Here is a 72,089-nt window from a genome sequence, read left to right on the forward strand (position 1 = left end):
AAGTACAAGAATCTTGAAAGTCAGTACTGTGGTAAAACTGGGCATATCAAGAAATATTGCTACAAATGGAAAGGGGAGAAAAAACCTGAAAATAGCAAGTAGGAGAAAAATGATGATGGCAAGCATAATGATCAAGTTGCTACCATTACTTCTGAAGATTTCTTCATTCTCTATAATGAGGATGTTGTAAATGTTGCAAGCCAATAGACCAGTTGGGTAATTGATAGTGGTGCTTCTATTCATGCTACATCTAGAAAAGATCTTTTTACTTCTTATGCTACAGGCGACTTTGGGACAATAAAGATGAGCAATGTTGGTCTAGCAAAGGTCATTGGTATTGGAGATGTGTGTTTGGAAATGGATAATGGTAATAGTCTACTACTCAGAGATGTGAACCACATTCCTGACATTCATCTGAATTTGATTTCTATGGGCAGACTTGATGATAAGGGTTATTGTAACACTTTTAGTGATGGTCAGTGGAAACTCACTAGGGGTGTCATGGTTGTGGCTCAAGGCAAGAAGCTTTCTACTTTATACATATTACAAGAAAGACTTTCCAAAGGCATTATTAATACAATGAAGGATGACTTTACAGTAGGCTTGTGGCATAAGAGACTTGCCCACATGAGTGAAAAAGGCTTGGCAATATTGGCTAAGAAGAATCTTCTCTTTGGAATGAAAAGTGAAAATTTGAAAAGATATATTCATTGCTTGGCAGGAAAACAAAATAAAGTGTCCTTTAAGAGTTCCTCTCCTTCAAGAACACAAGGTATTATTGATTTGGTGCATTCCAATGCTTGTGGACCTATGAAGACGAAAACACTTGATAACGCTTCTTACTTTGTGACCTTCATAGATGATTATTCAAGAAAGTAGTGGGTTTATACATTGAAAACAAAAGATCAAGTGTTGGATGTGTTTAAACAATTTCAGGCTTTGGTTAAGAGACAAACTAGGAAGAAATTGAAGTGCATTAGAACAGATAATGATGGAGAGTATTTAGGTCCATTTGATGAATATTGTAGACAACAGGGTGTTCGACATCAAAAGGCACCACCCAAGACTCCACAGTTGAATGGGTTAGCTGAAAGGATGAATTAAACACTAGTTGAGAGGGTGAGATGCTTGCTTTCACATGCGTAGTTGCCAGGATCCTTTTGGGGTGAAGCTTTGAATACAGATGTACATGTTCTTAATCTCACACCTTGTGTTCCTCTTCAGTCTGATGTACCAGAGAGAGTTTGGAGTGACAAAGATGTTTCTTATGATCACTTACATGTTTTTGGATGTAAAGCATTTGTTCATATTCCCAGAGATGAGAGGTCTAAGCTTGATATGAAGACTCGACAGTGCATCTTTATAGGTTATGGTCTAGATGAATTTGGCTATAGGTTGTATGATCCAGTTGAGAAGAAACTAGTAAGAAGTCGTGATGTTGTGTTTATAGAAGATCAAACTATACAAGATGTTGAAAAAGTAGAGAAAGTAGTGTCTCAGTATAATGATGGTTTAATTGACAGATTTAGATGATCTTTCACAGATTTGCCAACAAATGTTGAACATGATGTTCAAGATGACCAACAAGATTTAGATGATGCAAATGCTCCTATACATGTTAAGACAGGTTATCAGACTACTGATCAGCTTCCAGAACCAAAGATTCCACTTAAGAGGTCTATTAGAGATCGACATCCTTCCACATGGTATTCTGCAAATGAGTATGTATTATTGACTGACGGGGGAGAGCCTTAATGTTATGCAGAAGCAATGACAAAAACAAGGCAAATTGGGTTGATGCCATGGAAGATGAGATGCAGTTATTACATGACAATCACACCTTTGAGTTGGTAAAGTTGCCTAAGGGTAAGAGAGTTTTAGAAAACAAGTGGGTCTACAAGGTGAAGCAAGAAGAACATACTTCACAACCACGGTACAAAGCTATATTAGTTGTCAAGGGATTCAGTCAGAGAAAATGCATTGACTTTGATGAGATTTTCTCTCCTGTTGTGAAATTATCTTCTATACGTGTGGTTTTAGACTTAGCGGCTAGCTTGGAATTAGAGGTTGAGTAGATGGATGTGAAAACTGCCTTTCTTCACGGTTATTTGGAGGAAGAAATTTACATGGAACAGCCAAAAGGTTTCCAAGTTAAAGGAAAAGAAGATTATGTCTGTTGTTTAAAGAAAAGCCTCTACGGTATGAAGCAAGTACCCAAACAATGGTATAAGAAGTTCGAGTAAGTTATGGGGGAGCATGATTATAAGAAGACTAATTCTGCTCATTGTGTATTTGTGTAGAAATTCTCTGATGATGATTTTATTATTTTATTGCTCTCTGTTGATGACATGTTGATAGTTGGCAAGAATTCTTCTAAGATTGATGATTTGAAGAAGCAGTTGAGTAAGTCAGTTGCTATGAAGGATTTAGGGCCAGCAAAGCAAATTCTTGGCATTTGAATTTGTTGAGACAAAAAAGATAAGAAATTGTATATGTCACAGGAGCGGTATATTGAAAAAGAGTTTGAAAGGTTCAACATGGGTAAGGCCAAAGCAGTGAGTTCTCCTTTAGCTACTCATTTCAAGCTAAATGCAAAGCAAAGTCCATCTACAGATATTCAAAAGGAGGAAATGGAAAGAGTCTTTTACGCTTCAGCTGTAGGAAGCTTGATGTATGCAATGGTGTGTATGAGACCTGATATAGCTTATTCAATTGGGACTGTTAGCAGATTTTTGTCAAATCTAGGGAAAGAGCATTGGGATGCAGTGAAGTGGATTATGAGGTATCCACGAGGCACTTCCAAGTTAAAACTTTGTTTTGGAAGTGATAAACCAGTTTTGGTTGGCTCCACAGATGCTGACATGGTCAGAGACATGGATTCTCGTAAGTTTACTTTTGGTTATTTTATTACTTTTGTTGGTGAAGCTGTTTCTTGGCAATCGAGATTGCAAACGTGTGTTGCACTTTCTACGATAGAAGCATAATTTATTGCTATAACAGAAGCTTGCAAGGAGTTGCTATGGATCAAGAAGTTCATGAGAGAGCTTGGTTTTAAACAACAACGGTATGTTTTGTTTTGTGACAACCAAAGTGCTATTTATCTTGTGAATAATTCTACGTTCCATTCGAGATCTAAACATATTGATGTAAGGTATCATTGGATAAGAGATACTTTTCACGATGACCTATTTGAACTTGAGAAGATCCATACAGATGACAATGGCTTGGATATGTTGACAAAGGCTTTAGTAAGGGAGAAGCTTGAAGTTTGTCCAGCTATTGCCGGTATGATCCATTTCCCCACATAGTCGGGAAAGGGAGAGATTTGTTGGGCTTGGGTTTCCCTCATGTGGAGGATGGCCCAAACTAAAGCCCAAAAATAAAAGAAAGCAAAAAAAAAAAAAAAAATTGCAACAGCTTAATTCATTTTTTTGAGTGGGTGAATAGTGTGAAAAATAGGGCACTGTTCATTGATACAAAATATGTAGCAGTGAGAAAGAGACAGCCACACCAGGTTATTCCGACGACAATCCAACAGTGAATCTTGCTCTATTTTTGCTCAAATTTCAGAGCGTTGTTGTTAACGGCAAGATCTTCACATCCAACGGTCAGTTTTGTGATAACCATCTTTTTTTGTAGAGTTTTGCCTCTTGAGATACAGCCAAATCAAAGAGTTGAGTTGCAAAATTTTTCAGTCTGTTGGTCCTTATTCAACCTGACTATCGGAAGGTCATCTCTAGTCTGATCAACCTGATTTTTTGGTCAAAATGTAGAGGACGTTTGGCTCTTCAATCTGGACGGTTGGTTTTCGATTTTAATGGCTGAGTTTGGAGTTATACAGCTTGAATTTCGGGTGCTTTGCTAGTGATTTTACTCTTATCTTTTTGTAACCCTTTTGCGTATTTCATTTTGTTAGAGTTGTGTGGAATATTATTGGTGATTTGTGGCTGTTGCAAACACTTTTTTATTATAGTGGATTTAAGTGAATCATTTGATCCCGTGGTTTTTTAATCTCTTTACATCGAAGAGGTTTTTCTATGTAAAATTACTTGTGTCTCTTATGAATTTGATTGTTGTTTCAAGCATATTTGCTCACGGTTTTGCTCCTCAAAGATTCATTCAAGTAGGAAATATTTTGTTAGTGCATAACTTCCTTTTAGATTTCAACTCAACCCAAATCAAATAGAGCAGGTTCAGTTTTGTGACCTTTGTCTATATTTGAGAAATGACAAGGGGTTTATAATATTGTCTCCTTTCCATGCCAAACTTGAAATATGACCATCTATTAAAAACCAAAATTAGAAGGCCGACATCTATTCTTTGACAAGCATGTGGCTTCCACATGCCATGCCGCCTCCATTTCTACTTCATTCTTTTGTACTTTTAGTTTGAAATGACGCTTCCACCCACATATTATTCATTTGAGCAATACTACACCCATAATCTCTTTTCACAAATTTTTTCTTAAATTTTTTCTTACAACTTGTAATTGGTCAACTGTAATTTATCAAGTGGAACCTATTGCGAGCTGACCAATTACAAACTACCACATTAAGGTTGTGAAATAAAGTTTGTGAGTGTAACATTTTCCTATTAATTTTTATCCAGCTAATAATATACTAATATATTGTAAACCCAAAAAGTTAGGTCATCAAGTTGCATAAAAGACAAAGCTCATAACAGAGACTCTAATTTTTTTTTAATTTTTCTTAGAATAAATTGTTCACAAGAATTGCGTACAAGAGCAAGATACATAATCTTGTATTAAATTCAACAAATATAATTATATATATATATTAAAAATATAATAAATATCAATTTCATGAGACCCACCTAATCATCAAGTATCACATACATTCATGAATATGTCCTAAATGTTTTATTCTTTTACGTTTTATACAAAAAGAAATAACAAACTAAAACCCCAATAAAATATACCCATAAAATAATTTATATTGACCTTTATTTTAAAAAATATATATATTGAAAAAATAGAAAAGATGCCACTTACATCTTATTCCAAAATTGGTTTAAAACTTTTTTATGAAATTCTAAAGATCAGTCATATACCCTTTTTCCAAATCTTCATAAATCTAGAAGATATGCCTAATAAAAAGAAGAATTTAATGCTTTATATACAAACTTAAAAGAGATCACTAATAAAAAGATATACCTGAAAAAAGTAAAAGAATATAAAGTCTTATTCGCGTACCAATTCATTTAATTAATAGAATTAAATGTACAAATAATTTTGATACTGTTATGCCTAAAAAAAATCAGGGCTGGCATAAGCTTACATCAACGAGCATCAATCAGAGTTCAGGAGGACTTTGTATCACCCAGAATCTGCCACGTTGCCCAACCTAACAGGCTCAAGTTTTGTCTATAAATGAATTTGGTTCGCACACCTATCCAAACCCCATATAATTTAAGGATATCTCCTAATTATCAATCAATGAGATATAAGGAAGGACTTGCATGACACCTTCCCACTTGTAGACTTGTAACCATTACCTTAAATTCAGCGGTTATAAATAAAGAACTCCCCCTCACAAAATTGGGATGAGAGTTCTTTGAATTCAACAAAGCAAATAGCACAAACAACCCACGGGAAAGAGACTGGCTTAATATTCTCTATGAATACCAAGCTCTTGTAATTTTGTTCGCCCTTCGCGACCTCTTGTAAACTTGGCTAATCACCAAAAACCTTTATATAAAAGAAAACAGTGGATGTAGAAATCGTTTTAAGCATTCGAACCACTATAAAAATTCTCACTGTCTCCTTTAAATTAAGTCTTTGCATGCTATTGTGACCTTTAACCAAATATCACACATCTAATCACATGTAATTTTTAAGACTATCTTAACACTTTGCACATGTGAAGTCGTTGATGTCAAAATCATGCATCAACAGATACTAATTTATGAGGCCTTTTAATAATTGTCTGTTCACCCAATCGATTTTCAAGGAAATACATATAAGATATTTTTAGAGAATTTAAAAGGCATAATGAACTTATCGTTTTATTTGTGTTCAACTTCGATACAAATAAGACACTGCCATATGGATAAGAGTATGTTTAGTTTGGCTTATCTTATAACCGAAAGGGTTCATTTAAAGTTAGAGTAATGCTACAGCCACCGACGGTAGTGCACCGAATTTGTGCACCTAATGACGTAGCAAAATCCTGACCGTTGATTATTTTTAACTTAATATTAATTAACGATCAGGATTTTATCACGTCATTTGGTGCACTACCATCGGTGGCTGTATTATTTTCCTTAAAGTTATAAGCGATTTTCAAATCTTTTTCCTTTATTTGATTGCATTCAAAAGAGTTTATAGGTTTTAAAATAAACTATTTTTACCTCTTGTGAAAGAAGTTCGAAATTTGAGCTTTTTTCGTAAGCTCCTCTTTTTAAGCCTATTTAAAGTTTTGAAATTTCAAAAGTATCATTATTATATTTTATAAATTGGACTTAATTTATTCTTGTATACTAAAAAACCTTTTTTTTGTAAATTAACACTAGAAAACTCTTTTATATTTTCCTAACTAAGTTGCTAACAACTTTTTCATAAAAAGATATATTTTCATAAGTTGTACTCCAATAAACTCTTCTTTTATAAAGTTTACTCCAATAAACGGTAGCATACAAACCCTAATATAATAAGAAAAATTATTGTAATTCTTTTATACTGTACCAATCAAGCAAGTCTTTTAGTTAAACAGACGCGATACACATGTTCTTATACTAATTAGAGATAAAAATAGTTTAACACGCACAACCCTGTATTAATTAGACAAAGATATTAAGACATCATATATACATAAAAATGAATTTACTAATACAATACACAATTGTCATGTCTTCTACTATACTAACTAGGCAAGATTTTTATACAAATAAATTTGATATACTATGCTAATTGGATAAATACAGAAATAACATGACATACGTCCTAGTACCAATTAAACAATGACATTAATACATCATGTATACATATAACTAAACTTACTAATCAATACATAATTATTATTATTCTTCGATTGTACTAATTAGACAAGTCTTTTTTTATGAATAAACATGATACATATGCCCTTACACTAATTAGATGAAGATACAAATAAAGTGACACATATATCCTTATACTAACTAACAAATATATTAATGTTCCAGACATGCATAAAATTTGATTTACTAATTTAATGCATAATTTTCATGATTTCGCAACTATACTAATCAGGCAAGTCTTCAATGGGAATAAAAGTGATACCCACATCTTTATACTAATTAGACAAGATACGAATAACAACACACGTCTTTACACTAATTAGATAAAGATATAAATAACGTGACACACTAACCAGATAAATGTACAAATAACGTGGCACATGTCTTTATATTAATTAAAGAAATTATAAACTATTTATCCATAAAAATGAATTTACTAATTCAATACATAAATGCTGTGATTCTTCTACTATAATAATCAGGCAAGTTTTCAATACGAATAAATGTACAACACATATACTTTTACTACTTAAACAAATATACAAATAATTTGACACACATCTTTATTCTAATTAGATAAAAATACCAATAATGTGACATGTGTCTTTATACTAATTAAAAAAAATATATATACATTATTTATACATGAAAATGAATTTACTAATTCAACATTATTGTTTTGATTCTTCTAGCTAATCAAGCAAATCTTTCATACGATTAAACATGATACACACATTCTTATACCAATTAGACAAAGATACAAATAATGTGATATATATATATGAATAAAATGATATACATGTCTTAATATTGATGAGACAAACATACGAATAACGTGACATACAAATTTTTATCCTAATTAGAAAAAGATACTAATAACGTGATACAATTCGTTTCTCACCTATAAAAATAAAATAAAATTGTATTTTAATCAAAATAGTAAATAATTTTTTAATTTTTCTATAAAATAAGAGCTCAAAACAGTAGGCCTTTTCACCTTGATAGCAAAATTGTTGGGACTTGGGAGTGTGACATGAAAAAATATGCCTAATTGGACCCACTAAGGATCCTCCCATACATTGAACCTGCTAAAGAAGCTGCTTATTTTCATTTATATATAAGCACTTTTCTTTATAAGTACTTAATAAATAAACAAAGCTCCCCCACATACAAACTACATATGTACATATACCCCTCTCTCTCTCTCTCTCTGTGTGTCCTCTTGTATAAAGCTCTGAAAGCTGATGTGTTTTATGTGATCTTAGGCCCTGGATTCTCGGGTTAAGTTTAGTGGAAGGCTGTCTTTGAGCTCTGCTGTGCCCTATGGGTTGATTTTTTGCAGATAAGTGGTTCTGCTTCTTTATTTGATGAGAAGTAAAGATTGGATTTTTAATTTTTGATTTTGGTTTTGACTGCTGGGTTTGTTTTTATTTGGTGATTTTGGAGGTGGGATTTTTGTGGGTATGTGTGTTTGGTATTTTAGTCTGTGAAATTTGTGGTTTTTATCTTGTTTGTTTGGTTTGATGTGATGAGATTATTGGGTTTTTTGTACAAGTATTTGTGGAAGTTAGTTTGATTTGTGGAAATGCCTTGGTAGTGAAAAACAAGAAGTGGGTGTGCTTGGTTTTGCGGTATTGTGTTGATGGAACGTAGATGAATTGTTTAAGAAGTTGATGTGATGAGATTATTGGGTTTTTTGTACAAGTATTTGTGGAAGTTAGTTTGATTTGTGGAAATGCTTTGGTAGTGAAAAACAAGAAGTGGGTGTGCTTGGTTTTGCGGTATTGTGTTGATGGAACGTAGATGAATTGTTTAAGAAGAAGCTAGAAATGCATGTGCACTAGGGTTTTTATTGGAAATGGATTCTTGGTTGTGATCTAATTAGACTGATTAATCAAACAATGGAAGGAAATTTATCACAAGGAGGCATGATTCCAGGTGGGGCCTCTTTTGGGGGTCTTGACTTGCAAGGATCAATGAGAGTTCATCATCAAGCTCAACATCATCCACACACCTTACACCAACATCACCATCCTATTCCTCACCAAGGGTCTTCGGTTCGTCCCTCGATTCAAGAGGGATTTCCTCTCACAATTGGGACCATGCAAAGTTGTGATCAAACAATATCAATGGCTGATTACAATAAAGGAGAAAGAGGAAAAAATTCGGTGAGTGATGATGAAGATCCGAGCTTTACTGAAGATGGTGGTGAAGGTCATAATGATGCAACTAAAGGGAAGAAAGGGTCACCCTGGCAGCGTGTAAAGTGGACTGATAAGATGGTTAGACTTTTGATTACTGCCGTGTCTTATATAGGTGAGGATACGGGCTTGGATTGTGGTGGTGGTGCTAGAAGGAAGTTTGCAGTTTTACAGAAAAAGGGTAAATGGAAATCGGTGTCAAAGGTCATGGCTGAGAGGGGTTTTAATGTCTCCCCTCAGCAATGTGAGGATAAGTTCAATGACCTCAATAAAAGGTATAAGAGGCTTAATGATATGCTTGGAAGAGGCACATCTTGCCAGGTTGTTGAGAATCCTCATCTGTTGGATGTCATAGACTACTTAAACGAGAAAGAGAAGGATGATGTTAGGAAAATATTAAACTCCAAACATCTATTTTATGAAGAGATGTGTTCTTACCATAATGGGAATAGATTACATTTGCCTCATGATCCTGCGTTGCAGCGTTCCCTGCAGTTGGCTCTTAGAAATAGAGATGACCATGAAAGTGATGATGTGAGGAGGCATCAACAAGATCCTGATGAAGATGATCAAGATATGGAGACTGATGATCATGATGAGTTTGAGGAGAATCATGTTTCACATGGGGATAGCAGGATGACATATGGTGTGCCAGGGAGCTCTTCTAAAAGGCTGAGACAAGGTCCTGGCCATGAAGATAGTTGTCTTGGGAATTCCACGAATCCTCATGAGTTCAACAAAAGCTCTTACACCCATCCACAAGTTGCACAAGCTGATATGAATCAAGTCTTACCTGAAAATATGAGAGCAGCTTGGCTACAGAAGCAGTGGATTGAATCTCGCACACTTCAGTTAGAAGAACAGAAGTTACAGATTCAAGTTGAAATGCTGGAACTGGAGAGACAACGATTCAAGTGGCAGAGGTTTAGCAAGAAAAGAGATCGTGAATTGGAAAAGTCGAAGATGGAAAATGAGAGGATGAAGCTTGAGAATGAACGCATGGCATTGGAGCTGAAGCAAAAGGAAATGAGTGCTGACTTCAATTAATTGACTGGTCATCACTCTTTGTTCATAGCAATTGTGGTAATTGCATGTGGTGCACTCATTTCTGATATTGGTAAGCTGCTGTTGATTTTAACTGGAGTATCACATATTGGATGGGGAAACCTGGTTGGAAATCTTCACTCTTCTTGCATATATTGTGTAGAAGTAGGATTGTGTCAATACCAATGGCTAGTTTTCATGTTTTTACCTTTAGTGAATTAGTATGCCTTTGGTTGAAGAATTTTGTGGTGAGAATCTTCTTGTTAGACATTTTATTTGGGTTAATAATCATTGTAAGTTTGGATTTTATGGTAGACTTTTCTTTGCTTTTTTTAATTAAATTGTGATATATACTTTCTTCGATATATTTATATTATCATATAATTTTAGTAGTTTATAAAAATTCTCTTGTTTTTACTCACTGTGCACATTTTATGATTTGAGATTTATTGTTCTGTGCTTTGTTTTATTTAGAGATTATACGGTATTTTGTTTATCGTGTATTCTTTTTCTAAGGCCTGGTCGGTTTATGGAGGGGCGATTTCTTGAAGATTTTCTACTCTATGACAGGTCTTTATCGCTTTCCATGTTTAAATTTTTTTCATTGAAGAGGTATTTTGTATTTACTGCTATATTCTGACATCTTTCTATGTGATTTGCCTAAGAAAATCTTCGCCTTTTGGTTTCCTTCCAGTTGATCCCTAAACATGTGTTCATTATGTAGCACTGCTACCTATAATACGAGTTTAATATTGTGATGGTACTTTAGATGTAGCAGATCATGAATGATGGCACACTGGGATGTTTTCAACATCTTGGGAATGCTAACTGAGGAGTTGTTACAGATGTAGTAAAGGTGAACATTTTACATCTTTGTCTTGCCAGTTAAGACCTTAGGTTATCTATATAAAATGAAACATGAAGAAGAAAACCTGATATTTCATGCCAAAAAAGGAAGTACAGAAAGTTAATGATAAACTTATACAAGCCTTTTGAAAACTTGCTATTTCGTTCCATGCTTACATAAGTTTGATGATTGTCATGCCATTGAAGATTTTTCTAGCCGGTATGCTGGATAATAATTAATAATTTTTTCAGAGTTTAGATAAAATTATTGGATTCTTTTTTATTGGTTTAAGCTTTTGGGATCAGTGTTTACTCAAAATAGCGTTATAGCTTATTTAACCAAAAGGTCTTCTTTTCGTATCCCTCTGTTCTATTAGTCAAATTATAACATTGAGCAGCTTGGATCTATATTTAGATCCTTTTGCGCAGTATGTGTTTTTGGGTTATGTAAGAATTGTGCTAAGTAATTTTGCCACGTATGTGAGCTAGTGTTTTACAGTTTAAATAGAATTGTTGGCCTTTTCCTTTAGGCTTAGGCTCTTTTTATTAAGGGTTAGCATAAACATTTAAAATGATAAAAGTATTCAGAGAGGGGAGATTGGAGAATGTGTTGGCTGATTAAGCTGCATATATGCAAGTATGATTGGAGCCATAGATAAGAATATGTGTGGAAGTTTTTTATATTAATCTGAAGAAAATAGGATGAAGGTAAAATAGAAAGAGTTAGCACTGTACCCCGATCAAAGCTCGGGCTACTGTCTGTTGAAGTCAAAAGGAGTGTTCTCTACATTTATCATATAACCTATGTAAATTTGAAGAGCAATAAACGCTGCAAGATTTGTGATGCAAGTTTAAGCTCAACTTCTCACTTTTCTCAGTTGTGTTGTGTATTCACACACATATATGTATGTCTCCTGTATAGTAATTTGAATTTCCTCTAATTCCGCTACTTGTTGGGAGGGTTCAGATTTACCCGTTGGGCCTGGTCTGGAATCTGCCAGACTGAAAATTGTTCTTCAACATAATGAATTGCCTACTGCTCTGGTAAGCAGTCTTTCTCATTTTATCAAGTCCTTGTAAGACAGTGTAAGTTGATCTTGTCCTCATCTCTATTTTAGAGAATGCTCCAACTTTTAAACAGCACGGCATGTATCCTTTCTCTTTCCAACATGCACAGACCCTCACATGTGCGAGTACAGTTACACATCAAAATACATTTATGATGTTTAGCTGGTCAGTCTGTTGCATATTTTTACAGCTATGCATGTAGTGTTTATCTTGTATCTGTGAAGTTTTTGGTTCATTTCTTTGAAGGATTATTAATATCTGGTAAATGATTTCGTACATCTTCTGGAAGCTACGCAAATAAATTGCATGCACTTGACATATTGGCTATCCTAATGAGCATATAGTGATTTCACAGTTCATTTAGTAGTGTCATCCAAAGTATATTGCTGCACGCATAGAGGAGCTGCTCTAGAGCCGAACTGGGTGGTTAACTTTTCGCACCTTTTTCCTTAGCCTTCAAACTGTTACATTTTGCAATTTGACGCTTGCATGTTTACTTTCGTAAATGAAGTTGTGTGTAATGGATTAAGGACACTAATTTAGAGGCTGTAGTGTATTTTAGCTTCAAAGGAGGCAAGATATTGAAAGAGAAAATAATCTCCTGAATATTAGATGTTCATGTAAACTATGCTTAGTGCTTATCCGTTGCAAGGCATGCACTCGATATTGCGATTCGTGGCTTATTTTCACCTGCTTCAGGTTGGTTTCTCGGTATATTACATATGTGTTGTGAGGGTAGGATCGGTGTTGGATGCATGATTTATGAAGCTGGTGAGTTCTCGTTCTCATATTCGTTCAAGAAGCTTTACGTGAATTAATGAGACAAAACATTCGTGTTCTTGTTGTAAATGTCCACCAGTAACCAGTTCTGCAGAGAGTTTGTGAAATTCTATTTGTTCTTCAACACCTGAAGAAGGAAATTAAGTTTTGATCAATATTCATGCTATTGCTTTCTCCTCTGATTTCTTGACAATTATCTTGAAACCGTGTTAACACTTACCATTCTGTTGTGCGCTTGTTGCCAGGGAAGCTTAAAAAATGAAAATCAGTTCCGATTTTCTTGGCATTATTTTAGCCAACGTTGACACTACAGGAGATCTGATCTACAAATTACAAAATGAAGTGAACATGTTTTCTATGCTGATTCTGTGTGGTGGAATCAATTTCTATGAATAGGGTCACACTGTAGTATAAAGTAGGGTTTGCTTTTGGGGTTTTTTGCAAGTCCTTTATGCAAAATGCGTCTACTTTTTTTTGCAAGTCCTTTATGCAAAATGCGTCTACTTACTTAAAAAGTAGGGAATCAACCCATATAATCTAAGGCAATATCACTTACAGTCCAATTTTGCAAATTTCTTCTTACAATCGCATTGTGACAGCTCGCAATGTATCATGTCTGTCCAATTGTGAGTTGCTAGGTCGGGTTGTGAGAAAGAGTTTATAAGATTAGATTGTGGGTCGATAAACTAAAGTTTAGCCTCATTCTTTGACGATCTGGGATGTAACATTCAATGTTTATAATTATAGTAAAGAAGATAAATAATGCGACAGTTGATTGATAACTGTTGTTTCCTATACATAGTGAACGCTTGTAGCAATTCAGACCGACCATTTGGTCCATTTCTGTTGTTACAAACTGCAAATAGTAGTAGTTATCAGGTCATTTCTTTATTGAAGATTCAAAATATCTTTGATCATTCAATTCAAATACATTCAAGTAGAACTTTAATGATGCTGACTGTGGAAATAATTTAAATCAAGTGAAAAGAAAAATAGAGCCTTTAAAACAACAAAAGATGGGTTGTGTTTGGAGTAAAAAGATAAAAAAAAGTTAAGGGGTGTGTGGAGCAAACGTTACAAGTTTTGGAAATGTAAGTAAACAGAGGAGGAAAAAGGCTTATCCTGTTAATCAAATGGTGTCTCAATCTCACATCAAGAGAAGTGGACATTAGTAAATTGACAAACGTTTAGAAATAGACGTGAGAGTGAGAGTGAAAGGGATTGAGAAAACAATGTGGGGTTCTTTTGTTACTACTCTCACTTTCTTCTCCCAATTTTTTAACTTGTTATTTCGGTCACTTGGGGACCTCCATCCCCACTCGCCTTCTCCTTCCCCATTTTTACCCTTTTTTTAGTGCTTGCTTTTTCCCTTCTAGGTCCCATCCTTACTCTTTTTCACTGTATGCTTTATTTAAAAAAAATTTAATATATTATTTTGCAAGAAAATTCTCACATGGAGAAGTCCTAATGTTTCGTAATTTTGGACGTCTATTGCTAATGACGGAAATACATTCAAAGAAAAAGGTTTCAGTTTTTTGTCTTTCATTTGCGCTCTTGTTGTCATTTTTTTTTTTTTTTTTAATCAATGTAGTGTCCAGTTCAATTTGCATGCGTTTCAACTAATTTTTCGAGGCCCCAAAAGTCTGACTAGATAATCCTTCAGTGACCACTCCTATTAAGACCCGAGGAGTCTGAAACTTAGGAATTGGGGATTTTTTTTTTTTTTTGTTCTTTGACTATTAGGCCACCCAATTGTGGTTTAGGGTTTGGAGAAAGCCTTTTGCTCTTCTTGTTACAATATAACTAACGAATTAACAACACATCAATTTTATTTTATTATTAATTGCCTAGTTGTATTATAACAAGATACACAATTGAGTTTCTCCTATAACATAAACTTTTGTAAAAGAAAATATGTTTAGTTTAATTCAATTATATTATACCCAAAGAGTTGATCTAACAATCAAGGAGATTTGTTCAATTCATTGAGTTTATGGGTTTAAACCTTGAGACCACTTATCACATAATAACTTACCTGGTCTTATAGGTTTGTAAGGTATTTATTGAACTCTGAAGATTAATTGAGGTACACGAAAACTGGTTCAAACACTCTGATTACCAAAAAAAAAAAAAAAAAAAAAATCGACCTCGCTAGATGCTTGGTATGGTGGGGTTACTTGTGCTAATCACCTTGCTAATTATAGCAATTTAACTATTATATAATTGGGGTAATGATGATTCATAATTAGGGTTTTCACCTTGCGGGCATTATTATGTGTATGCACATGGTTCCATGTTCAAATGATTTATACACAACTAGTTTAAGATCAAAGTATTTTTGCCATTAATTGCAGCTTAACTTTGGGAGGAGTAAAATATGTATTATTGGAATAAAATCTTGTCACATGGTTTGATTGCTTCCAACTTACTCTCACAATCACATATAGAATAATCTAAATCAAGTTGAACAAGCCACTACACAGAACCTTCTATTCATTTGCTAACATACTTTCAAATAGGATATGGGGTATTTAAAAATATTCGTTCATTTTAATGAATATAATTCTATCAGACGGACATATAGATGATATAATACAGTCCGATTTTGTTCCAAAAGTAGTCATAGTGACATTATTTTTGTTTTATAGGCAATCAAATGGGGTCACATCACATTCAAGTGATTGGCTAAATATGTATGCTTGGTGGGTCTTTGAGAATATGTAATATTCATGCCAACTCTCATATAATATTTTTTCTGGGGTTGTCTTTAAAAACCAGTAAAAAAAAAAGAACAAAAAAGAATCAACTTGGTGGGTTGCTTAGCTGGTGCCAGATAAATCTAAGGGTTAATCCACATGGTAGACAGAAGAAGATGTAAGCGTACATTCACATTCACAAATCACATGGCCACCATGTGAAGTTAATCTTTTGTCTTTCTTACAGTTTCTTATGTAACTTTTTTTTTCCAGTTAATCCTGTTCAAAAATTTAATAAAAGCCGACTACCTAGTTTCTCACTGTTTCTTATTTTATATTTATTCCATAAAAAAAAATATTTTGTTATAGCAACCAGAAAAAAAAATATATATAACATCTTGCATAATAGGGATATGAGAACTACCTCTGGGTAATCGAGCGATTTAATATGAATTTTTAGATGTATTACTCAAAAGGTTCGAGTCTTTCATCGGATGTTAATAAGGGTAGTCATTGAAGCTCTTACCCGATTTGATAGTTTTAAGGTGCTAGAGGATTAGTTGAGGTGCACATAAACTGAGCGTAGGATTCAATTTATCCACAAATAAATTTATGCAAAGAGATTCAATTTATAAAGTGTTTTAAGTAAAAAAATGCTCATGAGAAACCCGAAAACAAATTTGGGCAGATTTAGACTCAAAAGGGTTATTTTCTACTTGCTTGAATCCGAGATTTGACTAAAACAGAAAATGGTAGAAATTAAGGGCTTCTTTATGATTTTAGCTATCCTTGTTTTAATTTTTCTTTGTGAGTTATATTAATATATTTACATTTTCTATGCTTTGAAAATCTCCACTTAAGAATCTGAATAGTACAATTTTATTCAAAAGTTTTGAACATAGACTCATCTTAAATTCTTGGTGTTAATAATTAAGATAAAAAAAAAAATGTTGAAGAAAAATTATTTCTAAATGCAATAATTGAGTGGATATGAAAATCTTGATAGCTTTTATAATGTTATGATTAAGTAAAATTAAGGATTCTTGTTAATCTAATCTTAAGCATGTACTTAAATTGATCCATTGAGATCTCAATCTCAATCTCTCTCTAATGATGTGATAAAGCAAAAATTATATCAAAGTGTTCGAAGTTTAAACATTATGATTGCTTCATTATTTTTCAAAGCACCACCACTTTAATTAATTGAAAATCGATCTGAGTGTGTGTTTTTGTGGGTGGTTCTCCACGTTTTTGGCAACAAAAATATCAATTATTTTTTCATCTTCTAATTTAATATAAATAATTATATATATGCTGTTGTTGTTGTGAGAGGGGAGAAATAAGTGCTGTGCTTTCACATTTTGTAGTCAACTTTTCATATTTTACTTGCATAAAATCCTCTTCTCATCTCACCCACCATATCTCTTCTCTGTTAATAATAATTTATTATGACTTTCGGATGATTCATGCCTTCGTTTTAACTCTATTTTATTTCAGGATTAATTTTTAAACAATTCATTTTACCTATACCTATTAGCAGCCGGTGCTTAACTTCTAATATATTACTCATAGCATTTACATTATACATGCCAACTCTATATTTTTTCATCATTTCCTTCAAATACAAATTTTACTGCTTCTTACCTAACTCTATATGTTATTGTATATTATAAGTTTATCATCAACATTTTTTAAGTAAATAGAATTTTTTAAGACTTCAATTGAATCCATTATCATATAAAAGAGTGATAGAACTTGAGGTGGGTCTGACTCCTCACCTAACAAGGCCTTATTGAATGAAAGAATTATCCTCTTTTATAAACTAGTAGATTTGAGCGTGTAATGAAAGAGGATAACCAATAGGTTTGAGCGTGCAATGAGAGGATTATTCCCTCTTATAAACCAGTAGGTTTGAGCATGCTTAGTCGGTGTGGGACTTCAATACTCCCTCTTACGGTCAAGCTCATATGTTGGGTTATGCATATTGATGGAGGTAGTTGCTAGCTCTAACTCCTCACCCGCTAGTCAAACACTCAGCTCAACTGAACCTGCGTTCTGATACCATGATAAGATTTGAGGTGGATCTGACTCCTCACCCAATAAGATCTTGTTGAATGGGAGGATTATCCCCTCTTATAAACCAGTAGGTTTGAGCGTACTTAGTTGATGTGAAACTCCAACAAAGAGTTTATCATCGCATATTACAAATTTAAGATGTTGATACCAAAAAAAAAAAGGGTATCCTAATAATAAATACATATATAAGATTATTTATGATGTATGGTAGTGTTGAATATTACAAGTTTATCGTTACTGTTATGGTACTTAAATAAAGATTTTAATCGGATATAGTATTATATAATCATACTAATAATAAGGTTGAATATTATAGCATTTAGCGCTAATACTTTATTATTACCTTAACCAGACCTATTGATATATAAAAGAGTTTATCGTTGTATATTTAGATATCATCACGAAAAAACAACATTTTAAAACTGAATATTTAAGGTCACTTATAATATATTATTTTGTTAAATATTTGAAGTTTATCGTTAGATATTTAAACATATATTTTAATCAAACTCATTATTACATAATAACACTGATAATAAGGTTGACTATTGCACATATCATCATTATATATAGTATTAATCTATTATATAAAAAAATTTATTTATTTTTTGGGTATCAAGAGATGTTCCGATCAATTTATCCACATCTCAATTAGTCTTTTAAGGTTTTGAAGTTAACGGTCAAACAAATCTTTATTGGTTACCTCTTATTAGTAGTAATATGGATTCGAACTCAAAATCTTTTGAATAATACATTCAAGAGTCCTAAACCAACCATCAAACTACCTAGAAGTAAATAAGAATTTATTGTTAACAATATTACAAATTTTATGGTTTTTGTTATGATATTAAAACAAAAATTTGAGTGGAACCCATTATTATAAGAGAGAGAGAGTTACGGACGGTAGTTGTAGATGTAAATAATAGTGGGGATAGAAAGTGGGAAGAAAGCATCAATTTTATGTATCAAATTGTGTAGAGAAGTCGAACAAGGCATCTATTCCAATCCAGCTATTTTCATTACTCGTGACAGCGAAGCCACCATCAATTGTTATTTACATACAATTCTTACAACCTAATCCGTACGTTTTTTTTTTTAATTTTTTACTTTAACATTACATTACATTACACTCCTTTCAATAATTTAATTTTATACCATTTTTATACTTATGAACATTATCTTTAATTTATATTTTATTTGAGCAAAGAGTGATTCTCAAGTTTCTTTNGAGAGAGTTACGGACGGTAGTTGTAGATGTAAATAATAGTGGGGATAGAAAGTGGGAAGAAAGCATCAATTTTATGTATCAAATTGTGTAGAGAAGTCGAACAAGGCATCTATTCCAATCCAGCTATTTTCATTACTCATGACAGCGAAGCCACCATCAATTGTTATTTACATACAATTCTTACAACCTAATCCGTACGTTTTTTTTTTTAATTTTTTACTTTAACATTACATTACATTACACTCCTTTCAATAATTTAATTTTATACCATTTTTATACTTATGAACATTATCTTTAATTTATATTTTATTTGAGCAAAGAGTGATTCTCAAGTTTCTTTTTTTTTTTAAAGAGATTTAAAAACAGAAGAAGTTAAAATCAATGGTTTCTATTTTATTTTTAGTTTCAAAATATGTCAATATATTTTCTAAAAGCTCCTTTACATTTCGTCAAAGTTAGACATAGTTAGTTGATTAATTAAAAAACATTTGAATTCCTTAATTAGTTGATGAAATTAAGTAAACATTTGAATGTGTTTTTGTGAAACCAAAAGAAAATATGTATGAGCTACATCGGAATTGAATATTATTCATTTAACTGAATGTACAAAATATAAATCTGTATGAACTAGCTTTAAAATTGACAATATCTATTAAGTTGAAGCTTTAATTTAATGTGGTGGATCATTTTTTTGAACAAAGTTAGAAGCAAAATATTGAATTGAAATGGGTAATTTTATTTTTATAATTTATAATTTGTAAATGTAAACAAGAAAAGATGGATTGTCTTATAGAGAAGAGTTGCGTAAACTTCACCCTTCATCAAAATAGAAATTAAACGGTGTCCCGTTTCTCTTTGATGTTTACCTAACCAATTACATTACAATCTCTTACACGGCTCTCTTTTCACTAAAATACCCCTCCTTATTTTTTGTGACCAAACCCCCTCGTATTAATTATTATTCATGTAATTATTAAATATGAGAGAGATATCAGATCAGAATCAAATGGTTCTCTGATTATTTCTACATTTATGGCCTTATTCATTAGTTGGACCCCACCCTTTTTCTGTTTTTCAAATAATTGAGTTAATCAATTTCATGGCCCAATTTGAACATATTTTTATTATTTTCTTTTCACTGAAAATTCTAAGGTCTTCTAAGTTTGACTCATTTATTGACAAAAAAGCCCACATCATTTAAGAGCAAAGTCTATTTAAATGATAAGCAATGTATAATTTTTTAATTATTGAGTGGTAAAAATGTAACTTGTGTTATTTTTCTTTTATAATATCTCTAAAAATAAAAACAAAACTATAAATTCTAAATCAAAAAAATGAGTATAAATTGAAAAAAAAAACAAGCTGAGAATCCGTCGATGTAATCTAGAAACTTAAAATTTAAGTATATATAACATGATATTATTAGATGAAAGTACAAGTGCTTCTCCTTATACAATGGTGATATAAATGGCCATAGAAAACTAAGAAAATGGTCCCAAAAAATCAGAGAAATAATACAAGAATGATGGCGGATTGATTGTAGATAATCATAGCCATTAAAAGGGAGAGGGGTGTTATTTAATAAGGTAGGTTGGGAAGTAACTGAAAATGGGCACTATTAAGTAGAATTCATAAATGGGTAGGCCTAATAATATGACCTACATTAACTAGTTTAATTCAATTTCAACAGTGGAACCCACTTTCAAATGTGGTCGTTATTTTATTCAAAATTAAAATAAATAAAAAGAGATAAGTTTTTTTTTTTTAATTTTTTATTATGGAGTCCAAATTTTCTTTTCTTCAATTATGAAATCCCAAATAATTTTCTTTTGTATTTGTCAAACTATATTATGCATTTGTCGTGATCAAAGTGTTGGCCCCTTACGCCACCCCTTCTCTACTACAGTCTCAACCAACAACTTTGAATTTTATCCCCTTTTTTTTTTTTTTTTTCTTTTTTTAATTTTTGAGAAATTTTAAAACCCAACACAATCATTGAGATTAATGAAAACCTTAGTAGAAAGATATGAAATTAAACATTTAAAGAAATAAAGTTAACCTTTACTGGGTGTCATGATGATAAAAGAGCAAAAAAAAGTTCTATGAGCTCCTAAGTTTGAGTTCTCTTAAGTACTAAATAGGGGTGATCATTGGGACTTTTACTTCACCAACAGTTTCATGATCCTATGAGATTAGATGAGGTGTACGCAAACTCAAGTAAACCCAAAATAATGATAAACACAAATAAATAAACAACCACAGATCACTAATATGATCTAATAAAATAATGGAAATATTAGCTTCACTGATTAAAGGTCAATGGTGAATAATGTTAGGGGTAATAAAGTCATTACGAAACAACCGCCACTCACTGAAACCCCAAAACACCCCTCACAAAAAGCAAAGCTGATAACGCAACGCAAATATAATTCACCCAAAAAATAATAACAATAATGAAAAGATAAAAAATGAAAAACAATTAAAAAGATAAAGTACTATAAGAAATAAATAAAAAAAGTATGGAGCTGACCTACATGGGCCGGCTTTTAACTAAATTTAGCTGGACAGACAAAAACCAACTAATTATTACCATCGTCTCTTTGTGCAGCTGTTCATAAAATTCCTTTATTATTTTAATTTATTAATCTTTAATTTATATATATATATATATATATTTCTGTGCAACTTTTATTATTACCAAGACACAATACCCTATGTCACCACCCCCCTTATTTATCTTCTTTTAATAAAAATTTCGTCACCATTTTAACCGTTTTATATTTATTATAATCTAATTTTTTTATATTAAATTAAAAAAATTTCAACACTAAAATTCTGAAAAAATATGTAGTATTTTCATGTGGGTATTGAACTACAGGTGTTGTAATAATACAACTGAGAAGTTATTAATATTTTTAGTGATAAAAAAATAAAGTAATAAAAAAGAGAGAAGATTCCACAGCTGAAAGGAAAGAAAAGAAAAACAATTTTAAAAAACAAAAGAAGCAGAAGCAGCTTCTTGAGATTGACAAGGAGATCCTTTCCCTATCCCTCTCCCTCTTCCACTCTCTGAAAATAATTAAAAAAATTCACCATAACAATACAATAAAATACCATCTTCAATTCATACATAACATAAATTAAAACCCTTTTTAAGAGAATTCACCTTCTCTTTCTCTTGCTTTTTTTATCTTCTATTTTTTTTTTTTTTTTTTTTTGCTTTTCATTTCATTTATTTTGGAACTGTAATCGCTAGAGCTATAGCTACAAGAAGCTGAGCTTAGACAACTCCTATCCTATGCTCGGGGACCCGTCAGTATCCGGCGATGTTGCCACCATCACCAACACCACCACAGGCACAGGCACAGCCGCAGCCACGGCCACGAGAGAAGATTCTCATGAAGCTGCTAATAATATTGTTGGCTCAAATTCAGGCGAAGAAGATAAGAGTAGAGTTAATCTTCTTGATGAAAGTGACCGAAGTTTCGGTGGAAACCGGTGGCCGAGACAAGAGACTGTTGCACTTCTTAAAATAAGGTCAGACATGGACGTCGCCTTTCGAGATGCCAGTGTTAAAGGTCCATTGTGGGAAGAGGTTTCCAGGTGATTTATTTTTTATTTTTTCTTGTTTTCAATATGTGAATTCAAATGGGATTTTCTGTTTCTTTGATTTGAGATCTGTGAACTGAATTTTCTTGAAAAGTGCTTTCTTTTCCTTCTTTAGATTTGTTTTTAAGCTTTTTGCAGTCTATATTGATAGACAGTTCACATTTATCTTCTTTTTCAGATTATAATTCGAGTGCTTGCAATAATTCATACTCTTTTTTTTTTTTTTTTTGCCCTTTCCTCTCATCTCCTTTTACAAAATTTTCATTTTCTGAAAATTCAGTGTTGGTATTTAGATTTGAGACACTTGTGAATCTGGGTTTGCTTCATTTTCTGGCATTGGCTTTTCCAATATTTCATAGGGAATTGTAAGATGAATTGTGTTTATATTAGTAGTTAAAAATTCAGAGCTGAAATAAAAGTTAAAGATGGAGCATAGAATCTTTCAACTTGGGCTATAATAAATTTTACCATTATTATTATTTATTAGGATAGCTTAACTGTGTGTTCATTATCAATCAATCAATGATTTGTCCGAATTTTCAATCATCCTTGTTGTCTTCAACTTTCTCTTTAATTTCTTTAAATAATTGTCTCAAGTTTTCTTTGTCTTGATTAATTATTATTGTACTCTCTCTATTTTATGTGTAAATGATTTGTTTTCATTTTTTGAATTAAAATTTTCTACTGTTGATGTTGTTTTATAATTATCAGGAAGCTAGCCGAGCTTGGTTATAATCGAAGTGCCAAGAAATGCAAAGAGAAATTTGAGAATGTCTTCAAGTATCACAAGAGAACCAAAGATGGCCGAACCAGTAAATCTCAGGGTAAAACGTATAGATTTTTTGATCAATTAGAGGCTTTCGAACATCATCAAGCTCCTTCATTGCCGTCACCGACACCGCCACCACCGCAGCCACCAAAGTCTCAGCCAGTTCCGGCAGTGGCTGCAGCATTTTCAGCGTCAATGCCGGCGTCTCATAACATCACTATCACTTCTACTGTTCCATCAACAACGACAACAAATATCGCTCAAAACATTGTCACAATACCAGCAACAAGCCTGGCAATTCCTTCTTTTCCTTCTACAAATTTACCTTCGGTACAAGTAACAAACCCTGTGAATTATTCTTCTTTTCAGAATATTTCCGCAGATCTACTGTCGAATTCGACGTCGTCGTCGACTTCTTCGGACCTGGAATTCGGAGCGCGAAGGAAAAGAAAAAGAAAATGGAGGGACTTCTTTGGGAGGTTGATGAAGGAGGTGGTGAACAAGCAAGAAGAGTTGCAGAAGAAATTCTTGGAAGCGATAGAGAAACGTGAGCACGAAAGAATGGTCAGAGAAGAAGCTTGGAGAATGCAAGAAATGACAAGAATTAATAGAGAGCGAGAAATTTTAGCTCAAGAAAGATCAATAGCTGCAGCTAAAGATGCAGCAGTGATGGCTTTCTTGCAAAAATTATCCGATCAGCAAAACCCCATTGCTGGGCAAGTACAAAATATAAATATTCCTCCCGTAATACAAATATCTCAGCCACTAATGGCAGCAGCGCCGCCACCAGCAGCAGTACCAGCTCCGCCACAGCTAGTATCATTGTCTCCAGCACTGCAGCCACTACCATCGGCAACATCAGGACCACTGGCACAGGCACCTACACGACAGGTATTAAATTTAGAGATGTCAAATGGGTCAAATGGGGACCAGAATTCCATGGCAATAAGCTCTTCAAGATGGCCAAAAGTTGAGGTTCAAGCATTGATTAGTCTAAGGACTAATCTCGACTCTAAGTATCAAGAAAATGGACCTAAAGGGCCATTATGGGAAGAAATCTCAGCAGGGATGAGAAAGCTAGGTTACAATCGCAGTGCCAAAAGATGCAAAGAGAAATGGGAGAATATAAACAAGTACTTCAAGAAAGTGAAAGAAAGTAACAAGAAAAGGCCTGAAGACTCCAAAACCTGTCCATATTTTGAGCAACTTGATGCTTTATATAAAGAAAAGAACAAATTCGATAGCTCTTCGAAACAAATCAAGCCCGAAAACACAGTGCCATTAATGGTAAGACCGGAGCAGCAATGGCCGCCTCAGCCTGATCAACTTAGACACCAAGATTCCGCCATGGACGACATTGAGAGTGATCAAAATGGAGAAGAAGACGACAAAGATATGGGAGATGATGATGAAGAAGATGATGGGGGTGGCTTTGAAATTGTACCAAACAGACAAGTTTCAGCTGTGGATGCAGCAGAGAGTTAATCCTAGTAGTGTCGGGTTTGCGGCGGCGGCAGCGGTGGTGGTGGTGTTGAAATTTGGATTTAATTATGGGGAGTGGGGGCATGCACATGGGGCTGTAACATATAGTCAGTGGGGATTATATGTTTATTATTAATTATTTTTATAATTTATTTATTTTTTTTGGCTAAATAAATAAGTTGAGAGAGAGAGAGAGAGAGGTTCCACAGAACAAATAAAGAAGAGACTAATGTTTTGATTGTAATTTTTTTCTTTTTATTTTATTAGTTAGTTCATGGTGATGTAAATGTGAGAAATGGTTAATCCCTTTTGTTTTCATCTTTAATTATTAATTAACCAATACTTAACTTTGAATATATCTTCATATAAGTTGTTTAGATTAGTAGTATCTTAAATTTGAATTTTAGAGATTAATAAATTGGGAATTCAAATCATTAAAAGTACAATAATTCAATAATTAATTAGAAAATTAGTTAGTAATTAATAATATAAAGAATATTGATGGTACAAATATTAAAATGTCGTAAAAATGGGTTAAATAGATATTTTATAAATTGAAAAATTGCCAACAATAAACCAACATCACATGTACTCGTGGACCTTCAAAATGTATTAGGGTCCACGAGGAGGAATCTTTCAAGTTCTTGATTGAAGGACCTAGCTAGCTAATTAATTAATTAATAAATTTTCTCCATATTAAGTTATTAATGTTAGGTTCCATTCCACAACAAAGATATTGATTAGGATTGTAGCTACCTATATGTAGCCGCTTTTTTATTGTTTCAAGTAATGGTATATATTATATAGTTATAAAATCACAAATATTAGTTTTAATGAAAACCTTAAAATCATATAGTGCAACTCATACATTGCTTCCATTTTTTCACCATTGTATATAATATGTGTTGAATTATGATAAGGTATTTATTTTAATAAAAATTTTAGATATAAACGTCTTAAATGTTTTATTTACGGACCAAAGTCAAATGAATAGTCCCTTAAAGAATGTCTAGGGTTAATTTGTTTATAGAGCTATATGTGAACTTTTTTTTTTATTTTTTTATAAATAAATTTAAACTTTTTTAGCATCAATTTCTTTTTTTCCCATGTTCACAAACTTTGTAACCCTACGACTAACATTTTATATGTACTTAGTGTCATTTAATTGTCCTTTTTTCATTTAACACTAGGTTGATTTTTAAATTTCTTTGAAGCAAATAAATGTTGCATGAGAATGTTGAAAGCTTCTTTACTTCTGTTAGTTATATAGGTTTTGAAATATATAATTTAAAGAGTCTATTTAAAAATAATAATAAGAAACTCTTTTCTAATTATATTCTTCAAGAATTTACTGGAAATAATTAATTAATTAATAACTTCATTTACCCAGATACAAAAATTTAATTATTAAATAAAATTCAAGATTCCAATATGTTTGAGTAATACGTTCTTGATATTAACATTCTTTGATATCAAATAAACTTTACAGTATGGACATTCGATCCATAAGAAAGTAAAAAAAAGGTAAATTAATTTCATGGAATATTAGCATTGACTTGTAGAAAAGAGCCCTAAATAATTGTTGCCAACAAAATACGGCAAATATTGTCCATTAAATTGAAAATATGCCCCACAAATTGATTGGTGAGAGTCCTGTGGAAGGATAAGAATAGATATGTATTCTCTTACCCAATTACAGTATAAGACAAGTTAAACATTTCCTGTTCACATGAACACAAACATTTATATAATTTCTCTATTATCAATTATGTCTGGACTAATTTATATATACCTTAACTAATCTTCCGAGACCTTGAAACTACCAGCGAATAAAAGCTCAAGTGACTACCCCCATTAGCAATTGAAGAGGGACTCAAACTCATGATCTCTTGAGTAATATAACCAAAAGTCTCTATTAAGCTACTCGGCCACCTAGAGGTAGTTATCCCCCCTCTCTTGATCTTCTTTATCCACTTATCATCTCTATATTTCCATATTAATGAAAGAAATTCATAAAGGAGATTTTAGCCTTGCCTCACTCTCATTTGGGACATTTGGCACCAGTACTATAGAAAATATTCTAGTAATTTAAAGCCACTATTTGTGTGTCTCTAATAAACTACTTAAATTTTAGGGTTATTTTCCCATTAATTTTTCTTTGTGGAACTTCAACGGAACGACGAGAAAGATAATTACAAGTACGTTTAGATATGAACTAGTAATGACGATGAAATAGATCATATATAGCTTTATGGATATTGAAAATAGGGGAAACCAACATAATGGAGCTTGCCTTTATTTTTTTTTGTTGGTCGAGAACTCCACTTAGCCTTGTCTAATAACTTTGATGTGTAAGGGGAATCTTTGAATGCTAAAAAGCAAAGAAGATTTGCAATTTTAAAGAAATTATAGGGATGATAAATAATAAATTAAACTGACTTTGTATTTTTTTTTTTTTTTTAAAAAAGGAATATTTTTCTAATATTAAAAGCTTCTACCTTTTGTGTTGTAATTTTGGACCCACTACTAATTAAAGCTGCTTTTTCTTGAGATGATAATGCCTGAAGAATACAAGAAATTTTTAACCATGTCATTCTTTAGAATTGGGTAATACAGCTGATGATTAGAAGATTATAAGATTAACAATATTATCGTACATGTTAATCTCGATTAACTCCACTAATTACGATTTAATGTCTAAACCCTCATCATCATCATCATCATCTTCTGCAACATATTCATGATCAGAAACAGAAACCGATATAGGGCTTAAAATCTGAGGATGATTAACATTAATGCCATTATTAAAACTACATAAATGACACAAATTTGAAGCGGCTCTCGATTTTTGTTTGGCTTTAAGCTCACTTAACCTTCGAACCAAAACCATAATACCTTCCATGATTTCTCGTTCGAGTTCTCTCTCGATCTCCATGGCGAGTTCTTCTCTTATCTTGAGCTCTTCTTCATTAATGGCCTGCATGTGAAAATATTATGAACGTGGTCTCCTGTTATGTTGATAATTATCTTCATTTTCTGAATTATTCATGAAGGTACTGTAGCTTGAGAAAGGTGCCTCGGATTGTAATGGAGATGGGTTAATGGAGTGATTATCTTCCATTTGATATCACAAATCTGAGTGTCTCGATTAATATTGGCGAGTATTTTTTATGTCATTGTTGACTATGTTAATAATCATTAAAAAAAAAAATATTACAAGATTAAATTAAGCAGTAATGGACGGAAGGGGCCGGTAATGTTACCGAGATGGTAACATAGGATATATGTAGATGATATTTGTGCATGCCGGCATCGATTTAAAAGAAAAAATTTGCCAAGTGGCTGAACTTGAAACAATAACAGCCGGTTTCTTTTGTTATTACCAAAGTGTTTTATTAGCGTTTTTTTTTTCCTAAATAAAAAATGGAAATTTATTATTATTATTTTTAAAGTAAATGGAGCTTCGAGAGTATCCATTTCAATTTTTAATTGAAGTCATATAAATATTCAGAAAAGTTTAACAATTTGAATCCGTATAACATGTCACATTTAAACTAACAATTAAAAATTAATCTACTGGTAAAAGTTGTATTAATAAATTAAAAAAGTACAATTAATTACACCAAATGGAAGGGCTTGGTCCCATGTTCAATAATTTTCAAAAAATTTCCTTTTTAAAAATCATATATCATTCAACTTCATTTCTTATACGTTATTGCTTTCTTTGTTAGAAAACTTTGATGTTCCAAAAAATAATTTATTATAATAATAAATAATCACTATTCTAGGCTCCATGGTAGGACAAATGTCTCAAAAAATTAGAGTAAGACCAAACTTTGTTTATTTTTTTTTAATAATTAATGGGATAAGCCCTTTTGCATAATTCAATTTAAAATAATTGTACAAGATTTAGGTTGGATAATTATAAGCTATATACTGCCAAATTTTATGTTGACTTATTTAATTTTTTGATATTATTATTTGAATCCATCACAATTATGCAATGCATATTGAGATAAGGCTACTTTTTTAATAATAATAATAAAAACCATAAGTTTCATTCAGTAAAATCTATAAAGGTAAAATGGGCTGTCAATAGAGGCCCATGTTCATAATATATAATTATATTATATATAATATATATATTATATATATATAATAATATATAATATAATAATATATATAAATAATTTATATAAATCAAAGTTATGGAATATGAATTAAAGTTAACCTATCTCTTATATCAAATTGACCAATATGGCAATGCAGCTTAGAATTTTTCTCGAAAAAAAAATTAATATAATAAAATAAATCAAGTTAATCTAATAGATAAGAATATTTTAAATTAACTTGAAAATGAATTCTGTATCAATACTAAGACAATTTTAATTAGGTTTAGTTAGAGACCATGTGAAAATAAAATAAAATAAGTCACATTTAGATTTGATAATATTAAGTATGCGGATTAATTAATTAATTAAGTTCATTAATGATATATTAAGTATTCTATATTACATATGTATATAATATAGAATTGTGTTTTCTTCTTTAATTAATAAGTGTCATTCATCAATTTAGAATTAATTCTCCAGCCGAACAGAAACCAATTTCAAATCTAATTCATTGCAATGAATTAATAATTCAAAAGTAATCATATCAAAGTCTACCCAAAAAATAAACGGAAACATTTTGCAATATATATATATATAATTTCTTCAATTATATTGAATACATGACGGGCCTGTTGAATCTTTTTAAAATCTAAGTGATGGATGTTCAGATTTTAAAAAATCACGACATCGATTATATTATAAAAAAATTTAATATCCAGAGTAAAAGTAAAGGTAAGTGTCCAATCACTAACTTGACAAACCTTAGAAGCAAAAACCAACAATCAGGCGCTGTCATTGATTTGTACATTTAAAATTTTACAACGTCCACACATTTTTTTCTATCTGTATAATTTGAGTTACTGCATGCAGTAAAATGAGTAGAGAGTTATTTTGTAAGTGGGAAAATGTTGTGACATAAAAGTTTGTCATTTAGTAAAGGAGTTAAAGATATATATAAACTGATGAATTAGAAGCTTTATCTTATCCATGGAGATAAAACTACTGAGGAAGAAGATAGAATCTTTTTCTTGAACAGACTGATACTGATAGCAACAGGAGAGCTATAGTTATCTTTCTATTTCATCCAAAAACTACACTTGTATATAATAAAAGAATATCTAATAAAATAATTATATACTTATCTATCATATCCCTGTTCATATAGTTATCACCACTCAATTTGTGGGCCTCTTCTTTATTCTTTAATGGGTATGCTCCATTCTATGCCAGCTCCCAACAAAATTGGCAAAATTAATCATCCTCCACAGTGTGTTTTTTCAACACTAAATGGATATATGGACCATGCACCCAGACAACCGAATCCCATTCATATATACAAATATTTTTTGAATTTTGGGTTAGATTTTGGATTTATGAGACTTCTCCCCTTTCAAACATGTAAAACTTACTATGTATACATGTAAAAAGAATTCTTAGAAAGGGTTAAAACGAATAGCTTTGCTAATCGACGGTAACATACCCTAAAAGATGAAGCTTTGTTCGTTTATGTCTCCAATTTGACTCAATTTATTATTTTCAATGTCAAACAATGATAACTAATCAATATATACAATAAGACTTAATCCATATAAGAATGAAATATATAACCAATATTTTTAGTAATTTACTTCCATATCTGAAACAATTGAACGTAAGCCTAGATTATCTTTATGTCTAGCAAAAGTTTTACAAATTTGAAGTAAATTATCTAACGCTAAATTAGTAGTAGGATAATAAATACCACTTAATGTATTAGTGAAATCGTAAAAAACTTTAAAAAATGTATAAAAAATATTACAAACCGTCCAATCAAAATCATTTACGACTTCTTTTGGATAGTTCTTCCGATTAACGAAATCTGTAATTTGTCTTACAGTTGACATAGCTTTTTGTAACATCAAATACCTGAAATTTCAACCGTTAATAAATGAGATTCATACCTAAGTCTAACTAAACGTATATACATTTGTTAGCGAACTAAAATCTTTGTACTTATAATCTATGTTTCTCATGTTACAATAGAAACTAATAAATTTTTAAGTTATATAAAAAAAAAGATGGAGTGATATGTGATAAAAGTAAAGAAAATTTGTACGAAAAAAGGATAGAAAATCTTTGGGAAAATGCAGAGGTAGAGAAGGAAAAATTGGAAGTATATGAAGAGAGAGTAAGTAAGTTAAACTTTTTTGTTGAATGATGATGAAGAAGAAGAATTATATGAATAAAAAAGATAAGTGGATTGTAGGGAGTCAACACAAGTGATACATTAATAATTTCATACATTATTTTCAAGATAACTTAGAAGATTCTTTTTGGTAGGTCCATTATTCTTCATTTTATTATTGCCTTCATATGTGAATTGATAAAATAGTGTTGCTCCCAATTTCATGTTGCTGACAGTCTGGTTTTCACTTATTTTTTTCTTTCAAATTTAAAAAATTATTCTCAATTCACTCAAAAACAAACGATACAAACCATTTCTCCCATTTACGACCAATCACACATACAAACATAAATCTCTTTTTTAAAAAAAAAAAAAAAAAAATTATTCGGTTCATGAGCAAATAATAATTAATCAACTATATAAAAAAATAATTATAATTATAATAATAATCCCACTACTATGAATAATATTTAACTACAAACCCACCGCGTGTATGATCTCTATTCCAATTCATGCATGCTGAAATTAAAATTTTGATTTCAGAACTTGTAAATAATTAATTAAATTACCACATTCTTTAGTTTTTTTTTTTTTTTTTCTCACCGTAATGTAAAGATTTTGATCGATTCTTGACAATTTTCACATTCAAGTTTTTGACTTCTCTCTTCACTCACCACTTCCCATTGAAGAAGCAGCAACTGCAGCTTTGTTTGCTACTATCTCGTAACCACCACCACCATCGCCAGCGCCGCCGCCACCACGACCTTCGAATTCGTCGTCTTCAGTGTCCACATCTTCCCCTTCCTCATCTTCTTGCATCTGATCCGCATTGTGATGATCTTCGTCTTCTGGCATCAACGGCCATTGTTGCTCCGGCTGAACCATCAATGGCACCATCGGATTATTCACCGGTTTCATCATCTTCTCTTTGTACAAAGCGTCCAGCTGGGTGAAGTATGGACATGTCTTTGAATCCTCCGGCCTCTTCTTGTTGCTCTCTTTCACTTTCTTGAAATACTTATTAATGTTCTCCCACTTCTCTTTGCATCTCTTCGCGCTCCGATTGTACCCTACGCTCCGCATTGCTGCCGAGATCTCCTCCCACAACGGCCCTTTCGGTCCGTTCTCTTGATACTTATTAGCAAGATCCGTCCGGAATTTAATAAGAGCTTGAACTTCAGCTTTTGGCCATCTCGATGAGCTGGACATTGATATAACACCACCACTATTCCCATTAACAGGTTTCGCAGTTGTAGTAGTATCCAAATTAATCATAGTCGTCGTAGGCGGCGGCAGATGCGGAGCTTGTTGTTGTTGTGGACGAACCGCTAGCTCTAGTGGCGGCGCAGCAGGCGGTTGTGGTAGATTATTTTCTCGTGATTGGATCAAATTTATCTGGGGCTGTTGTCCTGAGATCTTCTGCAAGAATGCAATGACCGCAGCGTCTTTAGCCGCGGCCGTGGATCGTTCTTGGATTAGAATCTCATGCTCCCTGTTAATTCGTGTCATTTCTTGAATTCTCCAAGCTTCTTCACGAACCAATCTTTCGTGTTCACGTCTCTCAATTGTTTCCAAGAACTTATCTTGCAACTCCTCCTGCTTCTTGATCACCTGTTTCGTTAACCTCTTGAAGAACTCCTTCCACTTCCGCTTCCTCTTGTTATTATTCCCCCGCACCCCTTCCGAATATTCCTCGTCCGACGCTGTCGAAGACGAGGTCGAACTCGAGAAAAGATTGGATGAAATATTGGGAAAACTACTCAGAAACGAATTGAAAGCATGCGTTGGAGGCGTTGCCGAAATCATTGCAGGGTTATTCGTTGTTGCAGGCGTTGTTGTGACATGTTGAGTAGTGTTTTGAGCAATAGGGTTTGTTGGAGTAGTACTCCAAGGCATTATAGTTGCAGGAGAAGTAATTACAGTTTGGAATGGAATTGTTGTTTGAGGTTTTGGTAATGAGGATGGTGGAGTAAACGACTGAAAGTGATGATGCTGATGATGGTGATCAAGAGCTTCTAATTGATCGAAGAATTTGTAATGTTTGCCCTCTGGTTTACCCGTTCGGCCATCTTTGGTTCTCTTGTGATACTTGTAGACGTTCTCAAATTTTTCTTTGCATTTCTTGGCGCTTCGATGATACCCAAGCTCTGCTAGTTTCCTGACAACAACAGTTCAAACACAGCTCTATTTCTGTTTTTATCCCATCGAAAATTCGACTATGCAACAAAGTTTCAAACCATTTCGACACGTAAAAATTTTTTAAACACATCAAAATATTCGAATTCTAAGAGTAAAAAGGTAACTAATAAAATGAATCAAAAATAATAAAACTGTGAAATTAAAAAAAAACAAAAAAAAAAAAAAAAAAAACCTAGATCATATAACTCAAATTATCAGATACTTAGAATTTAAGAAACTTGGGGGGAAAAGAGAAATTGATGGAAGAAACTGATTAACAGATCTCCATGCATCATGCATGAATATAAACATGTTCACTCAATAATCTGAATATCGAAACGAAAGAAATTCAGCTGCAAATTTAAATTAAGCATATATTAAAAGTAATTAATCTCACCTTGAAACTTCTCCCATAATGGACCTTTAGACTGGAGTCACGAAACACTGATCCATATCAGAACGTATCTTCAAAAGAGCCAAAGTTTTGTTCGGCCACGGTTTCCGCCAAAACTCGGTCGCCTGTATCTTCTTCGCCACCAGAATTTGACCAGCATCAAAACCAGCACCAGCAACACCAGCTGTTTCATGAGCTCCAATTGCGGCCGCGTGGGGGCAGCACGTCGCCCCGGAGGAGGTCCCGAGCACGGCTGATGAGTCTTCTGCAGCTAGCATAGCATATAGGAGACTTCTAGCAATACAGCTAGCAGCTATAGCAGCTCCAAAAAAAAAAAAAAAAAAAAGTAATATCACAATATTAAGATGGTGAATTCCTTGAAGGGTTTGTTTTATGAAGATGGGAGTGTTTTTTTTTTAATTATTTATTGAGTCATTTCTTGTGGGATCGATCTCCTGTCAATCTCAAAACACAATTAAAAAGCAAGAAAACAAAAACAAGAAAACAGATTTTTTTTTTTAATAATAAGCTGCGAATCTTCAGTTTTTTTATATACATTAATATTTCTTGAAAAAAAAAAGTACAACTAAGGCTCCTGGGGTTCTGTTTTTATATTTAAAATCATCAGTAACAAAGTGAAAGAAAGCAGAAAGAAAGATGGAGAGAGGAGGAGAAATATAATATTTTTTGAAATAAATTTTTATAATTAAGAAAATGATAATAATGTAATGAAAAAATTATGATGAAGGGGGAGGGGAGGGAGGGAACAGTGCAGATAGCGACGATGGGGATAATAAGTTGGGCCCTGTAGGTCAGCTTTGCTTTTCGGGGCGTTTTGGATTTCAGTGGCCGTGGGTAAGCTTGTGATTTTACTGAATTACCCCTAACATGTATCCCATTGACCTAATTATTTATTATTACTTAACTGAACACTCCTTCTTTATTACATCATCTCCACTATTACAGTCTAAAAGTTTATTCCGTAACAAAGATTATCTTGTTTAGTTATATTTCCCAAAATGCCCTTCATCATTGTCCACGTTAACATTATTGTGTAAACTTTTATTTTTATTTTTGTTAATATATGGTTTCAACTTAAAACTTGTTAGATTGATCTTATTTACCAGTTAAAAGAGTTAAATTAAAGTCATAAGTACTTTTAAATAAGGTTCTATTTTATCTGTGATGCAAAAAATCATTTTTAAAATCTAAAATACTATATCTTAAAATTTTTATAATTTGAAAAATATCTATAATATAATATTCAAAAAATGTTTTCAGATTCTAGTTTTTTAGGATTATATCCAAAAAAATTGTTTCGACTCATTTGTTCAAAACACAATTTCATAAGATTTTTTTTATTCCTTATTTTAAAAATAAATAAATAAATCTTATATCAAACTTATCTATCTTAACTATTTTTGTCTAATATGAATATCGAAATCATTAAAACATACAAGGAATCCAATTGAAAACTCTGTTTGAAGAAGTTTATAATAAAGCAAAGTCCATAGTTTTAAGATAAATGTTTAATTTGGAAGAATATCCCTTTTTCGTTTGAGCTAAAATCTCAAACAAAAGGGTCAATGAAACCTCTTTTTTTTTTTTAATGAATTAATTTATGCGCACCTCAACTAAACCTCCGGGATCTTAGAACTATTGGTCGAGTAAAAACTCAAGTAACTATCCCTATTAATAACTGAACAGAGACTCAAACTCATAACTTTTTTAGTAATATACCTAAAAGTTTATATCAGACTACTCGACCACTAAAAGATAGTTATGGTAAATGAAATTTTCCTAATGGGAAGTGTTTAATCAACAATAATCAATAATGAAATGTGTGATTGAATTGATGCTAAATTAAATGGTAAAGCGGCCGTGATAATCGTGTAGCCACATGGTCGAAACGGAACAACCAGGATATGTCAACTATCAATCAAAGCTAGACAAATCTTGCAATCAAACTATATATTAAATTTTTATAATAAATAAATAACTTATCGTGAAATTGAATGGATGCTGTAAGTGGTGTATATAGAATGTTGAAATTGAATTAAACTAGTTAGATATAGGTCATGTTATTAGGCCAAGCCATTTATGATATGAAGTAAGTAGTGACCAATTTAGTTAGGTTGTGACCTACCGTAATAAATGGTATTGAAATTTCGTTGAGATAAACATCATGTTACTCTTATTATTTTTATATATCATGATTCGTGAATTATTTCAAATTTTTGGACCATATTATTATTGTATTAAGTTGTTGGATGTTAAGTTTAATTAATTAATTAATGTAACAGGTAACCAAAAGTTTGAGTTATTTTTTTATTATTCAAATAATTAATTGAATATATGAGAATTTTGGGTAAGTTTTGATATTACAAGCTTACATTAAATTAAAGAACGATGGAACATGTTTTCAAATTGATATTAATAATTTCCCTGTTGGGCATGACCCTACAGGGTTCTTGAAAGTAATTGAAATGTTTGTCAAATTTAATTATAAAGACTAAGAAAAGTCTCATTTTGTTAGCGGAGTTGAATGGTAATTCATCAATTTAATGACTCAATTATTGGATGAGATAGAGCAATTTAGTCCAATAAAATGGGACCATATTGTCAACACAATTTGAAATTCAAAAGCTTACAAAAAGTAATAAATCGACTAGGGTACAACAAATGAGACTAATCACTTACTCAATATTCACTCGACCGTAAAATAATACATTTTATATAACCATAATACAATAATACTCACTCGACTCCAAAGTTATGCAATTTATATAATCAAATACAATAAATGAGACTAATCACTATACACTATATTAGTTGAAACGTACATGGGGTCTCCGTAAAATTTAAAAAAAAAAAGGGTATAAGAGCGAAGGGAAAAAATGTGAAAGTAGGTAAAAGAAAGAGAGAGAGAAAGAGAATGGGAAGGGGACAGAGGTGTTACGGCCAGAAAGGAAATGAATGAAGGAGAAGAATACGTAATGTAATTGATGATGAAAAGAAAGAAGAGAGTAGTCACATTTTCTTTATGTATAATATGTTACACTAAATAACTTAGCTAAATAGCCAGGTTTACTTTTCTGTTGTTTTTTGTCTTGCAAAAGAGGCACATTTTTTAATGGTTTGTTTTATGTCGATCGATAGATTAATGGTTTTGTTTTGTGTGGATGCTTTGCTGGCGAGAATTTTATTTCTCTTTCTTTAACTTGGATTTGAGAATTTAGATGTTATGTGTAATTGCTTGCCCACTATGTCACCAACTTAACTCTTTCTTAATTTCATAAACAAACACACATGGTGGTGAATAAGATCGATGGTTGGTTGTTCATTTATATATTTATTTTCCCTTCTAAACGAAATATCGTTTGATTAAAAAAAAAAAAAAAAACCTCAAGTGGAACAAAAGAATCACGTATTAAATTACCTCTAGGTGGTCGAACGGTTTGATAGGGACTTTTGGATGTATTACTCAGGTCTTGAGTTTAAGTCTCTCCTCGGTTGCTTATAGAGATAGTCATTAGAGCTCTTATACAGCCGGTAGTTTCAGGGTTTCGAATGATTAGTTGAGGTGCGCTTAAACTGGCATGCACACCTCCGACCATTAAAAAAAAAAAAAAAAAAAAAATCACATGTTATTAGCATGTTTTTGCTTGATAAATTCTTCTTTCATTTAAATATTAATATATATGATCATAACATTATTTAATGATAAAATCTTGTTAATCTTCAATCTTTTTAATATAATGTATAAGATACGTTAATTAATAATGTGATAGGATCGTTTCTATCATATCTCCAATTTAATCAAGTAAAAATTATGTTCACACGGGTTTGTTTTTGGACTTTTCTCATATACCAAATTCAGACTTATTTATTAGGTGATATGAGATGAGACAGTTTCGATTAAAACATTATTTTTAGTCTCTTTTATAATATAGTAATTTTAAAAGATAATCATTTAAAGAATCTTGAAAATAGGTTTAGGATGAATAGTTTGTGTATTTTCAAAATTCTATATTTTGAGAAATTAGGAAATGTGAAAATGAAAAATGAGTGGAATATGTTAAACAGAAAATGGTGAAGGACAGGCTGGTGAGATGGCGCAGATTACAGAAAGGTTACATGTAGACAAAAGTGTTAATGTATATAACATGAAGCCCATGTGCCATCCATGTGGATTAACCCTTTAAATAACCTGGCATTACCTAAGCATTATATACCTTTCTTTTCTTTTTCTCTTCTCTTTGAATTCATTTATTATTTTCTTTCCCTGATAATATAAACTACTTTTCTTCACACTTGGAAAAGAAAATTCATTCCCAAAAGCTGTTGCCATTACCATTATTTATTTTATAACACCATGTTTTTAAGATGTGTGAGAAAAACTTTTTTGTGCCTAAAGTTAAACAAAAAAAAAAAAAATTTAATTAATTCTTAAATATATAAAGTCTTGAATATATCTTCATTGTTTGTACACTTTTTAAGTGTAAAATTTTATACATGCATGCATAACAATTGAATCAAAATAGGTACATTACGAAGAAGGTTATTGTTTATAATAAAGTAATTTGAAATGCTACAATCTAATATTTGTGCTAAATTATAGTAGATATATATCACAGAAGAGGACTCTTATTATGTACAAAATAATTCGAGATAAACTGTTGTATGACTTTATAGAAGATCAAAGCAAGTACCACATGAAAAAGGTTCTCACAACGAACGAGGTGAACTAGGGATAGGTAACTATCGAACTATATATAAAATCCCTGAAAGTCAATTAATGGAGTTATAATTTGGTTCAATACAATGTATTTGTAATAAAATATTAGATTTAAAAAGAGTTTAGGATTTATTATTACTACAAAATCGTTTAAAATGTTTCTTTCAAGGGTAGTATTTTGCAAATATTTGTATGACTGAAAATACAGTACAATTCTTAATAAGGATTGCTTAATTAGCAAATCTTTTGGTATCCCACTTAATTGAACTAAAAAAATATTATAGTGAGATTAAAAAGACGATAATAATTGTTTATTTCGTGAAGGTAATCTCTTGATTGTGACTCATCAACAATTAAATTAGCAATTATATAACTTGTACTATTAATTTTACCATTTTGACTTTAATTTCTCCCTTTGCCAATGCAAATTCACTATGTGTCTAAATTTTGATCTCAATTTCAATTTCCACCGACACAAAAAGCCATTAAGAATTTTGTAAGGCAACGTTAATCACGTTAATCTTGCCTGCTCACCTGATTAATCGTCAAAATATATACAAAACTACCTGTATAATGAAAAAGAAAATTAACAAAAAGTTATTTCTATTTATTTAATCCCACATACCTGCATAATTGACGTTTACGAAAATATTACTTGCAAGTTAAAGCTATTGGGAAACTTGAGTGTAAAGTTAATTAAGAGTAAATTACAAGAATTGTTCATATATAACAAATTATATGGAGGAATAATTTTTAAATTCTACGTTATACATACATACATACATACATATTCATTTTAAAGAAGAGACTTTTGAAAAAATAGATATATTAATTTATAATGAGTTTCATTTTTTTAGAACTGGATGACAAATTTTTGAAGTTTTTTGGGATTTGTTGTATTTTTTAATTAATCTACATGAATGTAAGGGTAAAAGATAGGAAGCTCGTTTGCTAATAAGAGTGGCTACTTAAACTTTTATCCTATCGGTAGTTTTAAGGTCTAGTTGAGGTACGCATAAATTGGTCGGATACTCTCGATTATAAAAAAACAAAATAAATAAATTATATATATATATATATATAGAGAGAGAGAGAGAGAGAGAGAGAGGAAGCTAATTCACCAATTAGGATATAATTTTTCAAATTTTTATCCGAAATTATTAAAACTAATAATTTAAGTTTATCTAACTTTCATCTATAAATTTATTAAAAAAATTTAACTAGGGGGTTCTGCTCATATATTCATCAATTAGAAACTACCTATATAATTTCATTTTTTTTATTATTATTATTTACCTATTTTCACTGATAAATATTTAAAATAGAATTTCCACTATAATTTTTAATGTTAAGTTTATGATATATATTTATGGTTATTATTCCAATTTTAGTGAAATGAATAGTAAATAATTTTGATAATTAAAAAAAACCAGTAATTAATTTATACGTACACACAAACTTACACAACTCATCTATACAACCAAATAAGGCAAAAATGCATAACATGCATGAAATTAAGTATTAATTAATTAAATACGAAGAACTGCATGCAAATTAATCATAATTATCATTATTAATTATAATCTAAAAAAGCAGTAAAAAAAAATCAGAAAGACATGAACACATGCAAAACAATTCCTGAGCAATATTAATGAAAATGGAGACTTGAAAAGACAATTCATAAATATTTATACACAAGCAGGCTGTATATGTGATGAATCACATCGGGCCGTCTCTAACCTTTAAAAAGAAAATTGAACGAATCACATGCAGAACAACGAGTATCTGCATTTAAAACTACTTCATTACAACTCCTTCGATTTACTTTCCCTCTTTTACAGTAAAACCTCCCTATAGTGATACTCTATATAAGAATAAATTTTATATAATTATAAAAAATTTAATTTCAAATTTAGGATAACTATAAATAAGAATAAACTCTATATTATAATAAATTATAATTTTTTTAATTCCCGTCTTAAGAAAAGTTGTCTCCACATAGTAATAATTATCTGTATATTATAAAAAAAATATGCTATGTTACATTAAATTTTTAATATGAAATAAAATATTTATCTAAAGTTGTTTGAGATAATGATTTATGCTTTAGAGTTGTTACTACATTTTTTAACTTGTGGGTAGATTACTCGCTAGCATGAGCATTTTCTTGTTGAAACTAAATATTTCTAGTTTCTCAAGTATGTTTAGAACTTCTTGGCACAAAACTTTTTGTATTTTCGTACTACCATCCTCATGATTATTTCTTTTATCTTCTTGTCTAATTGTAGTAATGATTTCTTCTTTAGTTAAAACATATATAACTTATTGCTCATTTGGATGATTGAGAAAGACATTAATATCCATTCGATTAGTATAATGAAGTTGTCGAATCTGATCACTAAATTTTACAATTACTCTTTGATTCTCCTCATCCACTTCATTTGTAACTTGCAAGTTATCGACATGGGGGATCCTAATTTGATAATGATTAAAACAATTCATAATAGTATGTGACATCACATCAATTTGCTGCATAATTTTGTAATGATTAAAACATTTGACAATAATATGTGGCTTCACATCAATTTGTTGCATAATTTTATAATGATTAAAACATTTGACAATGATTCGTGGCTTCACATCAATTTGATAATGCAACAACTGCATTTACAATTCCATCAAGGACACTTATCTTTGTTGGTTTCAAAACATGATCTTCTATCCGTTTCAAAAGTAGGCAACTGAAGCACTGAATTAAAATCTTAATAGTATTAAAACATTAATTGAAATCCTAATACTGTATTACTAAAACATGAATTATAAAGAAATTTTTGTTATTATACCTCTATTAAGTTATAACCTTCTTATAGTAATAAAATTAATTAATCCCACTATTATGACTATAGAGAGGTTTTACTGTATATATATATAATATAAGAGGAAGTAACTTTTTATTTAAGACCATTTTATTGAAAACTATCATTCAATCAAGTTTGAAAAGTAGCTATTTTCCGAACGATTAAATACCCTTTTAAATTAAAAAAAAAAAAACTAAAAACTTCAAAAATCTCTCTACAAATATTAAACAACTCTTGCAAATATTTATAAAAAAAAAAAAAAAAAAAAACACCCCAAGTAAGGGTATAGTTTAAAATGTTTTTGAAAGTACAAAAAGCACCAAATAAAATATGGCTTCGAGTTAAATTCAAATTCTTAAAATTTTTGTTAGGAGGTCAATGCATCTAAGATTTCAAGATCATTTGTTAATTAACTATATATGAATTTTGATCGTGAGTAACATTAAACTACAATCCCAATTACTTTATATTAATCTTGGCTGGCGAAATTCTGAATCGTGGATCCCATTAACCTTCAAGATAGGAAAAAAAAAAAGGGTCATAAACCATATGTGATCTACCATATTCTTCAAGATCTGAAAATAAACTCAGGAAAATGTCAAATTATGGACTTCATAAATTCAGGATCATGGGATTAATTGGCGGAATTGTTTCTTTTTATTTATTTATTTAAATTGTATCTATGCTGTTACACGCAAATTGAACCAAAAGACTTGAACTTAAGTTTGCGTGTATTGATCCTGTTAATATTATAATCTTATTGATAAATTGTTACAACAGAATCGTAGTCTGATTTTGTATTAGATGTTGTAGTATTATTTTTAATTAACTTTTAAAATCACATAATTAGAGAACTAATTAGAATCTTTTGCTGTAATGGAAAATGTGTTGTCAAGATACCATCATATATATAGTACATTCTTATTGGATCAAAATTCTCTAAATATTACCTTTTATAGATCTTCTATTTTACGCCAATACCAATTTCTTAATATATATCTGTGTCTTTGTGTGTGTAAACACGACCAATAAGAAAAACCACATTTATAAAACATTATGCGTTTTCATTCTAAAATTTAACCCTAAAATTAATCTCTTGTAAGAATGGGAGAAAAATTTGAATAAAATAAGAAATTATTTTCTTATAAATAAAGAAATGTGACATCATTAAATCATATCAAGATACATGGTATTATTTCAAAAAATAAAATATAAAAAAATTATGATAATATAGAGTAAAACCATTTACTCCCCTCCCACATTTAAATGCACCACAAATATGCTTTGAGAATTTTTGGCCCACAAAGTCTAATCCAATAATCGTACACCCCAAGGAAACTGCAGTTGGGCCAATCCACTTGAAATTGGCCCACTTTCCGACTACAGAAGCCCCAATTTATTTTGGAAAGTACCTCATTTATTATTAAATTACTTCTCAAATCACATCTTTTTATTCTTCATTAGATGAACAACTTTCAAAATCTCAGGTTCCAAATTAAATATGTGATAATTTTTAATTTATATAAAATTTCCTTTTTTGTTGTGAATATTATTTAAATAAATACCTAAGTGTTATATTTTTCTTCTCTATACCAAGACCTCAAGCTCAATTTTATTTTATTTTTTAAAAATTCTTTTATGGGACCATCCGCGCATGAGCAAAATAATAGTTGATATAGAATAAGTAAATTCTATATGAATTCCAAATCCATAACAATTTAATACTTCAATATTTAAAAACCAAGTAAATTAAAAATTAAAACAGGCCATATGCTTTGTCTCCAATCCGTCATCATCTTTACATAAGCAAATTCCACAGGACAAACCTAATTTTAGAGGTACATGCAATTTCAATATCCCTCAATTGTTTTTGCCAATTGCCCATGTGCACGATTCTCTGATGTTCTCCACAGAAGCATTATTGAAATTGAAATATTCTTAATAAATAAATAAATAAAAGCATTAAAAACCTTTTGTTGTATATATATATATATTTCACAATAAAATGGGAGATCGATAAAACACAATGTTCTTCAATGAACACGAGAGATAGTTGATACAAAATTTAGGGATACAATAATATTACGAGAACCCTAAAGAAAAAAAATTATACATGGTTAAATTAAATATTTTAAACAAATAAATAAAAAAGTGGATTAAACAAGAATACAAGTTTAGTTTTGCTAATGAAGCTCTATAGTATCCACTAACTATCATATAATAAAAGCAATAAATAAGTTTCGCTTTGAATTCTAGATTTTTGTTATGGCATGCGTGCATTGTTTCTGGCCAATTAAATATTGAATTATTGCTTCTCCTATTTCAATAATTAGTTTCATATACACTTTAAGGATAACATTTTAAGGATAACATATATATCATTACATGATTATGATTAGCTTCCACTTAATTTATTAACAGGATTATATATATATGTGTGTGTGTGTGTGTGTGTGTATTTCGTCACCCCCAATGATCATAATTTTTTTTTTATGACTGAGAATGTCTGGGTCAGCTTACTCGTATTTCAACTAATCTTTCGGGATCCTGAAATTATCAGTCAAGTAAGAGCTCAAATGACTACCTCTATTAGCAATCGTAGAAACTCAAACTCGAAAGATCATGTTTGATCCTCCTCTTGTTCTTTTATCCTCAAGGAACTCGAATTTAATAGACCATATTAAATCTTTCTCTTGCTCTTTTACTATCAGACTACTCAGTAGTTGTTCAATGATAAAAAATTGATAACCATTAAAGAGTCTAAATAACATCAAGGCGTAATTGAATTTGATAACCATCATACATAATTAATTAATTAAATGCAAATATTAATTATTTTCTTAATAATCAAACACTAACTAACAAGTTGGATAGAGACATTCCACTCTCTATTACAAGGATTATTCATATTACGATATTATTAACATGTGAAAGTGGGATAATTTTAGAACACATTAGAAGCACCACGTCAATGAGCTGATGTGATACTAGAAGATTAGATATAGACATGTACCATATTTAATTTCATGTAGCATACATAGACAGGTACCTTTGTCTCGTGAAATCGATTATGTTCTTAATTATGCCTTATTATACAGTAATATGATTGAGACTTAAGGTATCCATATCACATAATTACAGCTAGGACAATGTCCACTGTGTCAAACTAGTGGTTTTTATTTTTTCCTGTAGATAATGTAACAATTTCAGAATAGTGCAAATCACAGTGGGTTGCTATTGCTATCCAAGAACAGTTAATAAATGTGAACATGAAGAGCACATGGTCTATAAAATCATGTTCCTTATCTCCTTCATCGTAACTTATCAACAAGCGTTTTCATATACGCCCGCATTTGTTGCATCGTATAATCATCTTGGTGTATGCCTTTTCATATCTTATTTCATAAAGTGTAGATGTATGTTCTTGAGAAATTTTATATTAAATAGTTTTTTTTTTTTAATCAAACTGTTGATATGCAAAAACGCAACAATTAGAGATGTCCAATCGACATTGATAAGATTGGACAAGATGTGTGCATGGTTAATAACAAGCTAAGAACAAATTAAAAATTAGATAATTAAAGGATAAAACAATTTTTAAAGTGATTTGACGAGTTAAGAACAAGTCAACGTCCACTATTATGTTATTGCTTTATGTTTGCCTACACATAAACTGATTACAGAGAAAAAAAACGTAAAAACAAGGATCAACTCTCTCTAAGTGGGTTTTCTATTTTTGTGTGAATGGTTGATCCCCCAAAACGGAGGTGGTTTCTCCTTTTCATACACCAGCTAACAGTGGTTGAAAGCTGTTGTTATAGGGTGGATTATACGCATAATCTCTCGTAATTTGGATCTGAGTCAGGCGTCTCATGCATAAAATTGAACACTCATGCTTAATACTGATAATCTTTCTGGTGAAGTCATTTGTTGTGGGGATGACACATGGGGCGAGCATAGCTGTTAGATTTTGACGTGATGTATGAACAGGTGGCACAAATTTGATCGTTGAAAAGTCCGCTCAACACAGTTAATTTGAACATCACTCCTCCATCTTTTGAGAGAAAGATAACGTCAGCAGGAGTAGAACTTTCGTAAGCTAACTGTATATGGATAGATATTAAACATAATAACCAATTAGTTATTAGGGTTCTTCTCCATTACATGTCAAAACAAAAAAGCTTTTTAAATGTTTCATTGTTGTGTTCAAGATAATGACCCTATAGGCCACTATATATATATATAAGAATGCGTAAGAAATAGTTTATTTCCCATTATTCAGACTTCAATTAGTGTGTTTATATTTGGATCATAGGATTCTTTAACTGATTTAGGTTCTTCTCGATCTCCAACAAAGCATGTTTAAAGTTTTTGGAGAAATTAATGGAGCACTAACAATGATAAGTGGCTTCACTGCTTTGACTATTTCGCCTCATTTTAAGTCTTGATTAAAAGGATTAATTATTGTGTTTTGTAGAGAAGCAAGCACATGATCGATGTCGGTATATTTTTGTAAAGTGGATTTAAAATGCATAAGAAACACACTTGGAAGTGTTTTTGTAAAACACTTTTGAAAGAATAAGTTACAAAACTGAAAAAAGTAGAAGGGAGGAAGTAAAGAAGGAAAGAAGTTGCATGATTGAAGAGACTGTTGTGGTATCTTTTACCCATTTCAACGCCTAAAAGATAAAGAGCAAGTATCTGTAAAGTGTTTGGTTCACATGTTTGTCCCATGTCAGACACTCTTTAGTGTGTGTATAAATATTAATTTTATCTTGCCTCACTCAAATATCGTAAACATTATATATAGTGGAAATGGAGATCTCTTCACCTTTGTGTTTTGTTATTGGAGTATGGGAACAATTAGACCACAATCATGCATACACAGAAATTAAAATTTACAATTATTCTACGTTCTGAGTAGGTAAAAATTGAACATATGTATGATATAATACATTTATCAAAGTTAATTTTTCTATATTTTATATTATTAGAAGATATTTTCTGATATGATATAATTAGGTGAGTGCAGTCAACTAATCCAGATTAATGTTGGGTGCCGAATTATTTCCAGAATTCAAGTTCAAATGCAGCTATCCCTTTTTTTCCATGGGATCAAGCTCCTTGCCAACTATCGACCCCGATCTCTTTTTATTTGTTTGTTTTGGGTATTACCAAATTTAGCTTGGCCCCCTTGTCAATTACACTAAAGCAGGGCACTCAATTATAACAAAGCCCCCTTAAGGGTTAGGTTAGTCACACGGCCCGAGACGCGTTCGTTGACAAAACAAAACCGCCGTTAGAAATGGAGACCTTTCAATAGAGCGGAGGCGAACTGATCAACGAGAAAGAGGCCCTACTCACTACAAATGAATACACCACAAGATCGAACTACACTCATGCCTCTCCCGCATCAAGTTGACCGCCCCCTCCCTATCCCTAAGTAGTGATTCTATCAATCATGTACGTAGGTGGGGCCCTCCATTCTGATTGGTATATCATGAAAAAAGAAAGCCATTTACACCAGGCACACTGCGCTTTCCCTTGCCCAGATGTTTGCCTTTCTATTCTAAGTCAAGTAATCGTGACCCGCCGAAGACTGGAGCCTCGTAACATGTTGACGAAGACCTTCGAACTGAGGGTTCGATTAATAGAGGGGACGACTTTGCCTACCCGAAAGAAGAATAGCCCCGCTCTCTAGCTGACTGATCCCGTTGATCATATAACTGGGAGGGAACGTGTCACATTAGAGGTGAACGATCAGAGATGTCCTCTAATCACCACGATGAAGCTGGTCCCTCTTTTAGTAGACTGAGCTATGAATATGAATGAAGAAATGAATGCCGGGCTCTTTCTTTCACTGCTAACCCCAAGAAGTTTCTTAATGCTGATACTTTTTTTTCGTCGAGCCTCGAGCTTATGGTCCTCCTTCGAGTGTGGGTTCAATTGGATGAATCTGTCAAGTCAGTCCTGCTACCTACTATACTGGACCTTCGACTAGGCATTCTACCCTTGTCGAATCGGAACCAACCACCACTGCATTGCGCTCAAACAGTTGAGCGGCCGTCGGCCAGCAACTTCCGTACAAAGATATAGATTCATTCTTCGTAATAGGTCCAACCTCACAACCCTTCGCGGGTTGGTCAGAAGTCAGTCTTGTTTGGAAAGACGGAATTAGACAAAGAAAAGAGAGTGCTCGACCGGAACTACGGCCAACAAAGACCATAATTACATAGATAACTGCTCCTCCTTTCTCCGTCTTTAAGGTGAACCGGATAGTGGTTGGAAAGAAAGACGACCTCACCTTCTCGTAGATGGTGTCAGTGAGAGCTACTTTAGTATTCCTTATTGACCTTCTTTTGTAAATAGAATCTTCAATGAGTGGAAACAAGCAACCTTACTAATAAAGGTGCTTGTTGAGTAAGGCCGGCTTTAGAGCCCAAGCCCCTTGTATAGGTTGGGTGCTTGAGCGCATCTTTCTCATATAGATCCTTGAGTTTTCAATAAGGGACGCGTTAGCTAGGCCGTTTTCTTGCAAGAGTGCTAACGCGCGCCCTTACGTTTTCTTCGCTTGCTCTGCAGTACGAGCACAGAGCCGCACCCCTTTAATATGATGAGAAGAAGAAGGGCCACCCTCTTTTCTTTTCTGCACCAATCCTTATTTACTACTATATCTTTTTTTGGGTGTATAGCTCAGTTGGTAGAGTATTGGGCTTTTAACCTAATGGTCGCGGGTTCAAGTCATGCTATACCCAAACCCACCTTACACTATACTATTTGTAAGGATGCGTAGTAGCGTTCAAAGATCACTCTTTGGCCTGGCCTTTAGACTCGCTTTAGCAACTTCGCCCTTTAAGTGACAAGGGGGTACGGTAAGGAGTAGTATAACAGTGGCTCGGTCATCGATAGGCCTCTCCTTATTCATTCTATAGGGCGGGGCTGCGGACCAACAATCTAGCAAAAGGGCTTAAAAGCTCCTTTATCAATCAAACCTTCCTTCCCTATAAGGTAAGCATCAAAGCAAAGCCCAGAAAATCCAACCTATACAAAGAGCTCTTTTCAACCACTACTCCTAACAAGTGAAAGTTGCTGGCACCCACCATACCTTGCTTCGGGGCCGATCTCTTGTATCGAAGCAAATCAAATCAAAATATATATATTTATAGTTTGTTCCACCACAAATTTCGCCGTTGGATAGAGTCCCCTGATCTCGACATCCAAGCACGAATCCCTTGAGCACTTCGGCGGCGGATCACAGCATGCGCAACTGCGGCAAGCAGCCAATTCTTATTGCATTCAGCAAGATAGTCTTGCTCACTCCTGAACTCTGCGGCGAGTTCAGCCACCACCTCCGGGCCTGAGCTCTGCTCGAGCGTAGTCAGCAAGCTTCGTGACTTTGCTTAGCTTCCAGCGTTGCAAAGGAATAACCTTTCACTATCTAGGCGCCCTAGAAGGAGGGGTCCCACGGAGTTCTTCCCCAAAGGTAAAGCCGTAGTCCCTTCCCTCGGAGAAGTGGAAGGAAGACAGCCTATAATGTGCAAGCAAGCGAAGTCGAATATATTAGATAGAGTGCAGCAAGTCAGTTAATCAGAAAGCCAGGAGGTTAGCAGAGAGTGCCTTCTTTTCGACTTCTTCCTTTGAAACTGTCTGAAAGTGGAAGCATAGGCCTTTGTACCAGAAGAGTGCAGATCGAAATCGGAGAGTGAAGAGAGGAAGGAAGAGGAGACATCCTTCTTTTCTTGCTCTTGCAGGAGCTCGGACTCCGTTCAGCGTAGAAGGAAGAGAAATGAATCAAACAACGTATACAGATAGAGATGAGCGTTGCGCATTGATACCGATACAAAAGGGGACCAGACTGGGGAGGAGGAGAGGAAGTCCCTACAAACTAACTAGCTCATATTCGAAAGGGAAGACCTTAGCCCATTCCTAGGAAGCCCGGGACGGGGTTTAAGATTCCTTCAACTCTGCGGGAGTGCATTCAAGGAGTTGCTAGCTACTAGAAAGGCTGAAAGGAGACGAGCGGACTATTCTGTTACACAATCATTTCAGAACAAGATAGGACGCTCTCTAGGATAGAGAAGATAGGAAGGAATGCGCCCATATTCATATTCAAAAGACTCTAAGGAAGAGATTCCTACTAGGATAGCAACTCAAAACTAGCTAATAGAGGAATTCTTAAACATCCACATCCTAGAAGCTAGAAAGGAGGGAACTAGACTCAGGCTAGAGCTACCTAGATAGAATAGATAGGAAGGGATAGGCTAGCTACCTATTAAAGCATGACTACGTGGGATCAATCTAAAGAAGAAGAGCTCCTATTATGCGACATAAAAATTAGGACACAAGATAGGACGCAAGTAGGATAGCTCATACTAGCTAGCCGAGGAATGACAAAAACAAAGACCTAGCTACTAGAGGAAGTCAAGAGAAATCCTAACCTAAGAGCTCCAAGACCAGAACCTAGCTATCAATGATAGCTATTTTACACATATTTTGCATTGAATTTTGATAGGATTTAGGATACTTTTCATACAATTTGGGCCATATTGCTACCTAATTCTATTAATTGTCTTTGTAGGCCTAAACGATGATTTTTAGCAAAATGACAGTTTTGAGCGTAAATTAGTACTTGAGCTTGGAAACTCAGATAACCTGAATTTAGAATCTTTGGAAAGCAAGAATAAGAGCTACACTTTCATGTTTTGGGTTTTCCTAATTCTGACTAAAAGGGTGAAAACTTGGCTTGAAGTCGTGAAAAGTACGTTGTGAACTGAATAAAAACGTCTTTGGACGGCTTCAGTATTTCTACCAACTGATCTGTAGACCTCGGATGGTGTTGATCTTGAACTAACAGAAATATAATTGAAAGGGCTACAATTAATATTTCTAACCCTTTTCCAGATTCAGACTCCATCATGCTCAAATTTGGCCCAAAATTCTTCACCGCGGTGAACCCTGCATCAGATGTAAAAAATAAACGACGCGTTTTGGCTTGCTAGGGCTTCGTCCTTAAGTGAGAGAGGTATAAATTAGAGCAAAAAGGAAGAGAAAGTAGTCTTGGTTCGTGATTTGGGAGGCAGCTCTGAAGAAAAGATTATTGAAGATTTGGGCTTCAAATTAGAGAAGATTTCTCCATCTTTTGCTTGCTTTTCAATGAATGATCTTGATTCAGTTTGTTTTTGTTGTTTTATTTCGTTTTTGAGATGACTGAGTTGTTTAGCTAGGGTTTGATGTATCTTGATACAATGATTCAAATTTATATGGATTGATTTACTTTGAGTTTCAATTTCATGATTGAGTGTTTATCTCTTTGCTTAATGACTTTTGGATGCTTGATCACCATTCAAATGTGTGTTGTTCATAATGAGACTGAGAAGTGATTTGTGATTGTGCCTCTTAGGATAAATACCGTAGATTAGTAAACGCTAGAGATAGGTTTAGCGATCTATGATCTAGATAAATTCCATAAAGCTTAAAAGACTTTGAACTATTAATCTTCATTTTTGTTGGGTGCGGAAGCTTAATAGGGATAAGTAGGAAATGTTGCTGACAGGTATGTTTTACAACTTAGGGAATTCGATTTTCAATCAAGGAATTAGAACTTGGGTAATAGATTCTATGATTTGAGTTAGCGTATCTAAGTGAAATCAACACCCTAGCATTTTTTTAGCATTGTTTAATTAATTAAGTTGTTGGGTTTTTCATTTGTTTTTAGTTTGTTAATCGTCCATCAATCCAATATATTGTTGCTTCAATTAGGACTTTAACTAGAAAAATCGGTACTTAGTAACATTATCCTCGTGGGAACGATACTCACTCATCACTTTATTACTTAGTGCGACTAGTATACTTGCTACATTTTGCATGTTGTAAGAAACACGCATCAATCAACCAGAGCGGCCCCACCTGAAGAACTAGCTGACCATGCATTCCATGTTGCCGCCAGCTGCCCCACCTGCTGAAAGTATCTAAGTAGTAAGAAGCGGAAGCGAAAAGAGAAGCAGCAAGTGTAGGACTTCCGAAGTGCTTAAGGTTGTTCCGCAACTGCACCGTCCCCCCAAACCTAACTCAAACAGTCAGAAGTTTCACCCGCGACGAAGACTTCTAACCTTACAGAACATAAGAACCTAACGGGAATGAAATGAGATCTTGGAACAAGGGCAGTGGGCGTAGGGTTTGATCCTTCGCACCGAAAGGACTCGGGAAAGAGCCCTCATTCCAAGGGTTTGAGATCTTGGAAAGGACCTAGGAAGGAGCACGCGGAAGTCAATTCTAAGGTAAGCCATTCTTAAGGAAGACCTCTTGCAGTATGGAAGCTGCTAAGTGGAAAAAGTAAATAGGTGAAATGAAGAATCAGGCTTTTCTGGTCGAATAAGATAAGAGAGACTTTTGGGCCAAGAGTGCCCCCAGTGAGTTGAGTGGTCAAGAGCGCGGATGTACAATAGAAATGGTCGTCCTGGTACAGGGGCCGCTAATACCGGCAACTTAGTCAGGTATTCTTTTATGCTTTCGAATGCATCTTGGCATGCTTGGTCCCAGACAAACTCCATTCCTTTTTTCATTAGACGAGAAAAGGGTAGGCACTTGCCTGATATATTGGCGATAAACTATATAGGCCAGCCATCCTTGGTCTCAATTCCTTGATATTAGTAGGAATCAAAACCAGTATGAGTATGGCTTTGATTTTGTTTTGGAATAAAAACCTCAATCCAATTCTTTCGTACTATGAATCCGAGGAATTTCCCTGACGATACTCCGAAGAAGCACTTTAGAGGGTTCATCTTCAGGTTGTGTTGCCTAAGCCTAAGGAAGACTTGTCGTAAATCTGCTAAGTGGTCGACGATCCATGGAACTCGGCAGAGTGTTCCCTATACCCGGGTAGTTAGAGCTGTTCAAAGGGCTGACCTATTGCTGTAATTTTGAAATCTTCTCTCTTTTTCATTTTTTTGTCTCTGGATTTTCTTCTTTCTTTTTTTTCCGGTATGCCGCTCCGCGAGCAAGGAGCGAGAGAACCAAGTGGGCTGTGGTGATGTCAGAATTTGCACCTATTTGTATCTATTTAGTGATCAGTCCGCTAGTTTCTTTGATCCCACTCGGTCTTCCTTTTCCATTTGCTTCTAATAGTTCGACCTATCCAGAAAAATTGTCGGCCTACGAATGTGGTTTCGATCCTTCCGGTGATGCCAGAAGTCGTTTCGATATACGATTTTATCTTGTTTCAATTTTATTTATTATCCCTGATCCGGAAGTCACCTTTTTCTTTCCTTGGGCAGTACCTCCCAACAAGATTGATCCGTTTGGATTTTGGTCCATGATGGCCTTTTTATTGATTTTGACGATTGGGTCTCTCTATGAATGGAAAAGGGGTGCTTCGGATCGGGAGTAATCACTAGTGATAGGGCAAAAAAAGGGGGGAAGGACAAAGGAAAGAGCGATGCCTACATTAAATCAATTGATTCGTCATGGTAGAGAAGAAAAACGGCGCACGGACCGTACTCGAGCTTCGGATCAATGTCCCCAGAAGCAAGGAGTACGCCCGCGTGTTTCAACGAGAACACCGAAAAAACCTAATTCAGCTCCACGTAAGATAGCCAAAGTACGGTTGAGCAATCGACATGATATATTTGCTCACATTCCGGGCGAAGGTCATAATTCGCAGGAACATTCTATGGTCTTAATAAGAGGAGGTAGAGTGAAAGATTCGCCAGGTGTGAAATCCCATTGTATTCGAGGTGTCAAGGATTTGCAGGGAATCCCAGATCGAAGAAGAGGCAAATCAAAATACGGTGCAGTAAAACCAAAATCGATATGAATGGAAGATGCCTCTAGCACTTTTTTTTCTCGGTCAATCGAGGACAATGTTACGCCCTAAAATAGAAAGTATACGGAGCCCTTTTGAATGACCTAGAATGGAGTCTACTACACTAGCCAAGAAAGAGTGTAGTAGACTCCATTCGCTCGTGGAGGTGAGTGGAGGAAGAATCTAAAAATAGAATAGAAAGTTATTGCTTATAATAGTTGCTCGTTCATAAATTCACTCGACCACTTAGTCTTGCTACACTACACGACACGAGTCTAGGGTGAAGTTGAAGTGAAGCAGACACGGTCAAGTGAAGTCCACTTCACAAGTGATTCAGCATACCACAAGAAATAATAAAAAGAGAAGGGTCTCACCCAGGTGGCTCCCAAAAGATAACAGAAAAAAACTCAAACAAAGAACATTCGTTGCATCTAGGATTCAGACTAGCCCACAATCTTAAACCAATTCCTCCTATCAGAGTTAACCCATGTCGCAAACCAATCCCTTTCATCAAACAAAGACCATCAAGAGTTCATCACTACCAGACTACGACCTCTACTCAAACAGGTCCACAAACGAATTCGCAGTTTCAGCAGCGTAGCCTTTTCTGAATCTCAGTTCGTCAAAAGGCCAATAAACATAGATAGGGCTACGAGAAGGGAACAGCCTTGATTGTGTTCAAGGAGTGACTTGACTAGCAGGAATGGTAGACGGAGGAAAGGAATCCAAGTCAACGGTATTATCGGGAGAAGAAACAAAGACGAACCTGAGATCATGGATGAGAGAGTTGTTTTCCCGGGCTATTCTGTATTAGAGAAGTTCTACCCCACCCAGATCTCAAAATCTGTAGGATCAGTCTCTTCGGGTGATGGGTTCCTGTCCGATAAAGGGAAGAGGCAAGCTCAACAAGCAATCAAGGAGAAGGAAGTCTTAAGCCAAGCCAATCTCTTAATAGACGCCATTCTCAGATCTTGATGTGACGGGAGGTGCCAAGTCCAACAAGAATGGTAGCAGCGGGAAGTGGGAAAGAAAGCATTCGAGTCTGTCTCCACTACTTAAACTGACACCGATCTCTCTATTACATCAACAAAGCCAGCTCAGATTCAGAAAGTGCCAAGCTTGGGCTTAATAACTTCGGTTATTGATTCATCGGGATCCGAGGAGAGGTCCTACGAAGCCAAGCCGCTAACCCCAAGAAGCACTTAGACTATCTTACAATAGGGCTTTCTCCCCTTCTTTTCCAGACGCCCATATGAAAGCAAGCTAGCACAAAAGCAAGAGTAGCGCTAGCAGGAGACGCTGTGACCATTAGGCGAATTAGAATTAGGGCAATCGAGTAGCTAAGGCTGAATTTCTGAGGAATGCCAGCAGCTAGATCATCCCACCACAGCCACTCTGACATCGTGAGCTCCGAAACTCCACCATCAGGATAGGAGGAGATGGGATGGAACAGAAGGACTTGAACTGATGCCGTGAGAGAACCGATGTCCAACCAAAAAGTTGAGGTGAACGGGAGTGATGGCCTACTCGACCGTAGAGCATTCTTCAAGCCCAATCGAAAATCTCTTGCAGACTGGATTATGGATTATTGAATCAATCACTTTCTCGTCTTACTACAGTGATCAGTCTGGATCCAATATACCACCCTATCCAGTAACTGCAGAGGGAATAAAGAATCAAAGCGTAGTAGCCGCATCAGCAGTTGAGGGAAGCCAGGTTAAAGTAGAAGATCTTTTTTTTTCGATCGGCTTCTTCCGACAATTAGTGGAGGAAGCAATCAGGCCAAGCTCCAAGCTACGGACTTCCGACTCTTCCGGCTCTATTTGTATTGGAAGCGAGATGAGATTCCTTCTTTAATTGAATCGGGGAAGTCCTATGACACCTCTATTCCAGCAAACAAACTCACAGAAGGTATGGATGTGTCTGATGATTCAGGGAATGAGCTATCAGCAGCTTAACCGATAGATGAAGGAGCGACTAACAAAGCCGGATCATAGGGGCCTACAAAAAAAATTTAGGAAAGGGGGGAAATAACATCACACCAGAGAGGATCGCAGATCTCTTTTTTAGCAGCTTAGTGCGCGCGTACCTGATCTGACCTCCCCTGGAAAGATATGACCTCATCCGGCCGTCAAGGGAAAAGTAACAGACCGAAGCCAATACTATTAAGAAGAGAAGAAAGTGGGCAATTCGGAAGACTTGCTCGGTTCCCTAGGCTGATGCTAGAATAAGATCAGGAGACAGAAGATGTGAAGCAACATAAGCAGTATTCGTATTCCATACACATCCTTCGATTCTTTGATATAAGTGATATCATCTACATAATCTGAGCACCATTAGATATATTTGTCTTATTTACAGCAGAAAGCTAGGCAAAAGGCCTAGCTAATGATTATTAGATTATGTAAGGGCTACTCCTTTATTCCCAGTTCCATTACTGTTTCGGGAAAAGTCTTTTTCAGCCGAAGTTAGCTAACAGTTCACTATTACGCTGAAGCTCCTAGCTAAGTTGCGGAGTCTAAAACTACAAGGGACGAATCCACTTAAACTAACTAAAAAACTCCCAAAAAGAATGATTACTTTCTTTCATTAAATGAAAGAATGCCATTTTTCCTGTTTTCTTGTCTTGGCCCTACTTTGACTTCTTTGGTTGGGCTTCGACTACTAACTTTCCCTTCTCCTCCACTCATAGCTCTTTCCTTCTCCGCCTGACTAATGGAAGCAAGGGACCGAGTTCTTCCCTAGAACCAGAATCGAAAGAGTTCAATCTAAAACAGGTCCAACCAAGAAGCTTCCAAGCGGACTTTCAAGAAATGTCATATAGGGAAAGGAAAACGGACTCTCCAAGTTATAACTCTTCTCTCCCTCATCTTATAGTTCTCGGTAGAGCTTTCACTTAGAAGGAAGGCTGGTGCCCGCTTCCTTTCCTCTTCGGATTCCTATTCTGATTATCCAGGCTAGGATTCTCCTCTGCAAGAAGACATTTTCTAGGCAAGATAAAGGCTATACTAACGACTCAAGACCAAAAGCTAAGATATATCTATGAATAGAGTTCTAGCGGCATCCCTCAATATAAGACATGGAAAAATAAGAGGGGTTCCAGCCGGATAGATTTCATTCCACCACGCAGTAAGTTAAATAATTACTTCATGTAGTAGATCCTTCGATTCAATGTGGGAAAAAAGAGTCATTTTACTTTCGTATAAGCAGGGAAGAAGGTTTAGCTTCCAGACTTCTTCTTTAGAATAGAAGAGAAAGGTCTTGAAAACATTAATGTATTTCTTTCTTTCTTCCTAGTCATAGGCGACAGGCGGTCTTCCTAGCATTTACTCTACTTACTTCGCAACTTAAGAACTAGCTATCAGACTAGGTACCTGATTCAGGCATCTAGAAATGAAGAATAAAGCACTAAAAGACTATGATCTTGGAGGAGGACAGGCATTTACCTTGGAATGGCGGACTGAAGACCAAACCTTCAACCATTACAAAGGGGCTCCCCTGTTTGCTTTCGCTTAGCTTTATCTTATAAAGGGATAATTCATAAAACCTTGCTTATCCTTCTGATGAGCAAGCTTTCGTCTAACTTTGTTAGACTGCCTCTTACGAGCGGGTAACCTACCTTATAAACCATGCCCCACTAGACTTTCTTCTGAGCCAGCTTAACCCTTTAGTGGTTACCCTTTAGTTACTTCTAAACTAACCCCATGGATCTATTCTATTAGAGGTTATAGTAACTGTAAGGATGGAATAAGTAGAAAGATTACTCTTTCAGTTGTTGATTAAAGTGAGCCTGAACGCACTTCATAAGTCTTGGTTGCCTGTTGCTGTTTCAGCCTATTCCCCATAAGAGAACCATATCTCGAGCCTTACTTATACTTATAAAGTGGAATTGCCCCCGACCTAGATACAAGCGCGTTGAGCTTTTAAGTACATTCCGAAAAAAGAAGCGACAAACTTACTCGATAGGGGAGAAAAAATAGCTTTTAACCCGAGTTTAGAAAGGACCACAAACACAAATTGCTTCTCGTTAAGAGAAAGGAAAGAAAGAAGTTCCTAATGACAACTGATATGTTGAAGCAGGGCAAGACAGGAAGGAGCCTTTGAACAACCTGATGAATCGCCTTAAATGTGCTTTTCTAGCGTCTTTGAGTTTCTGTTATAAGCCAACCTTTTCTGATCCTAGTTCATAGTAGGGCAAAGAGTCCTATGCCCTCTATTCTGATGATATGGATTCGACTTATTGGGTGATTATGGAAAAGTGAGTTGTCCCTCTTCAGAGTCAAATTCTGGTTTGGGTGCAGATGATACTGAGACATCGCCTGATGCTGAGGGATCCGGATATTTTGTTTCAAGAGAACCTGGATCCTTTGGTTCGGGAAAAGCTACTTCACGCTCTTGCCTCGGTTGCTTCACAAGCTTGCTTGTCAGCTTGCTTTGCTCTAAGTTGACCTTTTACCGGAAAAAAACCTCGACCTATTCTAACTTTTGAAAGGATATTTTTCCCATGCCTTACGGGGCCCCGTGGATTTGTTTTACTAAATATTGTCTATGCCTACTTTGTTGATCGTTGTAGAAAGAGCAAAATATGGAATGATTGAGGTTAGGAAAACCTTGCCGAGAATCGAGAGATGGGAGGTCACCGAAGCTACCACCACCAGACTAGCACTAGAGAAAGGGCTCTCTCAAGATCCTTAAAAATACAGATACAGATTAGGGCATCGGTCGGGTCCAGAACAGGAGACGAAGGTTTCCCACTCTGTTGATGAATCTGTTCTACAACCATCTTCTATTCATATTCTTTAGCTGTGGCTTAAGGGTATGGTTCAACAGATGAATCTGCGAACCCGAATGCTTTATCCAATCCCGTTCTTCCTGATGAATCTCTTCTGTCTATGCCCTTTCTTCTGACTTAGAAAGCTGGTTCACTCCATCCATAAAAGTTCGATGCGGAAAACCCTTTCTCTTACGTAAAAATCAGAGTTGGACCCTGAGAGAACTCAGTGCAGAGAATGAATCTCAGTTCGATGGTGATGTATGGAATACTCGGGCATTGATTGAGAAGGAAAGGACACGTTATGAGGCGCATCAGTTCTATTAGCATTAGCCGATGATCCCACAATGGAATGGACTCGGCGATGAAATCTCTTTCGTGAAAGAGTTGTTCGATTACCAGTGCAACCCTTATATCTCCGATCAAGGAGCCACAGATCAATCACTCGTTCTCTCTTGTGAGCTTGACCGTTTTACCATCTATCTTTCCAATAGAGGCTAAGGGAGCACTTAAGGCCTTCATTCCCTTCCCTGAACACCATCCTCAATCTCTCACTTGAATCGATCAAGATCCGACGTCACATCGGAGGGTGAACGGCTAGCCAAAGCCTATCGTTTGGAGAAAGATAGTGGGGGAGCGGTTGAAAGCCTTACCCATACCTTGCACATGAAAAAAGCTAGCTTCAAAAGCTCTCTCTAGCTATCTACCTTAACCTACGGGGAATATGACCCATCTGCTCTTCGCGATTCTGGCTCCGGTATTGTGCCTCTCCTTGTAAAAAAAGCACTCAACTCACTCAGGCCTTTGGAGATCCTTCGCTTTCGAGGCAGCTGGGATCAAGGTTTTGTGGCGGTACCATCTGGACTTTAACTCATCTCTATGGATGGGACTCTTCATCTGCATAAAGCCTCTGGAGCGATTACGTCGTATTGAAGTTTAGTTACGATTTCTTTTCTGCGACCGATCACTTCCCGCTTAATGTGCAGAGTATCATATTTTCATATACATGAAAGATGAAAAGTTTCATGACATTATGAATGTTTTGAATTTGAATAAGGTTCTCCTTCACTGCCCGCGCTACATCCGGCCAGCATATCGTCATTGGTTTTTGGAATATCTGTTCACGCAAAGTTGCCCACCATACTGAGAATCCAATTAATAGGCAAACGAGCAAGAAGAATCGTATATCTTTTAGATACGAATACACGAGGGCGTCCTTCAAGCCGAAAGTAACAATTCTTTCATTTCTTCTATCATTAAGCAGCGTTTTAGATTGTTAAAATGAAAAGAAATTGGAAGTTCTTCCCTTCAAGTCTCTTTTAGGTTTAAAGAGGCTGGCTATAGGCGGTATTCGTCTTTGGCTAAGGAAAAAGAAACCTCAATATAACCGACACTGGTATAGACACGTTTTGGTGGCCTTCTCGCATGGTGAAATCATACCACTACTCTTTCCTATCTGGTTAGGTTTTCAAGATGGGTTAGTAGTTAATTGCTATCACCTTGGTATGGTACGGTATTCTCTTTTGGAGTCGTGTCGTCCAAATGACAAGTATTTGTTGTCTGTGCGGGATGATTTTGAGCATAAGCTCACTGAAGAAGGGGACTTCTACGTGGAGAAAGTCATGCTCAAATATTGGGTGGAATCTCTAGTACGATATGTCCGGTGGTATGAGGAAGCCTGTTGTGACTTCACTTTACCTTTGGAACAACTATTATATCCACCTGCGGTTTGTCTACGTCCTGATCGGAAAGACCTGTTAAGTAAGTTTAACAAATAGGGTCTGATGCTCAGATGTTATAATCCGTCAGCGTCGCTGTCCGCTACCTTTAATGGGCAGTGCTATGCGATTGAATGTTTAAGTTAAAGTTGTGCAATCTCGTCTTTGGTTAAGTAAGGGCTAACTCTTGGTTGGAGTTGGTTTAACGGACCGAAGAGTGTCACTACGATAAGTTTCATTATGTAAATACCGAAAATGAAAATAACTTGTCGCAGGAGCAGCCAAAACAAAAAAGAAGAGACATGAATTCATTGAATAACAAAGAAAAGAACCCGAGAGGTCGGTTGAGCTATGGAACGATTCCGTTTATTAGCAAGCCTTTCTCCCACGAAATCTGTTAGCAGAATCTATCCCAGAAGCGAAATTGGGAAAAATTTGGATTGTGGGAATCCGCATTGAACTGCGCCCCGGCTTGATTGCTGGAGGCCCTACTACTTTCGATGAACTCTCTCAACGTGCTACTGGACTTGAGGAAGTCCTGATTGAACGGCACGCATATGCTAATGTCACAGATAGAAGTCGAAGACCTCCTAAAGGTAGCAAAGACAGAAGAAAGAAGGTCAAATCAGCCCTTTATATAGGATATAGGCAATGATATGCTGAAATTACCGAAGTCTGACTACCAAGTGCAGCCCGAGATGAAGATGACCAATGGTTCTGTCTTTATTGTAGGAAGAAAGTAATGTCCTAATCCCCAAAGCTACAAGAAAACTGAGACTACAACTGCTGCCTGAGATAAGACTTTTTTTGCGATGCGGCGTGATTCAAATTGCTACGCTTTCCGATCTCGCATTCCACAATCGGGAAAATAACAAGAAAAGTTAGATGGGAGATTTTAGTGGGACAACGTGCCCTCGTACGCAGTCGTGGCAGATAAAGAAAAAAGAACATTCCTAACTCGCGTCCATGATGCTATCCATGCACGCGGTTCGGGCCATGCCTACAAACTAGTCCACACCTAAGGTCCAACCCGCGCCTGCAGTCCGACTCATGCCATCACTCTAGCGTTAGAGCTTATTAACGACACTCTGGTCTGACCCATGAAGGCACCTACTATGACAAATTTTGGGTACAAATTTTTTCAATACAAAAAATGAAAGAAGCAGCTATCGCAGGATTTCTGCATCTGGAAGTCTCGCACGCACTCCTCCAACATCAAAGGGAGAAATACCTTATCCGCACCTCCATCCAGAAAGAGACTTCATCTAATACTAGATCTTGTTGAAGCTCAGCCAGGACCTGAAAGAAATCCGTAAACCAACGCTTCCCCCTCTCCAGACTCAAGCCATGATCCAGTTCCAGACAACATGCCTGAGGTACGCCACTCCTCTCGTCTCTCTCGTCCTGTTCAAGGCTTTGTTTCATGCAATTCTTGATCTCCTTGTCATCGTGTATATCTTGCTAGTCTCTCTTCTCTATAAAAGAACCCGATTCCTTTTATGATTATGAAGCGTCCTCTCAATCATGTTGGAGAGAGACCATGGCTGAAGAGCTACAAGCTATTGAAAGAAAGAAATCATAAAACAGGAAACAGGGGCTAGTACAGCAAACATGGGTTTCAATTTCGACAGAGCAAGTGGGAAATCAAAAAGACCTACGAACTAAAGACGTTCCGTGAGCATCAAACTCCTGTATGGTCTTTACCGCTTGGGAACCTCAACCTCGCCTATCCCCTCGAAGCAGCTCTATGGCTCGCTTCAGGTATTACACTCGCTGGAGTTAAATCAAGCTTTTGATCATATTCAGCCTTCTACCTTTGACCAGTGGGGATCATCAAAAAGTTAACCCCAAAGAGCCAATAAAGTTGATACTGATTCTCTTTTAAATTGTCCAGAATAGGGAAAGGGAACTAAATCGCTTAAGATCCCAAAGTCGCATATTTCTCATCTTCTTCCACATCCGTAACCCTTAAAACTTTTACTTTACGATAATGAGAACGAGTGAAAGTTCTCGCTCCGTGCCCTCTACTATAACGGGTTTAGTTAAAGGTCCATTAATTGGGTCTTTAAGGTAAAAAGTGGATTGCTGAACTTCCTTTCCTAAGAGTTCATTAATCTTGAATAAATTACCTGCTGCTCTCAACAAATACGGAAGCTGTGGTTAAAAGAACCGGAGCTAGTATAGGAGGAATCTTGTCCTACGAAGGAGTTGTATTACATGGAGGTAAAAAAGTCTCATATTTATAAGAATAGAAAAAAGATTCCGATGATGGTAAAGACAAACTTGAAGAGCTCTCGTTAGCCCAAAGGTTCTAGGGTTCGAGAGAGAGAGAATTCCTACTCTAAGGAAGGGAAGAAGGTAAGAAAATCAGTAGAATGCTACTTTCTGTACTATCGCTTGTGAACATTCAACCATCAAGAAATTATCCAATCCGCAGCTAGTTGTGGGATTAAGACTTCTTTCCTTTTATCCGGACTGACTTTGATTATGGAATAGACGACTGGCCCAACAAGGATAGTACGAAGCCCCTCAGATCGTGAGACTTATATGCATTTTTAAGCAATTCAATGCTTACCCAAGACAAAAGCATTTATAGAGCGAAAAAGGGCTTTCGAGTGAGCTTGGGGGATTCAATCAAGGTAAAAGATTGGTCTATACAAATGGTAGTTGCTCAATTTTCTCCACCCATTTTATCATAATGATCTCCCCATGGATAAGATAAGGGGGATCTTCCAGAGAATATGGATCCGCTGGAAAAGAAAGATCCACTGGAAAAGAGATATTCATTAGAGAATGAAGATCGAAAAAAAGTCTTTTGGTAGGCGATTTTTCTCTTTCTGTATCGGAAAGTCTGTGTAGTGGATATAGTTCATATAAAGATAAAGGTTATGATAGGTCTTCCAATAGAAGGACTGGTTGTATCGCTGTCTAGACAAAGCAAGGATCCTTCGGAGAAGCCAACTCAATGAAGAGCGGAATCTGAGTGAACTAGAGCGATTACACCTTATCTTATGTCTTTTTCTAGCCTTAAGCCAAAGGATTCAGTAGTCATTGTTTCTTAGTGCGACCGATTGCGAGTATTGGCGTGTTGGGGGGTTAAGCCGCATTAGTAGCGCATCTTATCTTTCGGCTGTGTAAGTAAAGACGGCCCTTAGTCCTCCTACGGCAGCAAACGTAGCATCAACTTACTATTGAGGGGCCTCACTCCCTAATTAAGCCAAAGTGCGTAAGGTTCATTTAGGTGGGCCCAACAAGGGAAACACATTCCTTTCTTGACTTAGTTGAGGGTAGTCGTTGTTGGTTAGGTAGATGTGAGGAAAGAGCAGTGCTTTATGAAAAAACAAGTCTAAAACAGAGATACTCGTCGATACGATAGGTTGATTTACGCCTGTCTCTTATACACATTCTAGATCTAATGCTTTATGAAAAAACAAGTCTAAAACAGAGATACTCGTCGATACGATAGGTTGATTTACGCTTACCAGTCATTATAGGCATAAAGCCTAATCTTAATTTGGAAGACAATACCAATAGAGGGGCTAGTAATTAAAAAACGAATAAGCTGGTCAAGTAGAAGGAACTCCCAAAGTGTGAAACCCCTAGGGATAGGGGATAAGACTGAGTCTAGGGCAATTGCACCGTTCTCTCCCTCCGCGCATGACTAATCGAGAACGAAATTCACAATTAGAGTGCTGTCGGGTTAGGACTGACGCTTCGACTATCGAAACAATTGTAGCGGCCGCTAACATGCTCAATTGCCTTCACTAAAGCAGCACTAAAACGAAGCACTATTGCCACCCCCACGCTATATCATGCACTCAAACACTTTCTCCTTTTACTAGTTAAAGCAGAAGTAGGCCGCATGTAGTAGCAAACTTTTAGCCAGCAGCTAAGGGTTTAGCAAAATAACTCGATTCGGATGTGCAGGGGCGGTTCCCGTTTTGAGCTGACGCCTTTTGTTTGTTTATGTAAATTTCTGTTGATAGAAGGTAGAGGTAGGCATGCGGATACAGTAATCTCGATATCCTGTTCAGTTTGTGGGCAGCTATGCCAAAATGGGGCATGAAGGAAGACTGCGCGATAGCAGCAAAGAAAAGAAAGCCCCTACCGCGCCAGAGAAGCGGGGAAGAACTTAAGGCATTGAAAGACGTGTTTCTAGAGAATTCTTATGCACCCTTTCGATAGAAAGAAAGAGCCTTTGTCCCTTTCTTCAAAAGCTTCAACATACTGTATGCTTGGTCATGTAGGGATCCAAGCAACGGTAATCTGGGTGTGAAGGTACTATGAAATCTAACTTAGAGAAGTAGAATATCACTTAGATAAAAAAGAGTCAGAATGGTGGCGTTATCACTTGTTCAAGAGCGAGATAATTAGAGCATGCAACCGATAATGGAGACAGATATATAGAAGGTGTGCAGTGAGGGCTTTTGTAACTCAATTTTTCAGCTTTCTAAAAGAAAAGACGGAAATAAGAGATAAAGAAGGTAAGACTTATGGCTCTTGTAAAAAAGGGATCCCTCAGGGCAGTCTGTTGTCTCCCGTCTTAATTAACATCTTTTTTCACCAACTTGATGTGAATATGCAAAAATTTATGAGTAAAGAAGCAAGAATTAGGTATGTATGTGCGCTACGCTGACGATATAGCTTTTGCTATTAAGGAAGGAGCCAACTCAGAAATAAATGGTAAGCCAAGGGTTCAAGCAATTCTTTAATGAGGCCTTGACTGAGCTGAAACTGGAAGCAACTAGTTTTGAGCTCGTTCAAGGAATAAGCAAACCCTATCAAACCCTGGTTTTAGGAGTGCTTGCCTCAATCAGTCCGGATGGAACTATCAAAATGATAGCGCCCATTAATAGTAATAGATTCAAAAACAAACTGAATCATAAAATGGATAACGACATAAGGAAGATCCAAGGCAAGGGCATGCAGCACGTTGAGATTGAGAAAGCACTCCATTCCTTTTTAGAGTCTTCCCCTATCTAGCTCTCTATTCGTGCTGTTGCAATGCTAATGAGGTGCTCACCTTTGTGCAAAACGCGTTCATTCTAAAGTGCAAGCTTTATCTACAACTACAAAAGAAAAGAAAGATCAAGAAGGGGAAGGACAAGACTCCCCAGAGCCTCCTCGACTTTAGGAGCATCCTAACACGTTTAAGGCATTTCCGACAAAAAGAAAATCGGAAAAGAGAGAAGTTCATTGACTTTGAAAAAGAGAATAGGGGGCCTGACTCCATTCTTTCCTACAGTCAGGAGTGGCGGGCCGGGAAATACAACCAACCAGCCGAAGTAGCACAGCAGCCATCTCCTCTTTACTTTACTTTACTTTACGTGTTTCAGTTCCTTCGTTATAGTTCCCTTGTTTTTTCGAGATTCGAGAAAAGGTCCCATTCTTCAATATCATGATTGGGTCGACCAGGCCAGATCATGTAACAATTTAAAATGGAATGATTTCGTGCAAATCTTTGCGTTTGTGTCTTCGATCGATTCACAAGCGAGTAGACGATGCTTTTTTTTATTTTTGTATGTCGGGCTATTTTATTTATTTAAGAAAAAAATGGATTAGGAATCTAGTTTGGTTTTTTTAGATTCTCTTTCTCACTTATTTACTTTTTATAAGACTCGTAGTTCCCTCTCTCACCTTATTTAAACTTCTCCTTTGTCCGTGCTTCTTAATAGAATTGTCGGGGGCTCCGTGGATCGTCGGTAGCCTCCCAAGTGCACGCGCTTTCCACCCTCAATTATTATCTTTCTCTGAACGAACAAGACCCAGAATGGGTCAATTGGGTGCAACGGGAGCTGAGTGAGAGGACTCCGGACGTCGAGCTCGCTCAGAGAATTTATGGATTTATCAGCCTGGAGGAACGCTCGTTGACATGTAACGCTGTAATAGAAACCTTCAAGCATTTTTATTACAGCAGCGGGGCCTATCCTCTAGTGAAAGCATATATTCTCGATAGCTGTGTTCGATCGACACTGGAGCAGCTAAATATAGAGTTTGACGGCCCAGCTCTCAAGAGCGCGCTTCGTAGTATGAGAATCGATCAGGAAAACTTGACCTTTTTTAGGTCGGTGATCGATGGAACCCAATTGCAAATCAAACTAAACCCGAGGAAAACACTTCACCGGTTGGTAAGCCAAAGACTATTATACTTACCCTTGCCACTGTCCTATATGATAGGTGGCTGAGAACTACCACTGGACCGACATCAATTGAAATTTCAACTGGTAATGCAACTCTCTCGAAGAGAAAAGCAAGGGAACCTGAGATGCCCGTAGGGGAAGGCCTAATAGATTCATTTCTCCCAATTGGCTTTGGCTAGAATCATATTGGATCGGCTGGATCGTCATGGAAAGCTACTAAAACTTGCCTTGGATCGCATGGACCCAGACTTTGTGATAACCTTAAGATCCTCTGAGACTGTCCTCATCTAAATCGCTTTCCCCCTTTCTTAAACAAACAATTTCCCCTCGATAGTGAAAGATTATGAAATGGATAATATCGGAGATTGAAAACTTGATCCAGTATGCTCACTTGCTGTAACTACTAGACTATCACTGTATTGCTAGCTAGCCCTGTTATTAAACCGGTCCCGTATACACAGTGAAAACAAAAATTAATATAACAGGATCGTTTACATGAGCCAAGATCAAGGGTATAATTTTACAATTCATATTAAAGCAAGAATCTTCAAAAATTAATAATCTGTGCTTATAAACAATACACACGTTTGGAGGCTCCACCAATATTGTCTCTGAACGTGTTTGCTACCGATCCAAGTGTAGGATCAAACCGTAGAGGTCTACACGAAGACAATCAACAAGAACCAATGAGGGATTTGCTAGATCCTCCTTGGCCTTAAGAAATCAAGAAGAACAAACCAAAGAACTTTGATTCTTTGCAAAAGCAAAAGTGGCGTGAGAGTGAGAGTGTTTAGGGCTGGAGGTTTTCTCTTTTCAATGAAACAGTAAATAATAAAATAACACTTATTTTTTCAACTAAAACCTTTTTCTTTTATAGTGTTACTTTAGTTGCCCTATTCCCATATGGAATGGCCTTGGGCTTCAACCCAAACACCCCAGGTTGCCAAACCATCCCAATTTGATTTATTTTATTTTCCATCATTCTCAATTAAAATCAATTAATATAATATTTAAATATATATTAACATTTAACAATAATGATAATATATTAAATATGTGCGAACACCATTTAAACGTAATTTCACTTATTTAATTTTTCTAACAAATTAATAAAGGCACGACCTCAGCAAATTTATTGCACGTGAAATTACCAAAATACCCTTTCACCTTAAAGATGAAAACGCCCTTCTTTCTTCTTGGATCTTAAATTGTCTTCTATGTGTGTGACCCATAGGCTCCTCATCATGCCGACAGGTGTATAGTATCGCGATTAACACCAATTAATCATCTCACTAATACACAGCCAATTGGCCCCTAGTAAGGCATCATGGCCACCGATAGTTCGGATTCAACAAAGTACTACCTGTCAACGATATGGTTACCGTGCAATTCGATCCTTTCATCATCATTATCTCGACGAGACAAGGCATAGAAATAGTGTCAACCTTCGGTTACTCTCGATATTATTTATTCAGTTTTCTGGACCATGACTCGTATTATAAACTGGATAGAGCAACAACTCAAGCCCACTATGGCCACAGTTTTAGTGTCATTGCCATATACTGAATTGCATCATGAGATAACTTCTCCCATACCCGAAGTGATGAATCCTCTGTCAATCCACCATAGTCTTGATACACTCCTTGATGCGGCCAATCACCACCGTATTGACAGCTCTGAAAAGAACTGCGTAGGCTAGTGTCAAACTACACCAATCGGTGCACAAGGCGCTCTAGTGATCTCAAGCTAAGGATCACATGCACCACCATTCGTTAGAGGATTTGTTCCAAAGACACTGGAGTTACCATCCATTGAAATCCTCTGTGGGTCAGTCTAGTGAACTTGCTGCGGTGTAATCGCTGCAGCAAGCACCCATGTGTTGCACCAGGTTGTCACCAAACAACCTTGACAAGTGAGATCAGTCACTGCCTTTCGACAGGTCGTTCAACAAAATGATAGCCTTACCGTATTATCTGTGTCCTTACTTCAGAATAATACTGGGGCTATGACGTTTCGAAATGGCCACCATATGTGCTCATAGGGTTCTTACTATCAAGATTTGAAACAATTGATACCCTCGTCACGGTTCTACCATTCTAAAGACATATATCATACATATTGCAATATAATGATTTACGCGATATAGAATAAAATGTATTTTATTGATTAATGAACATTATTACAAAGAGTCAATTCTACAATAATTGATTGGCTCTAGGGCATCTACTCTAACAGTCCTTTGATGCTTTTGCCCTTCCCCATCTAACCTTTCCTCCGCTATCAGTCCTAGCAATCGAATAATCATAGCCTCGCTCCAACCTTAGAAGACCCACCTTAACAATCTTCCCTTGGCTTTCACTGAATAGAATACCTGCACCAGCAGCATAAAGCCAAGTTCTGGAGCCTCTAGCTTAATAGGTGGTGGGGCAGCACGGTCTCATTCCTGCCATTCCGGAGCCAGACGGTTGGTAGCACGGTTGAAAACGCTTGTTCACGAATGGAATGGTACAACTTGGCTTAGAATATCTATCCTTCCAACGGTCTCAGTCCTACGTTGAAAATTTGTATATAAGTGGTGTTCGAAAAATGCTCAACCAAGGAATGAATCACAAGGTGAATTTTAAGCCTCAACGAGAAAGAAAGGAAATTTTTGTTGGGGACAAGTCAAATTCTTTCATTTAGTGGTTTGGTATATTAAGATCACTGCTGCATTTAAGAGTTATCTTTCTCACAAACTAGAAATTTCATTAAGAGAAGAAAGATCGTAGCGTAAAAAGAAAGAACGATTCGAGGCTTTTTTCTTTGCTAAGTACAAAGCAAATCTAAAGTCTAAAGAAGATTAGCGCAACATATTACCATTTGCATTTGATTTCTCCCATAGTATTCTCTTATTTGTCCCAATTATATCTCCTTTTAAGTGAAATAATTCATAATGTTTTAAGTGAAATAATTCATAATGACCATCATTTACGCTATTTCATTCTTTTTCTTATTTTTTTGATTCTGCTGATCGTAATCCATCTCTTTATTCCTTTAGTTATCTATCTAAAAATACTAAACAAGATTGTAAAATAGAATCAATCATTGAATATGCAGGCTAGAAAGATGGTTAGACTTTGGTTTTGGCAACCACCGTAGGAGGTGTGATGTACATGTGGACCGCCCATTTCAATTGTTGTGCTTTCTTAAATTGCATAGCGTTCCTGACTTTCTGGAGTTATAACATTTGAATTTCTCTTACATTCCACGTTCCCGAAACGGATCCTATCAAATATTTCACATTTTCTATGATTATCTCTATTTTAGGTATTCGGGGAATCCTCCTTAATAGACGAAATATTCCTATTATGTCAATGTCAATTGAATCAATGTTATTAGCTGTGAATTCGAACTTTTTGGTATTTTCCGTTTCTTCGGATGATATGATGGGTCAATCATTTGCTTCATTGGTTCCAACGGTGGCAGCTGCGGAATCTGCTATTGGGTTAGCCATTTTCGTTATTACTTTCCGAGTCCGAGGGACTATTGCTGTAGAATTTATTAATAGCATTCAAGGTTAAAGATGACTCCTAGAGAATTACCAAAATACGAAGTTCTCTTCTCCTTTCGTTCTCTTCTTTCTTTTTGATTTTGACTTGGTTGGCAGGGTCAGGGCCTTTCTCGCTGGGCGAGCGCATCCGATTCTAACTTTCCTAAACCACTTCCCGTTCAGTTGCTGAAAGATAGAGATAAGCTTTCTAAATGAGATTGAGTTCCACGAATATGCAGGCTAGAAAGATGTTATTTGTTGCTATTCCATCTATTTGTGCATTAAGTTCGAAGAAGATCTCAATCTATAATGAAGAAATGATAGTAGCTCGTTGTTTTATAGGCTTTATCATATTCAGTCGGAAGAGTTTAGGTAATACTTTCAAAGTGACTCTCGACGGGAGAATACAGGCTATTCAGGAAGAATCGCAGCAATTCCCCAATCCTAACGAAGTAGTTCCTCCGGAATCCAATGAACAACAACGATTACTTAGGATCAGCTTGCGAATTTGTAGCACCGTAGTAGAATCATTACCAATGGCACGCTATGCGCCTAAGTGCGAAAAGAAAGTGCAAGCTTTGTTATGCCGAAACCTAAATGTTAAGTCAGCAACACTTCCAAATGCCACTTCTTCCCGTCGCATCCGTCTTCAGGACGATCTAGTCACAGGTTTTCACTTCTCAGTGAGTGAAAGATTTGTCCCCGGGTGTACGCTGAAAGCTTCTATAGTAGAACTCATTCGAGAGGGCTTGGTGGTCTTAAGAATGGTTAGGGTGGGGGGTACCCCTATTCCAAAAAAACTTGCACACGAGTGAATTCTTCTTCTTTATGCAGCGGCAGAGGCGACTTCACTTTATGTTGATTTCTACCCCAAAGTCACTCGCTTCCTTAGCCTTAACCCCATCAGTTTCTTCGTTTCCCGCCTTTGTTTGGGCTTAGTTACGACCATTTTCATTTGAACAAGAGTGGATCTCCCCTAGTATTCTCCGAGAGCTTAGACACCATAGGTCTTGCGTAGATAAGGAATTGGCAATAACTAGTCCTTCTTACTTCATGCTTACTAAGGCGGTAATGACATCGAATTGGCGGTTACCTTGAATAGGAATTATAACTAATCTCTGATCGGCGATTAGTCTCTTTTTTGAGTTAAATGATTTAGGAGTAAAAACAACTTATTCTAAGATTCTCCCATCTCGCTCAGTTGAAGAGGAAGACGTAACTTTACTACTAATAGGCTCCTTCCCCAAGGTTTCAAAACAACAAAGCAGACATGCACACGAAAAGACTTGCAACAGTAAGGTAAGGCTTGACTTTCCCTGCTATGTACGAGACTGGGCCAACTGCTTAGACGAGAACATAAAAAATGGGAGATTCAAACCCGTTCCCGATTGCCTTTGATTCTCATTGGAATTGGACCTCCCCGGCTAGGCTACTACGTTTTCTTGTTTGAAATTCTAGGTCTGGTCTTCATTGGTATTTGCTTTTTGCTTATCCACTACGTTTTTTTCTTTCTAGTTTTTCTCCCGCCCGGTTGAGCTATCTGAGGTCGATGGTGCTTGAATGTTTTACTTTTCTTCCCCTGCCCTTGTTTCTAGCTTGGGAATGAGAGTGAGGATCTTGGAATTGAAGGAAGTCCCCTGAGATAAAGAAGTAAGCAAGAGAGGCGCGATATGAGACCCCTCATGTTAAGGATTCAGAGCTTTCCCTCGTCCTAGAGCTGATAGAAGTACAATAAGAGTATTAAGTTAGACTGTACCTTGTGCTTTGGTAGGCAGGGCGATCCATTTCTTAGAGTGGGAACAGGACACAAAAACATTTTTAAATATACATTCATTTTACACAAATGAGGTTAGAATAAAACAGAAACTAAAGAGTTAAAGTAAAAGCCTTAACAATTCACCGTAGGCATATAGTTAATCAATTAACTTCAGGAACATAACTTTAGAAACTACCAGAAGACAAGGCAAGCAATTATCCCGTAGGCCAATAGCTTAACTTCTCTTCTTTTTATTCTTCTAAATAAAGAATTTAAGGAGGAACCAACTTAATAATAAAATGACTTCTCTAACAGCAAAGACATTAAACACTTTAACCTCTCTTCTTACCGCAGTTATAAATTAACCAAGACTTCTATATCGTATATGTATATATCTATATTTTTATTCCAATTAAAGCATTGGATGGATGCCCGGGGGAAGGACGAAGGAAGTTTAAATCCTCATCAAGTGAGACAGAAAGGGCAGCTACTTAAATAACAAATGAAATTGAACCTTAGAACATAAGGCAATGGGCCAGAGCCCTCGCTCACCAACAATGGAAGGCTTAGAAAAACATCGACCACTAGCCAGCTTACACAGACTCAAAGGACAGATATGGGCCACTATTCATTAAAAACACTCTTACTAGTCAGTATAGTAGACTCTTCCTATTTACAGACTGGAAGAAAGACTCCCAAAATGGGACTCTGGGGAATGAGACTTGGAAAGAGCACTATAACTAGAAGTCTTAACCACTGCTACAGGAAGGCAACTAGCACTGGTTGGAGGCAACTACCAAGAGAACTAACAAGAGAATTCCCAATGGCTTGCTTGAGAGAACTGTTCACTACTGCTACACCAACGGGAAAGGCTTACTTGATACTCCCAAAGGAAATGGCTTACACAATGGCTGATAAGAGTGTAATTTATATATTTTTATTCCTTCTATATTATGTTTTTGTTATGTTTTATGCCGAGTTGAGCTGATTAGAGTTTATTTTGTAAGTTTGGCATATTTGGATAGACTTTAGGAAATAATTGAGAAAAGATTAGGAAATTCCAGATTTTCCAGATTTTTCGTTATTCTGACCAGTGCTACGTTTTTCAGGTTTTTCAG

The 72,089-nt window shown here is 35.1% G+C and overlaps 5 protein-coding genes and 1 non-coding gene across 6 annotated transcripts; 5 read left to right on the top strand and 1 right to left on the bottom strand.

The window, feature by feature from the left end:
• The first annotated feature begins 8,271 nt into the window (after positions 1 to 8,271).
• LOC116120445 lies at positions 8,272 to 10,607 on the top strand. Its single transcript, XM_031406394.1, has one exon. The coding sequence runs from the start codon at positions 8,916 to 8,918 to the stop codon at positions 10,260 to 10,262; it is 1,347 nt and encodes a 448-aa protein (XP_031262254.1). The 5' UTR covers positions 8,272 to 8,915; the 3' UTR covers positions 10,263 to 10,607.
• An 11,336-nt stretch (positions 10,608 to 21,943) lies between these two features.
• Positions 21,944 to 25,074, top strand: LOC116120440 (trihelix transcription factor GT-2). The gene is made up of 2 exons (XM_031406389.1): positions 21,944 to 22,556; positions 23,274 to 25,074. The coding sequence occupies exons 1-2, from the start codon at positions 22,252 to 22,254 to the stop codon at positions 24,814 to 24,816; spliced, it is 1,848 nt and encodes a 615-aa protein (XP_031262249.1). The 5' UTR covers positions 21,944 to 22,251; the 3' UTR covers positions 24,817 to 25,074.
• Positions 25,075 to 31,690: 6,616 nt separating this feature from the next.
• On the bottom strand, positions 31,691 to 34,019 carry LOC116120444 (trihelix transcription factor GT-2-like). Its single transcript, XM_031406392.1, has 2 exons — positions 33,665 to 34,019; positions 31,691 to 33,247 (listed from the first exon to the last, which is right to left on the bottom strand). Exons 1-2 carry the CDS (start codon positions 33,679 to 33,681, stop codon positions 31,756 to 31,758), a joined length of 1,509 nt encoding a protein of 502 aa, XP_031262252.1. The 5' UTR covers positions 33,682 to 34,019; the 3' UTR covers positions 31,691 to 31,755.
• Positions 34,020 to 47,939: 13,920 nt separating this feature from the next.
• TRNAK-UUU lies at positions 47,940 to 48,012 on the top strand. Its single transcript has one exon. It is a non-coding gene; the product is annotated as a tRNA-Lys (tRNA).
• A 3,516-nt stretch (positions 48,013 to 51,528) lies between these two features.
• On the top strand, positions 51,529 to 52,670 carry LOC116120443 (NADH-ubiquinone oxidoreductase chain 3). Its single transcript, XM_031406391.1, has one exon. It carries the CDS (start codon positions 52,287 to 52,289, stop codon positions 52,641 to 52,643), a length of 357 nt encoding a protein of 118 aa, XP_031262251.1. The 5' UTR covers positions 51,529 to 52,286; the 3' UTR covers positions 52,644 to 52,670.
• LOC116120441 (ribosomal protein S12, mitochondrial) lies at positions 52,667 to 53,069 on the top strand. The gene has a single exon (XM_031406390.1). It carries the CDS (start codon positions 52,692 to 52,694, stop codon positions 53,067 to 53,069), a length of 378 nt encoding a protein of 125 aa, XP_031262250.1. The 5' UTR covers positions 52,667 to 52,691.
• The last annotated feature ends 19,020 nt before the right edge of the window (positions 53,070 to 72,089 follow it).

Source organism: Pistacia vera, unplaced genomic scaffold (assembly GCF_008641045.1).
Source record: "Pistacia vera cultivar Batoury unplaced genomic scaffold, PisVer_v2 Contig933, whole genome shotgun sequence".
Classification (NCBI taxonomy): domain Eukaryota; kingdom Viridiplantae; phylum Streptophyta; class Magnoliopsida; order Sapindales; family Anacardiaceae; genus Pistacia; species Pistacia vera.

Coding starts and splice junctions, on each gene's coding strand:
- LOC116120445 (XM_031406394.1), top strand. CDS start 8,916: ATGGAAGGAAATTTATCACAAGGAGGCATGATTCCAGGTGGGGCCTCT.
- LOC116120440 (XM_031406389.1), top strand. CDS start 22,252: ATGCTCGGGGACCCGTCAGTATCCGGCGATGTTGCCACCATCACCAAC. Junction 22,557..23,273: donor TTGTGGGAAGAGGTTTCCAG/GTGATTTATTTT, acceptor TATAATTATCAG/GAAGCTAGCCGAGCTTGGTT.
- LOC116120443 (XM_031406391.1), top strand. CDS start 52,287: ATGTCAGAATTTGCACCTATTTGTATCTATTTAGTGATCAGTCCGCTA.
- LOC116120441 (XM_031406390.1), top strand. CDS start 52,692: ATGCCTACATTAAATCAATTGATTCGTCATGGTAGAGAAGAAAAACGG.